This window comes from Citrus sinensis, chromosome 3 (genome assembly GCF_022201045.2).
Source record: "Citrus sinensis cultivar Valencia sweet orange chromosome 3, DVS_A1.0, whole genome shotgun sequence".
NCBI classification, from domain to species: domain Eukaryota; kingdom Viridiplantae; phylum Streptophyta; class Magnoliopsida; order Sapindales; family Rutaceae; genus Citrus; species Citrus sinensis.
Window position 1 is genome coordinate 38803848 of NC_068558.1, and position 59222 is coordinate 38863069.

Below are 59222 nucleotides of genomic sequence, written 5' to 3' on the forward strand. Positions count from 1 at the left end.
AGAAACTAAATGAGAGGTACACGTCAAGTATCTTGCATACAGCTTGGTAATAGAAAATTTTTGCATGGAAAATGGATATTTTTCAGTTATAGCAACAACAGGTCGCATGCAGGTTGTTGGTAGAAAATGATTACTTGCGTTCTTACTTAAATCTTTATTATTGATATACTAAGAAACACACACAAAGACTAAAGGAGAAAGGCGATATTACATCATTTTTTTTAAAGTTTGAATGGGGATGAGAAATTTCACCCATTAAACATCAAACTTTGTATTTACATTATTATTCAAACTTAGGTAAAGCGGAAGAGCACCAACGACTAGTCGACCTGCACCCGGCTTAAGGGCAAAGAAACTTCTAGCAATTAGCGGGATGAGGAAGCCTGCACTTATCCGGGAGCTGCATCGCAAGTTTAGGGTCTATACCAAGAGAAGGCAGCAGCTTAGAGTTCTTGTACTTGCAAAAGCATTCCAAGTCAGCATGTGAGAGCGCGGTACAACAAGCAGTCGTCGGCCGAGTTGGGTTTGGAGGCGTAACAGACGGCTTGCATGCCATCAAACCAGCACCAGTCATGTTGCATATCACTGTACCCTGAGCATGGCTGCTGCCAATGCTCATCCCTACGCCTATGCCCACCACCATTATCACTTTTACGACCAAAGCTATAATCTTTTTGAGGCTCCCCATTTCTTCTCCTAGTTAACTCCTTTGCTTTTTCTGCTCTCACAAAAATCAACATATATGGGCAAGCGTTTATATAGAGAAAAATGGATGCGGTCGTTAGTTGTACCTCCATAATCCCCCCCGTGAATCAACAGAGCATCATTGCGGTTTCCACTCATACTCCCACTCCTACACTGTGCTGTCACGGGGTTCTAGATTAGTTTTTTGCGGATGTCCTTGTCAGGTGGTTAACCATCCATCGTAATGATCATTTACAGTAATAATATAATCTGCGCTTATTAGGAGTTTGAATTCATATAGTTATGTTACAATTCAGAAGTTTTTGAGTAGTATTCAAAAATTTATAATTATAGCTACATTTGGAAAGGGACATATAGCATCCTAAGTTTTCTGTGGGAGAACTCTAATAGTGCTACCAAGAATAGGTAACGAATCTTAGTGGCAATAATTTGGTCTTTTCGATGTCTAAAGCAGCTAAAGTCGGAGACTGACAGATGGAATGAAAAGGAAAATAAAGTTGCATTAATATTGGGAAATTTATAAAAGTAACCATAAAATTTTTATTATTTTCATAATTAAGTCTTTAAATTTTTTTCTATCAACACTAGCCAAACACAAGCTTTTGTCCTCAAATTATCCTTGTTTACAAACCAAAAACAACTTTCTTTCTCCCGTTTTATCAAACCAAACACAACTTTGCACTCTTGAATCATCACCGGCAACGGCAAAAGGTAACGGCAAATTTCGACGGTGAATTGTAAAAGTAAAATCCGATCATAATTCATTCGGATTCAACACCAATCCGCATCACTGAGTGGTATAAGTTATTTTCTGAACTTGCGAGAAAGTTTCAGTGCGATTGCTCGGTGCGACAGGCACCCTATCACATCAAGAGGCAGATTCACCGACTCTGCCTGCCTGTCGCACCAAAAGGCAGATTCATTGCAACTGACTCTTTATTAATTTGATAGTGCGCAATTAATTTTTTTTATATATAATTTTAGGCTTAATGGATTCAGGTGTGCTTGAATTATATTATGATGGTTGGTGCTGTAGAAAATAACATTTAAAATAAGTAAATGAAAAGTCAAAATTTTTGATTAAATAAATAATATTACTTATAGGATACCGATCTTATGAACCCAACCTGGAATACGTGGCATATTATTCTTCACAGTGAACCAATATTTTTTGTGACTCTCTTTTGCATCCGGCTCAAGGGTTTGCAAAACGTTTCCCTGCCATGAATTCAGCCTAAAATTTTAAGTAAGTGTACAAAACTCAAATTTAGTAATGTCAAAGATAGTATTATACGTCTACCAATACATATTACTTACAAGACGAAATTTTTCATTGAAGAACGAATAAACCTCAACAAAGTTTATTTTAGAAGAAGTCATTGTCTTCCATTGCACGATGTGGGGAATCTTCTTCTTCGTTTTCACGACCCATGCTGGCGGTAGACCTCTGATCGTTTCGTAAATCCAAGCCTGCAACAACCAAAGTGAGAAAGTAATTAAAACTACCATTAAATATTTAATGTTACAAAACTTATTACTAAAAAAAACACACCTGAACCCCGAACGTAAAGCCGTAAAGATTGTACTTTTCTATTTTATGATTTGGATTTTCCAACCGAGTCGTCTTAAATTTCTCGTCTTTCTCGTATAGTGCATTGTCAAGACTATCGTATATCGTTTCCCACGATAAACGACCTCATGGATGATTTCAGAAATAATTTATATCATCTTCTTCGTTCAGTCAATCGAAATTGATTTGACAGTGGCCCTTTCTTCCATTTAGAACTCTGTTCGCAAAATAAAATAGTGCAATCTTTAATGCGTCAATGTCGTCCATAGCCTCAAAATTCAACTTCTCAAATAATGCATCGAATTGCTTAAGATTGATGTTGCGAAATAAATCACTACCAAAATACGTTTTCAGTAGCCTATGGCCTGATTTATTATTTGTTAGTGCGGTATCTACGCCATAGGAAAGTCTAGTAATAGACACCATTCTCTAATTGACAAGCGTATCAAATGTTCACCAATTTGAAATCATAACTGATCCTCATCTCTGTATTCTCCATGAGCCACTTGCCTAAGCAAAATATTGTGCAAAATTACACCACTAAACGGAAAGTTTCGGCACTCCAACAAATACTCAAATATGTCTTTCTTCAACAGATGCAACTGTCATTTTGTTAATTTTTGCTCGATGGCTTTTACGACCGTAGATAAGTTACACATATTCGAAATTTGCCCCGAGAAGTGATCGGCATAAGCTAATATCATCTTGTCTAATTCGTTTCTTGACACTTCTGATTTCGCCATGTATCTATAATATTTTTAATATTATTAGATTGTATTTATAATACAATAACAGGGAAATTAATTTTTGGTAAAAAAAATTAAAACTGTAATTTGGTGCGACAGGCACGCGCGAGCGCGCACGCTCTAGCGCCCGTCATTGGGCAGCAGTTCCCTCGCTGGGTAGGCACCATTCTCCCCAAAACAACGCAATCACAAATCACGCCCAAAACAACACACTCCCAAAACAACCACCACCACCACCGTTATTCTCAAAGTACAACCACTATTATTCTAAAATTTCATTTTAAATTAATGAAATATAAATAAAATGGCTAACTTAGGTTTTGTTGAAGGCCGTAGAAGGTAGATCTGACGCCGATGATGGGTGGAGTTGCCGCCGACTATGGGTGTTTCTTGGCTTTGGGAGAGATTACGTAAAAGAGAGATTGTTGGGGGAGAGATGTGAGAGGGGCATTTTGGTCTGAAATATTTTTTTTGGGCTAATATTGATAGAAATTAGTTTATGGGGTTAAAATTAAAAAAAACATAAAATTTTATGGTTATTTGTGTAAATTTCCCAATAATATTTGATTGTCGGCCGAGAGTTGCACCTTTTGTCGTCCAGATCAAAACAAATGGCCACTCGCACATGTTATGAAATTTCCGTCGGTTACTCACTCATTGATTGCATTCCATCACTTTTACAATTTATATCATCTACTACGTGTCACTCAATATCTTAATTTATTTGACAAGTGTGACTTGAAAATTATAAAGGTAACCCACTTTAATCATTCAAATATTTTATATATACATATATATATATATATTTATTTATTTATTTATATTTAATGTTGAGAACTACCTTAATAACTAAATTTATTTTATAAGAAAATTGATAAGCACTTAGTCATATTTATTGAGCCAAACTCAAATTCTTTCACCTCTCAGTCACAGAAAATAATAAACTAGTCAATAGTAATTCTGGTGAGAACCCTTAAGTTAGTTGTTTCGTATATAAGAAATGGGAAATAAACTAATAAATAAGGTTCCAATCAAAGTTTCCAAATAAAGGTTTATGGTGATATTATTGTAAATCATGTAGCAAGGTAATAGAATGGTTGATTTTTGCCTAACCCCTTTCTTTAATGCAGTCTTTTACTTAAATAAGCTCTTATTTGTGAGTAATATGTGGGTTTGGGTCGGGCTTTCTCAAGCTCAGACCTAAGCCTATATAATTGAAATTAGGTCTGGGCCTTGCGAAATCCCATCCAACTTGAATGGGCTTGGGCCTGGGTCGGGGCTCGGGTTGGGCTTAGGCCTTCAATAATTTTGTTAAATAAATTTTTAATTAAGTTATAAGTTAAAAAAAATCTTAAATTAAGATTATTATTATTATTATTATTAAACAAAAAAATTAATTGCTTCCTTGAATGGGGCTGGATCGGTGACCTCTAAGTAAATAATTGCATTTCTTTTTCTTCATTCCTTTTTCTCTTCTTCTTCTTCTTATTAATTATTGTAAGTTAAATTTTTTTTAGATATTACAAATTATTATTTTTAGATATTACTTATGTTTATGCATTGTAATTTATGCAAAAACTCAAGACTCATGTTTATTAAAAAGTATGTTAATTTGGAATGGAATGAGGGATTTAATTCTTTCAATTAAAAATGATTTTTTAATTTATAAATTAAAGCCCCGGCTTAGGCCCAATCTTTTTGCAAAAGCCCTTAACTAGGTCCCTCAGAGCGGGCTCAAACCTGCAGAGCTGGGGTCGGCCTAAGGTTTTTTACCAACCCTATTGGTGAGTAGTTTTCTCCTTCGCCGTAACCTATTATATCCTCTAGTGGTGAGCAATTTTCATCAAATCCGTTTTATTTCTAGCCGACCTCATGTGGTTGGACTACTCTGGCATGCCATTTGCTTGTTGGCATCATCTGTACTATTGTTAGCTGAGCTTGAAAAAATATTCGACCTCAACATAACTTTTCTAGATGCATTTCCTAACAAGAGTAGAGATATTTTCATAATTTCCGACTTCTTGTTGTGAAAAATATGAATCCCCCGTTAATTGTAAGGGTTTCTTTTTAGAGTAATGATACAACCACAAACTCTTGTACAAACTTATTTTATACAAACTGACGTGGCATTAATTAATTGGTTGAATGAAAATATAAATTAATAAAAACAAATCATGTGGGCCAAGTGATATTTAATTCAACCAATCTTATCATACCACATCAGTTTGTACAAAATAAGTTTGTACAAGAGTTTGTGGCTGTATCATTACCCTTCTTTTTAACCACTTGTCTTTTTAGTGTGGGGCCCAAATCAGGGCGATCTATGATCTGGGCTTCCAAAAAAAAGTTTGTGTCTGGATGTAGGGATGACAAAATTCGAATCCGGATCTGGATGTAGGTGCATTCGAATGACAAAATTTGGATTTGGATCACATTGAACATTTGGCATCCGGATTTGTAAAAAAATATGCGGATCTAGATATAGAAAATATTCGCATAGATTGCAGGCAGATTTGTCGGATATCCAGATCTGCATAATAATAAAATTTAAATATAATTTTAAATTTAATAATTAGCTAATAATATCAAATAAAATTCAATTATAATTTAACAATCAACAATTCAACATAAATAACATACAACAATACCATAAATTCACAAACGATAATTTTACAACATCAATCAAACATTAAAAAAAAAGCTGAGGTAAATCGATTCATTACAATATTCTCTAATTATTATTACTTTTTTTAACATATTTTTTCATAGTCAATGACGATTAGAGTTAATTATGTTTATACATATTAAATAAATAATTTAATTTATACATTTTTCAATTGAAATTTAATTATAAAATAATGTGGATCCGGATATCCGGTTTTTCGAATGCACTTGCATCGGATTCGGATCCAAATCCGCACGGATCTTGGTTTTTAAGATCTAGATCTGCATTTTTTAACATGCTTTTCTATATGAGTGGAGCTATTGGCACCCCAACATTATTCTTATAAAACCTCACTTTAAAAAAAAATTACAATTAAGGACAATTGAAAATTAAACATATATAAAATTTTTTCAGTAAATTACTTAATTCATAATCAATCCTTTTCCCAAAAAAAAAAAAAAAATTCTATATGTTACTTCCTATTTAGCTAAAATAAATTATACAAATTTAAAATAATCTATTGTTCACTTTTGATTTTTTATTGATTCAATATTTTTATACTTAAAATTGCTTTGAAATTATAATTTGAAAAATGTGTTATTTTAGCCAATGATTAAGACTAAAAAAACTTATCGCCCATGTAACTTTTTAATTTGTATGTAAATTAATAATAAAATTAAAAATAATTAAAAAGTAACACAATAATACTTTGAGTTTTAACAATAAATCAAATCAAATGAAAATTAAGAACTTAGAAAAGTGTATCTAAAAGAAGGAATATTTTCAGAAATAAAATGAATATAAGTAAAAATGGTGTTTTATGAGAAGATGAGAGGGGTGCCAATAGTCCAACTCTTTCTGTATTTTTCTGATTCTAAGTTTATTGCCATCGCTCTTTGGATCATACATCCGGTTACTTAGTTCACCCCCTGAACTCTCTATCTACCCACAACGTTCATACTGCACTCATTAAATTTCTTCGTTCACTCTATTAGATTTCTTTAAGGACCCAGCTTAGAAAATTCCAATCTTCCCCCCGATCTCAAGCCCGGATTGGTCAAGATGGGACAGAGCCGTTACAGGCCTAAACTTCCGAAGAAAAGGCCTGGTCTTGAGTTGGGCTTTAAGTGACTCGGTCCGACCCGTTCCATTTGCCAACCCGGTAACATCACGTTTTTACAACTTTCCATTTTCCATTTACCGAAGTGAAGTGGAAGTGTGCAAGTGTCACATTTTTGCTCCGCTGGTTAGTTGTCGGTGGAGTTGTGTGGGTCCCGTCCCTCTGTAAGGTACCTTCCTCCAAATCCAGCCTGTAATCGCTTTAAATCTCCAACACATTTCTCAACCTAACGGAAAATCCACCGTTGATTTCTCCAAACAGTGTTCGACATTTAAACAACTCGTCTTACGGAACCTGAAAAGGACGCTGCATCCGCCTTGTCAAATCCCTTGCTTCCCATTTCTCTCATCTTCCCCCAAGTGAATCTCGAAACAACAGGTAGATCTGGTGAGAACGAGAAAATGAAGATGAAGAATGGCAGTGTGGCAATGACACTGACAGTGGCACTAGTACTGGCACTGGCAGTGAGTTTGGCAAATGGAGATGAATCAGAGAAGGTGATAGTGAAGAAGTTGAAGGGGAAAAAAGTTTGCATAAAAGGGTGGGAGTGCCCAACATGGTCGAAATTCTGCTGTAACGAGACGATATCAGACTATTTCCAGGTTTACCAGTTTGAGAATTTCTTCTCGAAAAGGAACACGCCGGTGGCACATGCCGTGGGATTCTGGGATTATCAGTCTTTCATTACTGCCACCGTCAAATATCAGCCCCTCGGCTTCGGTACCACCGGTACTAAGCTTGATAAGATGAAGGAGATTTGCGCTTTTCTTGCCCACGTGGGCTGCAAGACCTCTTGTAAGTACTCATCTATGTTTCCTCTTTCAATATTATTAGCTCCTAACTCTTGAGTCTTGAAGCTCGAATCTAAAGACCTGAGCCTTAGGAAGACCGTTCCTTACCAATGGAGCTAAACCTTGGGTTCGACTTTTTTGTTTCTTATTTATTTATTGCAAATGCAGTATTAGAACTTGGGCAGCTGTTTGTTTGTGAAAAATACAGCTGGCCCCCTGTGGTTTTGGCGACGGTCGTGGAGACCCTCTTGTGTTCTTGTCACTGTAGTCGAAGGCCATAATTTTCTGAATAGGGTCTTTGAGACTGTTTCGGAGAAGAAGGGGTCACTGTTTGTTTTTATTTGGTTGAAATTTGATTTAACAGCGAGTTCAGTTGGTGCTAAAATGTTTTGGGTTGAAACAAGAGCTGTGCAGCTCGAATTGTACCCACGCACATGGGTGGTGAGATGGGATTTAATTGACAGTATGCTGCTATTATCTTATATGCTATGTTTATGCTTAGAATGAAAAAGAAAAAAAATAGAAGTAAAATAAAAGGCTTATATTGTAACGGCTGTAATGTTTGTATTGTATGCTTAATTAGGTGGATATGGAGTGGCCACTGGAGGACCATTGGCCTGGGGACTTTGCTACAACCATGAAATGAGCCCCAGTCAGTCATATTGTGATGATTCCTACAAATACACATATCCCTGCACCCCTGGAGCTGAGTACTATGGCCGAGGTGCTATACCTATATACTGGTATGCGTGTTCTTTTTACCTTTTCGTCATAGTTCTTTTATTCAAATTTCAGTTGCTGGATATGAATCTTCCTTGTAACTTTACATGTTGATATTGATTGATTTACCTAAGCTGAGCTGGGAAAAAATTAGTGATAGTGCAGATGATAGACTTGTTTCAAAGCTTTTGTTTGTCATATCATTATCAGGCAGCATGATTGATTAACTGTATGGTCCACAGAGCAAATGCTACGATCTCTATATTCGGATTTTGGGGGTCAAGAAGCAATGTGTTCAATTCGCATTAATCTATATTTTTCGATAGATTTGATGTTTTTTCTTCTTTTACTTTAAATGCCTATTATTAGTTTCTATTATAGAATAGAAACAACAGCCAATATGAATTGAGTTCATTTCTTTCAAACACAATGTCAATGATACGTTTTTTTTTTTTTTTTTTTCTGTTGTTGTAATTTGTAGGAACTATAACTATGGAGCCACTGGGGAAGCATTGAAGGCAGATCTGTTGAATCATCCCGAATACATTGAGCAGAATGCTACCCTTGCCTTTGAGGCTGCAATTTGGAAGTGGATGACCCCAGTCAAGAAATCCCAGCCTTCAGCCCATGATGCCTTTGTTGGCAACTGGAAGCCCACCAAGAATGATACTTTGTCCAAACGGGGACCTAACTTTGGTACCACAATGAATATCCTCTATGGTGAGAGCGTATGCGGTCAGGGTGATATTGATGCTATGAACAACATTGTCTCTCATTACTTGTATTACCTTGATCTGTTGGGTGTTGGCCGAGAGCAGGCAGGACCTAATGAAGAACTCTCTTGTGCTGAGCAGAAAGCCTTCAACCCAAACACCGCACCTTCAGCTGCATCTTCTTGAGGACGTTTATTGTAGCCAAGCTATTATTGTGGGAGTGACTCTCTCTCTCTCTCTAGGTGGGTACCATTACAATAAGACTGGGGTTAATTAAACTATTTGTTGTAAGTTTTTTTTTTTTTTTCCATCTTTTCATATATTGCGCAAGGTCAATTAGTGTGTGGATTGGTCTGCCCCTCTTCATTGCCGTTGTAGATTTGAGATTCATTTGGTTTGTAAAATCTTCGTTATATCTGGTTACATATGTAATGATGAACCGCATGAACCACTCGTGTGTTTCAATAGCAGAATTGTAAAGTATATGCTTATATTTTATTTATTCCGGGATATCGACTCCTAGTTTCGTTTTACCTCTGGTTTCTTTAGTCGCAATAATGATTCATGCTCCCATTGGAAATGTTGTTTTGGCTTGGGTATTTGTTGCATACCTACAAATGTCAATTATGTCATGGATCACGTGCTATTTATCATTTCTCATCTTGTTAATCCAAAGATGTATTGGAAGCCTGCCGACAGAGTTATGTTTCTTGCCTGTTTGATCTGTAAGAGGACAGCCTGGTGCATTTTTGTTGCATTGTGGCAGGACTTTTGCCAGTTTACTACGACATTCTTGTGAATTGTGAAAATTGATGTGCCGCACAAAAACGGGTATCCATTCCAGAACCGGAAGACTCCGACAATCCGGACCAATCCAGATGCGGATTGAAACCAGCGGTCGGGTTACTGATTACAATTTTTTTTTTATAAATTTATAATAAAAAGTATAAATATATAAACCTATTTCTTTTTTTTAAAAAAAAAATCCATTTAGACCGCGCCTTTCAATGATCAGATATTTTTGTTGTACGTGAAAGCAGGAGGTGTACGAATAATTTTCCATTCAATTTTTGCTGAATTAATTGTCAATAAATGCTTGTAATGACTAATATCTTGAAGAAAATGTAACCTGAATTGTTAAACCACAAAATTAACAACTGGGAATTTTGAACTCTGAATTAAAAACTCATTATATACAAAATCCGGGTACGGATGTTCGGGTTCAGGTTTAGAACAAACTCAAAACTAGCTCTGGGTAAAACGATACGAACTGAACCCGGCCCGCACCATCCCTTAAACCCGTGTCCCCTGATTTCCGGGGGTCTGGACGATCCGCACCCGGATTTTCCCGCTCCTTAGCCCTCATGGCCTCATCATTCACCAGCACTATGTCTGATGATTGTTTTTTTAAGACGTATAATAATAATAATAATACCCCCACTCTTGGAAAAGCATTTTCAATGCAACTTGCACGGCGCTAACAGCTGCTCTGGTCATCGACGGCCGCGGATTTTGCCGCGAATTTTTTATTTATTCGATTTTTAAACTACGAATAAGTTTGAAGCTGCAACTGCAAATGTGGAGGTCACCTGCAACATCTTACCTGGTCAGTTTCTCTTCCTTCACAATTTTATTTATTTATTTTTTGAACGTATTAGGTTTTCTTCTATTGCAGTTATTGATCGAGTCTGTTTCATGGCTGAATTCATTTAAATAGAATATTTATTTATAGCTTACTTTTTAAATGTCGTATATATATATTTTTTTCTATAGGTTGGCCGAACCCTGAATTCCATTTACAAATCGGTGGAAAAAATTCAAATACCTAATCAAATCATTGGAAAAGCTATGTCTATGTCATCATTAGAGGTGAATGATCTTTATTTTTGCATTTATTTGAATGGCTTTTGTTATAATTTTATGTGATGAGTGTGTTTTAATGGACGTGGTGTCGGTCAAAGTATCCATTAATTTGCAACAATCATCCAGGGTCAACGCACCAACCAATCCGTAGATCAGTATCCAGAGAGAAATGCTGCAAGTACACGGAATTTTCGAATTGGGGAGTATGTCCCGAGAAAGGATAAGATTAATTTCCTTGTAAACACTGTAAGTAGAATCAATACAAAGAGTTTCTACTGTATTATTACTCTGCTTCTAATTTTCTGTACCTATGAGCTTTATGAGGGTGAAAGAGAATCAAACCTCACATCCATTTCTTCTCATTTGAACTTGTCAAAGTAAATGTAGGGGCATATGTATTATTTATTTCTCAAGATGCAGTGGCGCCTGCTGATTTTTTTTTTTTCATTTTCCTTTTGTTTTTATCTATAATATTAGGATAGCTTGTCATGTTTATGAATAAGTTCAATCAACATTCAAGCAAAATTTGTATGCTAAAATTTCTGATCTTCATTTACTGCTGTTAGTCCTTTCTGAATGACTAAGCTTGTGTGTGCAGCTTCTTGACCTCAAGAACAGTAAAGAAGATGTTTATGGCACTCTTGATGCTTGGGTTGCATGGGAGCAAAACTTTCCTGTTGGATCACTTAAGAAGGCATTGCTTGCTCTTGAGAAGGAACAACAGTGGCACAGAGTAGTTCAGGTGTGATTAAAAATCTCTCTTACAATGCGATTTTGCATGAGTTTATGTGTATCTTTTTATGCACTGATCTTAAAATTTGCCAATCTGCTAAGATCATAACTTAGCAATGTACAAACCCAGTGCGAAGTGAGATCATGGTAGGAACAAATCTCTTTTTAATTGATTGAATACCTTATTAGCTCCCTTACCTGATGAGTTTGACTTGTGTAATATGTATTCATATGTTCACGTGAAATTTGAAAGTTTAAACTTAGACAAGTTATACCATTTGCCTCAACAGTTGCTTAAATTTGAACTCTTCATTAACTGGTAAAATCTGATTACTTTATTATCTATCAAAGTTTGGTCTTCATGTAGAAAGAATGTTTAAAATAGTACTGGGACATTATGTTTCTTTAATGATTCATAAGTTTCATTTCTTCAAAAATTTCTAGGTAATCAAATGGATGTTAAGCAAGGGGCAGGGATCTACAATGGGCACATGTGGACAATTAATACGGGCTTTAGATATGGACCACAGAGCAGAAGAAGCACACAAGTTTTGGGAGAAGAGAATTGGTATAGACCTCCACTCTGTCCCTTGGCAATTATGCAAAAGCATGATCGCTATTTATTATCGAAACAATATGCTGGAGAGGCTCATAAAGGTACACTTTTGAATCATGTGCTTACAAGAACTGCAAAGATATATATCCATTTCATTAATCTGCCCACGTTGATCAAGCATGAAATATTTATCTAAATTTGATCTTGACAATTGAACTTTTTCATCATCTCAGTTACATGTTACATATATATATGTAAATTATTTTTTGCTTTTTTCACACGGGCCTTGCAAACAAGAAAAGAAAAGCGACGCTTCGCCTGCAGGAAAATGAAGGGGGGGGGGGGGGGGGGATGGGGGAAAGGAGAGAAACAATCATTTTTGCTTTTTGCAATTTTTTATGTGGACCCCACAGACAGGAAAAGCAGTTGATTGTCAGAATTTTTTAAATTGACTAATTGATTTAGGCAGATGCCGAAATCAGACAATTGGATGTTTCTCAAAATCCAGACTGTGCATATGAGAAGTGTGCGTGCAGTAATAATAATAATTATTTCTATAATTTGGTTGGAGAAATGAAGCGAACTTTGAAATTCATTCTAAATTTGGATATGCTTTCTTCCCAAAATCCAGACTTTACATTTGAGATGTGTGTGTGTGTGTGTGTGTGTGTGTGCGCGCGTGTGAATAGTAGTAGTAAGTAAACACAAGTTAAAATTTCATGATGATGATGAGTTGCAGGCTATTAGTGCGATATCTAATATTTGGCCTTATGTATATGCACACTAAAGTAATTTGGTTGAAGAAAAAAACACAGCTTAGAATTTCATGATGATGATGAGGAGGAGGAGGAGGAGTTGCAGGCTATTAATGCGATATGTAATATTTGGCCTTATGTATATGTACGCTAAAGTAATTTGGCCGAAGAAATAAACACAACTTATAATTTCATGATGATGATGCAAAGTTGCAGGCTATCAGTGTGATATCCCAGTCTTTAGACCATATTTATATGCACAGTAAAGTGTTCTGGTTGGAGAAGTAAAAACAAATTAGAATTTCATTGACATGTTTTTTTACCCTTTAACAAGGACATCCAGTAAGTTGCCCCTTATTGATGATGTCTTTTGATTTTGCTAGCTTCTCTGTTATATGCAATCTTTTAGGCAATAGGTGTGTTATTAAATTGTTGGACTAAATTGCTGCTGAGTCATGGTCGATTTTCCTTTTCATACTTATCATCTTGGTTACTAACCTATGTATGTGATCTTGTCATAATTGTGTCTCAAAGCTTTTCAAGGGTCTTGAAGCTTTTGATCGTAAACCTCCAGAGAAATCAATAGTGCAGAGAGTTGCAGATGCATACGAAGTGTTGGGCTTATTAGAAGAGAAAGAAAGGGTCTTGGAGAGGTACAAGGATCTCTTCACTGAGAAAGAGAAACGATCCAATAAAAAATCTAAGTCATCATCTATGAAAGGCAAGAAAAAAAAAGGTAAGCCTTTTCAGATCAATGTTATTGATGTTTTTCTGTTGATGAAAGTTCTGCAAAACAAGACAGCTTTGGATCAAAAGTCAGAATTTGCATGAAAAAAAAAAGAAGGTTATTTCCATAGATTTACTAATGTTTCACACCTGAAGAATAATTATGCAAACAGTAATTTGACTAGTTTAGTGAATAATGAAATGATAATTTGGGTTGTGGCAAGAAGAGAAGGAATCAGAAAGATTAATGGCTATCTTTGGGTCTAAACAAAAGAATATTTGAAGATTGGTTATCCCTTTTGGTATAAAAGTGAGGTGTTGGGCCTCTCTTTATGCTTGGATAACATTTGAGTTCAAATATGTGTCTTTCTATTTCACCTCTCTGAATTGGGGACCAGCATTACAGTGATTGGAGATACTATTTTGTGTAATATGTATTTCTAATTGCTTTTGAATGGTATTTGATGGTTTCAGGGCGTACAAGAGACACGCCAGTTTCTGATGGTGTTACCAATGCCATAGAGGACATACAATAATGTCTAAAGACTTGTGAATGCTTTTTCCTTATTATTGGAAGCTCGGGTAGGGCCTATTTTCTCAACTAGCTGTGGTATTGCGAAATTTTCTTTGAAACTTTCTGCCTGCAATGTTGTTAAAGAAGCTTCAGTTCTAGAGGATTTGGGAGGCAGGAAAAAGCAGACAAAAGGTTTTTAAATATGTGTGCCATTCAGCGTTTATAAATTATTCTAGAGGACCCTTATATACCGTTTGGCTTTTTTTTTTTTTTTTCAAATTTTTGGTGGTGATAAATAGATAGTGTAAATTAATCAGCTACATAACAATGATTATTTGCTTTCTTTTCGCTAATAGCCACATGAAAGTCAGAAAGTTCACAGTTTTCCCCCATTTTATCTTGCTTTTGTTCAAATATCATTTTCGCAAATTCTTGTAATATCGCTGGGGAATTTGAATTCTCAGATGGACTTGGTTTTTAATTCAAACAAAATTTAAAATTAAGATTTCATAATAGATTTAAGTGTAGTATTTTTATATAGTTAGGTTGGTCCTCTTAATAGGTTTAAGTGTAGTATCATTGTATAGCTAGGTTGGTCCTCTCAAATCTCAAACAAACACGTAGTAGACATGGTGGCCCGTATCTTTGGTGTGGCTGCCGCAGCAAGCTTAACTCTGAGAATTTATCCTCTTCTACATGGATATATGATAAGAAAATGTGCAATAAAGAATTCCTCCTCTTCTTCTACAGGGATATTTGATAAGAAAATGCGCAATAAGCCACTGTATTAGAATGAGCTTTTTTTTTTAATTAATTGCTACAATTTACAATATATTACGATCTGGAGTCTACCGAAACTCTAGATACATATATTTATAGTATAGTCTAATAGTCTAAAAATATAAAACAAGACTAGCTTAAAAATTTACTCCTACTAATAATATTTCACTTTCTTTTTTTTTTTTTTTTTTTTTTTTGGGAAGCGGAAGAGGCTTCCATAAGAGCTCGAATTGATGCCTTCGACATTATTGACAGCACCAGATGGGGCGACGAACCTAATAACAATTATAAATTTAGAATGAGCCTTATAACTTGTGATCGGAAAAGAACCAGTTGGATAGATCCAGAGTCATTTGGTATATATGAAGCAGTTCCTCGATTTCCAATTATCTTGTTTGAACTTTCATGTTAAAATATGCAACCATTTGCTGATGCAGCCACATAAAATACTTAAGAATGTAACAATTTCATTTTCTTTCGTCTTGGTGACTTACTGTTAATGTTAACATGGCTTTTGCGTCACATGTTCCGCGTACGAACCAATAAAGTGAGCAACCTAGCAAAGCAAAGCATGTGATTTGAAAGAACTCAGCTGCTGCTGACTCTGGCCATGTGATTGTGAAGAAGGTTATTTGGTAGCTAGTGAAGCATCAAGAAGTTACAAGCATGTGACTCTTGATAAATGATAATGCTCATTCTTTCCACAACCACCACAACCACACAATATTAGTTTCCTTTTAGTGCCTATTTATAATCAATCTACAGACATACATACACTCACAGGCAATGCACAATTGTATGCAGATCAATTGTGTAAATATGCAGAGCCACAAAGCTTTCAAATTACTTCTGTGGTGCAGTTGCCTCACATTTGCTTCTCTCCTAGACCAAGGTTTCTCTCTCTCTCTCTCTATAGCCACATTGCTAACATACATATAAATCTTCAGTAACAGCTCATCAGCTGACTTGACTGATTGATTTTCTATTGCTTGCAGGTAAGGGAGAGAAATGCAGCAAATATTCTCCAACTCTGCAACAAACTCAGGTGGGATTCGGCAGTCCTCCAACATTCATGGCTCGGGTGCATAACAACTGCCCTATGTGTCCAGTTATTAATATCCACTTGAAATGTGGGAACTTTTCTCAGGCTCTAGTCAATCCCAGACTGCTCAAGGTGATTTCATACAACAACTGTGTTGTTAACAGTGGCTTCCCTCTGTCACCGCTACAAACATTTTCTTTCAATTATTCACATCCCAAGTATGTCATGCAACCCGCTACTTGGTCCTTCCAGTGCGAGTGATGCCTCATACTCTTCTGTATTTTCTTATGTTTAATTTGCCTCTAGTGTGAACCAAGCTTAATGCAAAGAGGGTATCTACTTTCCTGTTGAGTTTTTTTCAATAGCCATATCACCTAAATCTCCGCTAAACCCATTAAAGACAAGTTCAAGTGTTAGGCTAATGATCCTTCATTAGCGATTTGTAAGCCGAGGAGATTACGAGTGATGGTTGTCTTAATTTCAATTATGGTGATTTCTCACTGTGGAGTTGTCCTTGATAACACAGAAACACACCCACAAAGCTCTCAAAAATAAAACTCTTATTTCTCTAGGTATAACCATCAATGATCAATATGCTTGTCAATAGTCTTTACATGGCAAGGATTTCGTGATCCTTGCATACTTCTAAAGTAGGTTAAGCCTTCGGTTCGATCAAATAGTTCAAAAACTGTGAACCAATTGATTTTTTTGTACGAACCAAATCGAATCAAACAAAAAAACCAATCAATCCAATGGTAAAATTGAAAATACACACACACTCGCATTCAAAATAATACTTAATTATTATTAAATAATTTTATAATTTTTTTTTTTTGCATAAAGCAAGAATTGTTAATGGTTCCAATTGAATTAGATTTTTTAAAAAAATCAAATTTAGGTAAAAAGCCTAAATATTTAAAAAATATATTAAATTTCTTGAACCAAATACTATTAAACCGATTTTTGGTTCGATTCTAAAATTTAGTTCCTATTCAGTTTTAGCCTTTCAAGAACCAATCGGTTCCGGACCAAATAGTGCCCAACCCTATTTAAAAGTTTAAAACAAATCACATGCACTTAAGCTCACAGGTAATTAAGGGTTAGAAATTCCAAATTCTCATCAGCCCTAGTAAATATGATTTAGTCAAAGAACTACCCAGAAAATACTGTGCCCCAGAATATAATACATCATTCAAATAAATTTACAGCTTCATTCAAAATTGTTGTAAACAATTAATTACAATTCCAGCGCTACCTAGCCAATATGTATAAATCAAAGTCTAAATCCAACTACTTAAAGCTGGTTGTATGCTTTTCACAAATGTCCACTGATTCAATATAACAGTAAAATTAAGCTTGGTGAATGTCTAACACAACTTCATCCTAGGTGTTTTCTTAGGTATAAGCCTATATACATAAGTCAAGAAATCACTCAAATGTACTAACTTATGAATTGACCCTTTTGAATTTCCTTTTATATTCAACTTCTTTTATCTTGGTTGACTGTTGAATTTTGTATTAACTCTGGTGTATCAGTAAGTGCAGCAGCAAACTCAACAGAAGTAAGATTATACACCATTGGGTATTCAAACTGCAATCGGAAGAAAGATAGTGGGATCCAACTAAATGAACTGTTCCAGTCCGTTCATCCTGCACTTTAATGCTTGAAGAGCCTGAAATAAACCATAGATATCATTGATAAGGTTGAGATTTTTCCCTTTTGTGAGAAAACTACTGAAATTTTAAGGTCAGAACCATAAAAGAAGATAATATGGAAATAGAAGACAATAAACCGAAACACTTTATAACATAATAACGAAATAATATACACTCACAGTTATACTCCGTCCATCCAATGAATTGGTTTTCAAGATCGTACAATACTAGCTTATTTGAAAGGACTAAATCTGCAAGGGAAAAAAGCAACAGATAAGGCTAGTAAGAATATTCTGAAATAGTTATTTAATACTTATGGAAAGATTACACTTTATCGGGTCCTATAAAAGTGAAAGAATCATAATTCATACTGACTATAGTTACGACTTTGCTTTCACGAATCTTTAAGATGCTGCTAGCTTGGTAACTAGGTGATGCCAATTTGCAGCATGAATAAACTTAAAAGAGCAAGGAGTGTTAAATATTAACTTCTGGGAAAATGTAATATGAACACTGCAGCTGAGTGTACCATGCACCCAAAACAATCTTTATTTAAGAAAATTATGTTACTAGAATTAGAATTTTCCATCCATTTTCACCATTTACCTTGTCATGCAGTCATACATTTTGGATATTTCTCTCTTCATGTGCATCAAATGCTTACAAATGATAGGAGTATGTGAATAACAATGTAGGCAAGGTGAAAAGGTCAATATTTACTTTTGACAAGGACTTAGGTAAATATGCCTCTGAAGGACACGAATAAATCGACTGGGCTGTGCTTTAAAGGAGAGTGACATCTGAGTGTGTGCTTAAAAGTCTGCCAAATAAATAAAAAGCATGAAAATAATTTATGTTCTATCGAGTTTACTCAGAAAGTAAATCATTCAAGTTTAACATCATGATGTCGAAGTTCTTGGAGTATACCTCCCAAAAGAGTCATGTTCTTCCTATCCCTAGATTGCATTCCACTGTTTTGCCAACCTATGCACCACAAATCCTCCTGTAAAGACAAGTATCATTAAATAAAATTATTCACAGAAATGGCCAATGAAAAATAATATTGCTACAGAAGAAGATAAATAGTAAATATTATGCAAGAACCGCAGCTTCGACAAGGAATAACAAAATCAGAAGCTTAAGCTGCTTGACCATCTTCAGAAAAAGGGGAATCCCACATCACCAAGGAGTGATAAGCTCTAGAGGAAGACAGAAAGCAGTGTGCGATATTTTAGGCAGTTATCTAAACTTAAAGCCCTGGATTAACCAAGAAACTGATGGCTGGTCCAAACATTTTCAAGCAAAATATGTACATATCCGTCCAATGTATGAAATATCAAGATTTCAAAAGTAAATCAGATGGATACATAGCATATACTATAACAGAAACTGGAAATACTATCTAAATGTCTCGAATCCAAATAAAGTGATAAAACCAACCGAGGCAATATTGATAACCTGCCGGTAAGCCAAAGAAATAAGATGTACCAAACATCAATACAGACACATTTGAAGAAGGAAATTTAAGGTAATTGGCTAGAATAAGGCTAGTGCTCAAATCAAGAAACTAGTCGGGAGAACAAAAAGCACAGGACAACTGGTAAAAGCAAATGATTTCACTACATTCAAAATATTTTCCAGGCACCTAATATACCCCTCCATTTTGATAAATTTGTATCTTGACCCCCAGCTATGCCACTGTTAGTGCCTTATCTTTCAAGATCACAAGTGCAGGGAAGGCATATGCTACAGTTAAAGCGATGATAACTTTGTAAAAACTGAGTTTGAGTTGTTTATACAGAAATATAAGTTTGGTAAATTCTTCCCATGCGCAATACTTGAGAGAAAAATAAAATGGAGCAAGCAAGAATACCAATGAAAACATCAATAAAGAAAGAGTTTTCATAAATATCTATAGTTCAAAATACTTACAAAGGGGAATAGATACTCATGTGGATAAACCTTCAGAGAAACTGAGTTTTCAAAATGAAAAGTGACATTTGGAAATCCCTCATCAACACTGCATGGAAAACAAAATGTGTACCTGTAAAACTACTGTTTGACCCATTACCTGGAACTAATATTGAATAAATTCAGTGTCACTGCAATGTATAATTCAGTACGTCAATTACACATCCAAACACATCTAGCAAAAAGAAAATAAAGAGTTAAATTACCAAAAGAATTATAAATTAGAATCCAGAGATTGATCATAATTTGTGATACTCGTAGAATACTAATAAAGGTAAGAAAGCTCCACCAACAAAATCGAATACCAATCACTTAGTAATCATATAGAACTGAGCATCTGATACAGAACATTCTTTCCAAAGATTGAAAAAAGAAAAATACTGATCAAAATGAACAAAGTGGAGTCACAAATAAAAGAATGAGCAGTTATACTAGGTTTTTTTTTTTAAAGAAGCGGGCCAAATTCTGTCGGAAGAACTCTTGTACCTGCTCAAGAGATCTTACTTGTTAAAACAACTAGTATCTAACCAGTGTGCAGTTATACTGATAAAATTATTAAAATCTGGCATTGTCTTTCCAAAAGGGTAGTCTAACATTCAATGCTAAAGTCATTCAAATATAATAATAAAAAAGTCCTTGTGTGATCCTTTTTAAATGATTTTCACTCATCAATTGAAAGAAAGAAAAGGAATTCTACCAAGCAACTAGTAATTGCACACTAAGCACCTAACATTTTATTAAAATAAATATCTAAAAAATACAATAGCCACACAAATAAGTCTCCAAGTGATACTTGGAATCAAAGATGCTTTGCACAATCCAAAGAGAAAAAGGAAAACAATAACAATCACATTTTTCTGCTAGTATCTTTTGAGATTTTCACATGAAAAAGAATTTTCAGTGTCAACATTCATGTTGCTTTCATAATATAATACCGCATGTACAGTGCATACCTTTCAGAATACTGAAAGCATGTATATTCATCATGAACAGTATGGACTTTCAAATCAGGCTGCTGAGAGATTATCTGAAGTGAAATATATAAAATTGTAAGGAGGCTTATTCCACTGAACTTCTCCAAAATATATATTCTATTACATCACATACCTTACTTACTAATGGCTCATAAACCATTTCTGGAAGGTAGGCCAAGGTTGTACCACTGTCTATTATCGTACCTTTATTGTCTCCTACTCCAAATACATCGGTGGGAAGATTTAGGAAATCAAGACCAACTTGAACTGCCGTCATGTTGATGCTGTAATGTGGCCTACAATTTTTTTTAATAATAGCATATAGCTTAATAGGTGAAATCTTCATGCCCCAAGATTTTAGAGGATTAGGAAGAAAATTTAAGTGCTGAATAATGAACAATTTTTCTACAATGTCAATACAATGAATAACGGGAAATTTCAATAAAATAAGTATGGCTTCAAGGGAAAAAAAAAAGAGGAAAAAAAAACTTTGCCTTTCTCAAGAAGCTGAGACCATAAACAAGAATTTATGTTCTTTATATGACGTTACGCAGTTGATTCCATGGTTGGAGTATCTCATTACAGCCACTAACAATTCATAACAAAAGCAGATTTCAAAATTGATGATTTCCATAATTCCATCTCCAAGAAATGGTACCATGCATGCTTGACTTGCATACAATAACTTTAACATTCTACAAGATATATCGAAACTTGAAATTTTTATTTATACCATGAAGCATTGAATCCTAGTAAATAAAAACTCATTATTTCATCCTTTTATAGTGAACAAAGATAAACAAGACTCTTTTGTTTCAAAGAAGATTTCCTTAGTTGTTCTTTGGTCCTACAAGCTGGTTTTTTCAGTTTTAAGTATCATTTTTCAGGTCCATGGGTATATTGGTATTTGCCAGATTTGTGGGGATGTCCCATACTTCTGCCCCAATCTTTTTCATTTTCCTTTTGGTTAAATATGCCTTCTACTAGTTATGATCAATATAGCCTCTGAATGTTTCATCCAAAAGAAACAATTAGGATAATCGAGTTGCGGAACCTATTATGTTAAAAAAATAAATAAAACAATAATTTTTCTTATCAAAATAAATTAATAAATAATAAACAAACAAAATCTGGCCAGAGGAAAATTAAAAAAGAAAAAGAAATAAAAAAGCACTCAAAAACCTTAAATTGAAACATTACACTTACTGATTGGGAACCAATGGAGTCTTATTAACTTCTGGTTGGACAACATGCCCAATAGCAAAGATACCACCTCCATTTACTCCATCTAAGCAGTGAGCAAACATCTTTCTTACCCCTCCAGATGAAGCAAGTTGTGAAATCATAGATGAATTAGATTTTCCAAATCCAATTATCCCATCAAGTGCTTCTTCATTAGTTGAATCTAGATTCCCAGATTGTCTAGCGCCACAACTTCAAAAAAGAATAATAAATCAATAAATAATTAATATTATGGCATTAATATGAGCACATGAATGATTAAATATAAGAAGTGAAATCTCACAATCTCCCATAGAAAAAAACATAGTTACAGAATCGATAAAATTTAAAGTTAACCCAATCTCCGAGACAATCATTTATAGTACCTTCTCTACCGCACCACGAGCCTTTTTCTTGAAGAACAACCTCCAAGAATTTAAGAAAATTAAAATTTAAGACATGCAAAGAAGAATCTAAGAATCAAAATACGATGCAAAAGATTTGTGGAAAAGGAGAAAGTGAAACAAAAAGAGAAGAATATGAAAAATTAAAATATAAGTTCAAATGTGCGTAATAGGTCATTATTTGATGCAGATTGCAACTGGAAAGCCTCAACGGCTCGACCTAAACAAAGAAACTACCATAATTGATCATAAAACTTTAAAAATGGTTACGCTAATAAGTTGCAATGGTCAAGAGATTAAGCCTAGAGCACTTTGATAACTGGAAAGAATCCTCAAAAAAGAAAAAAAATCAAAATATTTATGTAAATAGCTATTGCAGAAATACCAAACATATAAATATGCAATAGAATTAGAGAGCATTCAAAAGTGTAGACAGACAACACACCCAAAAATGAGGCTTCCATTTGTTGATGTAGTTTGGAGATCCCCAGACACTTTATCATATTGTACAACATCCTGTACAAAGTATCCAGTAGTGGAGCTTCCATCTCCGTATATCTCAAGATACGGACAGGACGTATTAGCCGTGCAATCAGTCAACGGACCTCCGTAGACCCCATGGCAAAACTCCTGATCACAAGTAACGAACTTCCCAGTGGATGAGTCCTTTATATCGTACAACGTAAGCTCAATACCAAGAGAGCTCCTTCTTGGGCATTCTTTGCATTGGATGCAATTCACCCACATTATATCACTCCCGGTATCAACTTGTACGTAATAGTCCTTTGGAGGTGTTCCAATTCCAATTTTCGCATAATAAAGCCTAACAAAAAATAAATAAATAAAATACAATTCGTAATGATCATACAGTCTTTGGTCTAACAAATCATAATTTTTTTAAAGGCAAAGTCGATAATAATAGTAAGAACATAGAAAATGAAACGAACCCGACACCGTCAGGGCGGCTGGAGCCGCCTAATGGAAGATCGACGCCGGCGAGAATACGTTGCTGGCGGCGGGCGTCGTGTTCTTTAAGGAGACTGAGGGAGCGCTCGCGGCCAGCGTATCTGTACTTGACGCTGAACACTCCGTGATTTGAGGAGACGCCACCAACAGCGGCCGTCGCAATTAGAACGATACAGAGGCAATTACGAAGACAAAGACCCATCACTTTTCACTATTCAACTTCGCCTTTGCTTCGCTTAATTTTTTTTTTTTTCCCCTATTTTTCGGTAGGAGGCAGGCAGGAAGGATTACTGGATTAGGAGGAACAGAATGTCAGCCGGCCCGCCTTGGGTCCACTCCCAGTTCCATCCTGTAACCAATCACTTCACATCATATTTAACCTTTTTTTTAATGTCAGTTTAATTAATTAAAAATGAAGTTATCAAAAACTAACACCACAAATCTCGTAAAAAAAAAAAAAAATGCTATGATGCCAATAAATTTCATGATAATTCAACATATTAGACCTGAAAACTGTTAAATCATAAACTACAAAAAATTTTTAAAAAAATGTTATGTTTTGAGACACGTTTATTGTCAGATCTATGCAATTATACATCTTAGGTATGCCATCCTATATTAAATTGAATTAAAATAAAAAAACTTAAAATTAATTTTTTTAACTCCTAACTTTTTGGGTATTTGAGCTTGCGTGTTTAATCAAATAAAATTAACAAGCTTTATTTAACATGTTTATTATTATTTTGTGTTTAAATAGTACATAATTGCACTCGACTAATTGAATAAACTTAAAAAAATAAATATGTTAATATAATTTATTAATTATCATATATTTGAAGTATTTAATTTTTAATAGTAACTTACCATATAATTTATATTATCAAATGAATATTCATATTATTAACATATTGAATTATAAAAATACAGATAATTTATGTTTATTTATATAAATTAGTAAGTTTTAATAAAGAAGATATATCTTTAAAAAAAGAAAAAAAATAATGGTAAGGGTGAAATGAAATTGTTAAAGCATATATAAAAATGAAGTGAAGAAGTGCCCACTCCTCCAACGATGAGTAGCTTGCTAAATTATATTAAGTAGAAAATGACAAAAAGAAAAATAAAGGAATTTTTTGTCTTTCATGTATCACATATAATTTATAACTACATTAAGGATGTGTTTGGAGGCGCACACTAGTTAGATGTTACGTTCTAAGAGCATTTCTAAAAATCTCTTTAAATAAGATTTTATTACTTATTTGAAAAGTTACATCAGCATTTAAAATTCTAAAAGATACTTTAATTAAGATTCTTTAAATAATAAATAATTATTTCTCTTCAATTTTGTAAAGTTGATTTCTTACTCTTCAATTCTTATTAACTTATTACTTTTTATTAGGGAGAAAGAGAATTATCATTTATTTTTTCTTTAAAAAATATTTATTTAATTAAAGTAAATTAACTTATTTATATTTAAAAAATCTTTTAAAAAATAATATATTTTTTCATTATTTTTTTACCACATAAATAAGTAAATAAATATTTAAAAATTAAAATTAATAGAGACATTTGAAAATGCTTTAACATAATAACTGTCGAGTAAAACATATATAAGACTTATCGTTTGGAATTTTTAAATTTCTCATCGATAAAGTCAAATTGACAATATAAATAATGATGAATTATTTTTTATTTTTGCGATGGATTGGTTGTAAGACTACTCTTATATTCTGTCTTTTTATGAGTTTCTGTGTTTATTCTCATAGGAGTGGGCACAAATCAATCCGGTTGGTTTTTTCAAAATGAGAGCTTGCCAAGTACGGAGCGAGTAATGATTGGGTTCAACATAACCGAGCATTTAATAGGTGGGGCTATTTAAACCTATTATATTTTTTTTTCTACACCTTTTTTTTTAATTAAGAGCTTTATTATTAAAATATTTTTAATAAAATTACTTAATTTAACTTTTTTTTCTTTTTTAATTTCTCAATTCTCATCAATTATCTCACATATTTTCTTTTAACTGCAAACTACAAATAATTGGTTTCGTTATAACCTATCATAAATTTAAAAGATCAAAATTCATAATTCAAAATTAATGAATATAAAAAATACTTATATACAGAAAATATGAAATAGAGATTATAATTTTCTAAGAAAGGCCCAAAAAAATAAAAGAAGAGGGTAAAATTGAAAGTATAATTTGCAAAAAGTAGAGAGATACTATGTAATTGTGAGATAGAGAAAAAAATTTCAATAATAAATTTATTTTTAATGTGAATGTAGAAATCAATTTAGCATATTCAAATAGCTCCTTCCTTAACTGAAACAATTTTAAAAGTTTATTTTACTCCTAGAGATAGCAAGACAATTTTTATGCTATCAAAAGAAAGATATTACAAAAGAAATAATCTACAAAAAGTACCAATTAGATTACAAAAAGGGCTACTTATCTAATTGCTTAAGCTGTAGCACTCAAAAGATCAATTCCAACCCAGCACTACAATTACAACCCTTTTGTGCATCCAAAGATCAATTACAAGCCAAACACTCAAATTTCAACACAACCATTCAACAAGAGCAACTCCAAGCCACTTAAAGCATATATGTAAGCAATAACCTAAAAAACAGAGATCATTAAGTGCAGACATGCAGGCCCAGATCAATATTTATGCACATAACCATGCCACCTTCATCTCTATTAATTCCAAAACATCGGCATTTTTTTTTTTTTTTTGATAGAACATCGGCTTATTGTGCACACACTTTATCAAAATAACAAAATAAAATAAATAAATAGATACAATAACAATAATAATAATAACCTCAGAACATATCCTGAAAGGTGTATAACTCATAACACAAAGCCCCCGAATTAGAGCAGCTTCATTGACAGCACGAGTTGAGATCCATTTCGGATTTTTAATTTCGTGCACAAACATTACCACGCCATTCATCCTTTAAAAATTCAATTCCGGAGTGTCAACTTATCGTGCCGAGTCGGATGCGACCACAGCAGCACTAATGCGTTGGATTCTATTAGAACTCTGCTTGAGCGAGAGCAATATAATATAAGCGACCTCTTAAAAAGTCTTTAACATTGCACCCGTTTAAACTATTAGAGTATTTATACTAATAGCTAAACACAAAATGATTTTTATTCCCAAATTGATAGGTATAAGATTTTTTATATAATTATACTTTGCGAGCTTTTATTATTACAAAAATATCAAAAACAGAATTACAGGTTTCTACCAATAATTGAAATTTTTTCTTACATATATAAATGAAGCAATTCGAGATGTTATTTTTACTAAGTACAAATAAATTTCACCATATTAAATTAAATTATGACGAATCACTCAAAACAATCGATATAAATTAACATTACCAAATATGTTAACTTATAGGATTTTCATGATTAAGTGCAAAGTCATCAAGCACTATCATTTTCATACCCATAATAGTTCAAAATTCAAATAAACTTTGATGAACTTACATCAAAGCAATAAACCCACAACTAAGCTTCAATTTATTCGCCTTGATCTCTTTATCGCATCATAGGAAGGAGCCGCTTCGTGCCTTCACCTCACTGATCTCACGATCACAATGTTTGGTAAAGTTGATGATCTTGTTATTGAAAAATGGTGGATTTTGTGAAAGGAAAGAGAGAGAAAGAGTGTGTAGGAGCTGTTACTGAAATTGTTTAATGGAAAGCAAACAATTTTTGTTCATCATGCTTTTGATGAAGTAATGTCGTTTTGATTTTATATATTTAAAAATCCTCTTACACCTTTATGATTTCATTAACTTTTTAACAGTGTTAAAAATTTAGTGGTGAAATGATAACAACTGAAATATTATATTGTAAAATATATTTGTTAAAAAATTTGAATGATCAGAAAATATCTTATAAATATTTAATAACATCTTAAATTAAAGGCAACTGCTACGTTAGAGTATGCAGTTGAATGTGAAAGAATTGTAACAATATGCATGTAACAGTTTTGGGAGCTGCTCTACATTCAAGATGATCCAATGTAGCGAACCCCAAATTAAAAACGGAGAGGGAGATTAGTCTGGAAGGACATTTTTGTCTTTTCGTTAAAGAAGTGTCATATTTTTTAAAACATACCGAGTATGGTGTGATGATTTGGAGAAATAAGCCGCCTTCATGTCATAACATAAACGGAAACGGTGCAGTGTCCACGTGGGCATGCGGGATAAGAGAAAGCGAGATGTGGAAACTTCGTACGGATTAATTAAAAAAATAATAAAATAATAAAATAACAGGTATCCCTGGTGAGAGATGCAAAGGTTTCTTCTGAACACGGCGGGAAAGCGATGATTTAGGGAAAGCTCACTCCCTCCAAAATACAACATATCTCTCTTTCACTTTTCTTTTAAACCCTAACAACCCCGAGAAAAAAGAAAAAAAGAAAAAAATCCGTAGCGCCCTGACGAAAATCCCCAAATCCAAATGGCGTTTCCTCAGTCGCTTCTTCACCTTAAACAACAACGACAGCACCACGAAGAAGAAGAACACCTCGAAGAAGAAGAAGAAAACGACGATGACGACGACGTTCTTCACAAGAACGCCGGGACTCCCATTCGCTACGCATCTTTGGATCGCGTCTATTCGGCCTGCGTCACCGCCACTTCTTCAACTGCGAACGGCGGTTCGTCGAACGTCATGTCTAAAAAGATCAAAGCTTCTCGAAAGCTCTGCAGGCCGCCCATCGTCAATGTTTACACTCGTCGCACCAAAAGACCTCGCCGCCGACAACAGCATTCTTCGTTTCTGGAGTCTCTGCTGGGGGCGCGTGAGGCCGAGGCCGAGCGCGTGGACCATTCTTTAGCTGTTAAACATGAAATTTGTGAATTTGAGAATAAAATTGTCGGTAATGATAATCACCACGACGACCATCATGATTTGAGGGTTCTGAAGAAAAGGAAGAGGTTTGGGAGCAGCGAGTTGGTCAAATTGGGGATTGATTCTATTTCTAGCGTTTTCAGCTCATTTGACCGTCCACGATTGAGGGATTGTAGAAATAATAATAGTAGTAGTAATAATAATAAAATTAACAATATTAATTTGAAGAGAAAGAAGACTGATTCTAATTCTAAGAAGATTTTGTCAGTTTCGCCTACTGCCAAGCGATGGGTGAGGTTAGTCTCTCAATTGCAGATTTCAATTATGCCCTTCAAAGTTGTAATTCTTATTTTTGTCTGGTTGAATCTTCATTATCATGAACTATAAATTGTGCATTAACAGGTTGTGCTGTGATGGTGTTGATCCCAAAGCATTTATTGGGTTGCAATGCAAGGCAAGCATTTGTTTATTTTATTTAGTTTTTAAACACAAAAGTTAGTTTTGTGCTTCACAAAAATTAAATCTAAACTAGTTGAGTTCAGGTTTATTGGCCGTTGGATGCAGATTGGTATTCTGGTTGTGTTGTTGGGTATGATTCAGAGAGTAATCGACATCATGTAAACCTTTCCTATCTTTTCTTTGGTTATTTAAACTGCTTACAATTTTCCAAGCTATATTTTTTAATTTGTTGGGCCTTTTTTTTTCCCTAAAATACTATACAGGTGAAGTATGTGGATGGAGATGAGGAAGATTTGATTCTCTCAAATGAGAGGATCAAATTTTATATATCTCAGGAGGAAATGGACTGCTTGAAACTGAGTTTCAGCATTAATAATGTGGATAATGATGGCTATGATTATGATGAAATGGTTGTGTTGGCTGCCAGTTTAGATGACTGCCAAGAACTCGAGCCTGGGGATATTATTTGGGCAAAACTTACTGGTGTGCTCCAAATCTATTTATGTCTTTTTATTCTCATTCATGTGTTGTTTCTTCACAAAAACTGAAGTTAATACAAGAATGAATCATTTAAATATTAGTTGAAAGAATTTAACACGAAAAGGCTTTTATATCTTAAGATATGAATTGTATGCTCAGTTTTCCATATGGTTAGTGGCTTATGCACTTAGGATATCTGAAAACTAAAATCTGTGGCCATCAATAGTGCAAGGGCACCAAAAAGTATTTAATATTATTTGGCCTGAAGTTTACATATTTATTGTAACCTTTGGTACAGAATCTTTTAAATTAATGTGTTTTCCACTTGTATGTTTCGTCTATGCATTAGTAATCTGATTTTCAGTTGAAAATGCATAGTTTGAATTATGCTTATCCTCATGCTTGGAAAATTTCTTGCCTTTGGCTGCATATATATGAAGTATTGCTGTCAAAACTCAAACTTGATGTGCCACCGAAAAGAAATTAGTATTCCTATAGGAATATTTGAATCCTAGCTCATGCAGACATTACTTGGGGAAGAAAATGTTGTTTAATTGTTGGTCCTTATTTGGTGATGGCTTCATTTGCAATTTTTCTTTTTTTCCTATCTGTGTATTATGTATCACGTGAATATGATTTTATTAATTTACTTATATTTTTTGGTGCACCAACTATATCTCTTAATTGCTATAGTGCAGGTCATGCTATGTGGCCAGCAATCGTAGTGGATGAATCACTTATTGGTGATTACAAAGGTTTAAATAAGATCTCGGGAGGAAGGTCGATTCCTGTGCAATTTTTTGGTACGCATGATTTTGCAAGGTTTGTGGTCCTTTTGAATTTGTATTGTGTGCAAATAATTTTGTAAGTGTTCAGAGTTACTATATTCATATCTTTTAGGGGCTGACATTACTATTCTTTTGTAATTATCCAGAATAAATGTGAAACAGGTAATCTCATTTCTCAAAGGACTTCTTTCTTCCTTCCACCTGAAGTGCAAGAAACCTCGGTTCACTCAAAGCTTGGAAGAAGCAAAAGTGTAAGTTTATTTATGTGAGCCCATTTATCTTGAAAATATTATGTATCATGAATTGGTATTTTGCTTCCATCGGTAATTATGTATTTTCAGTTTTTTGTTTTGTGCTCCTCTTATTCTTCCAATTAATTGGCTTCTATGGGCTTGGATGAATCACCTCAAGTGCTGATTTTCTGTCCACCCATTAAATGACTTTACTAATTGACTTGCTTTTTTGTCATCAGAGCTGATGCTTGTTTATCCTCTAGGAAGAATGACACTAATATTTGAGGTTATGAAGAACATTGTTGGATGGGTGTACTTTTTAATTTGTTACAGACTTCACCATCTCGGATTCCTATTCTTTTCTTCCTCTTCAGATGGAATTTCACTAAACATTCTTAATGTTGTCAAGTATATATTAAATTTTCGGATGGCCTTTATTTCAGCACTACCGAGATGATAATTATATCTATTACCTCATTTTATTAGGTATTTGAGTGAACAAAAGCTTCCAAGAAGAATGCTACAGCTGCAAAATGCAATTCGTGCAGATGATGGTGAGAATTCTTGGAGTCAGGATGAAGGAAGTTTAGGTTCAGGTGAAAATTGCTTTAAAGATGAAAGGCTTCAGGGAACACTAGGAAGTATTGGAATTTCTCCATATGTCTTTGGGGATTTGCAAATACTAAGCCTTGGTAATTTTTTTTCCTTTGAATTTCTTGGGATTTACCAATCTTCCTCCTTCTCTCTTGCCTTCTCTTTTCATTTTGTGGATTTCTTCTGCTCTTGTAAGGGGTAGGCCATTGCTTGAACACGTTGCACATTTGGCCTTTTTCTCAGTGATTTTACTTCTGGGCATATAAAATATTCCTTGCAGGAAAGATTGTCAAGGACTCAGAGTATTTTCAGGATGATAGATTCATCTGGCCTGAAGGATATACAGCCGTTAGGAAGTTCACTTCATTAGCAGGTGGAGTAATTCGCAAAGGCTCTCCAAAATCTTCATAATTTGTTTACTGTGTTTCTTTGAGTATCTGATTTTAGTGATATATAACATTCTATTGGGTACAGATCCACGTGTTTGTAACTCTTACAAGATGGAAGTGTTGAGGGATACTGAGTCAAAGATTCGACCTCTGTTTAGAGTCACGTTGGATAATGGAGAGCAGGTTAGTTGTGATCTACTTTGAAACTATCCAAATCACAGGTTTCATGGGCTACCCTGTTTCACATTGTATTTCTTATGCCTTTCCTTTAGTTTTTTCCATTAGTTCATCTTGTATCTCAATATGATGTTGTTCATCATGCATCATGGACAAATCTAAATATTCTTAAACATGTTATTTTGTTTTACAAGTGTTGATCCTACCTGATGCAATATTAGTTGCAAAAAAAAAAATTATTTACTTTTCTTTCTCTTGTGCAGTTCACTGGATCTACTCCATCTACTTGCTGGAGTAAGATATGCATGAAAATAAGGGAGGGACAAAATAATACTTCTGATGATTTCAGTGCTGAAGGTGCCGCAGAGAAAATCTCTGAGTCTGGTTCTGACATGTTTGGTTTCTCCAATCCTGAAGTGATGAAACTTATACTGGTATAACGTTTAATGTGTCTTAATCCTGGAATTTGAAATACTGCATTTAGCTTATTCAAATGTCAATTTTTATTATTCAACATCCATGTTGAACCTTTATCGATCAGATGGTTGCCTTTTCCATTAGTCTTTTTTCCCTAATGTGGTGTGGTTGGGATCAGCTTGAATACCTCTATTTGAGGTACATCGTGATATGAATGTGAACCTATAACTGCCACTGTTACTGACAGGGGTTAACAAAATCCAGACCTACTTCAAAATCCTCTTTGTGCAAATTAACCTCGAAATATCGAGATCTCCCTGGTGGCTATAGACCTGTTCGTGTTGACTGGAAAGACCTTGATAAGTGCAGTGTCTGCCACATGGATGAGGTAATAGTTGTATCTTTTTCATTTGTCCATAGGTGGCGCCGCGTAAAACTTTTGGCTTTTTTGTTCTCTTCACGTCTTTTTTTCTTTTAATATCTTTACATTTTCCACAAGCTTCCAATATTATTTACGGTTTTTGGCATTCAATGGTTTAGTTTTGCTGATTCTTTTTTTTTAACTACTAGGAGTATCAAAACAATCTATTCCTGCAATGTGATAAATGCAGAATGATGGTAAGCACTCTTTACTTACAACTGTGACAGATCTTCAAATGAGTTTAAGTATAGTTTTCAACATCTTCTGTTGGTCAATTAAGCTCGGTATTTATTGTTGACAAAGAGCATTCCTCTGCATATCGAAGGACAAAGCTCTCTCGTTTTCTTTTTTTCTGAAAGATTTTAGTCACATCAATAGTTTCTTCAGAAGAATTAATGTTTTGTCAGGTTCATGCTAGATGCTATGGGGAGTTAGAACCTGTTAATGGTGTGCTATGGCTATGCAACTTATGTCGCCCAGGAGCTCCTGAACCTCCCCCTCCTTGCTGCCTTTGTCCTGTTGTAGGTAAGTTGATGTTAGAATGACTCTTTTTGTGTAACGGCATGAATTATGCTTTTATGAACCTCTTTTTGATTTTCCTTTAGGGGGTGCGATGAAACCTACAACTGATGGACGCTGGGCTCATTTAGCTTGTGCCATATGGATACCTGGTTTGTTACCATATAACCTACTGATTGTTCTTAGGTCGTTTTCTTTGTAATAAGTAGATGTATTAACTTAACTAAATATGCTTCAGAAACTTGCTTAACTGATGTCAAGAGAATGGAACCCATAGACGGGCTAAACAGAGTCAGTAAGGTACCTGCCTGTTGTTGTTTATCTTATACTGTTATGTTAAGCATACCATTATTATTACTATTTTCTTAATTTTAAAAATAGTTCTATAACTTTTTTAATTAAGGAGGTTGCTGCTAGAAGAAGTACCTCGAAAATTGTAAAATAGTGCTCTTCAAGGTTTAAAGTTTTCTTGCCTCTAATCCTGCTTTATATGACAGGATCGTTGGAAGCTGTTATGTAGCATTTGTGGCGTATCTTATGGTGCTTGCATCCAAGTAAGCTTATAATTAATCTAATTGTTTTCAATTCAAAGTGATGGTTTATTTTATTTCTAGTACTTACAATCACTGTGAGTTTATTTTTCTTTCAAGGTTAGTATATAGGTCTTACTTAGCAAAGTGGTCATTCTGTTTTAGTGGCTCAGTCTGACTAACGAGTCGAAATAAATGCATTTAGCCAAAAGCATATTTCTGTATTACACAGTCCAAATATAATCTCAGTTATTAAAAGTGTACTAGGGTAATGTGCAGTAGGTTGTCAATAAAAGTGCTTGCTGATCCAAAGCCATTTGTATATCATTTCTTATAAGTCAATTGTTACAGTGTTCAAACACTACTTGTCGGGTTGCATATCATCCGCTTTGTGCACGTGCTGCTGGCCTTTGTGTTGAGGTATTTTTCCTTGTTACATGCTACTTATATTGCCAGATGTTGTAGTTGTTGAGGTGGATAATGTAGGCCATATGATTCTTGTTTTCTAATTCATTAATTTGCATTTTCTTTTTTATGATTTCGTAGCTCGAGGATGAGGATCGACTCAATCTTCTCTCTCTAGATGAAGATGATGAAGATCAGTGCATTCGTCTACTTTCCTTTTGCAAGAAGCATAAGCAGCCACTGAATGACCGTTTAGCTGTTGATGAACGTCTAGTGCAAGTTACTCGTCGATGTTGTGACTACATCCCACCATCTAATCCATCTGGCTGTGCTCGTAGCGGTAAATAACTCTTGTATTGTGTTATTAATATGATCAATCCCTTCTCAGAGATCCATATAATTTAAATAAATCCATCCGGAATTGAGGGCCAAAGGGTCAATGGCCTAAAAAATGAGTGTTGTAGCCCATCTATAGGATCTGCTGATCTGGATGAAAGCACTCAGCCAATAGAGTTCAAACGACATGCGATATTTAGTCATAAGACATTCTGTGGCTTAATGTTATGGCATATTTAAGAGCTAGACATTAATTTGACCGGTGAAAGTTGATATTTTGAGCAAGCATTGTCGGTAATGCTTGTTTGTCCATGCAAGTCTTCCACTCACCCTAGTTGTCAACCCAAGGTCATTGAACTGTCACATATTAAACAGTTCTCCCTGAACCTTGCCATGAACTTAATCTTGGCATGTTTAACTGTTATATTTTGGCATTTAACATGCTTCCACAAATTCTGCATGTTATCAAGATGCCATGTGAGAAATTTCACTTTAGCTCTGGTAGTTAATTATCTTGAATGAGGGATGCTGACATGTGGCAGGAAAATATCTCTGTGTTGTTAGATCAAATACTGAATATGACCTTAATTAGGATCTTTCTTTCTATCATTAACAGAGCCTTACAATTATTTTGGAAGAAGAGGGCGGAAGGAACCAGAAGCTCTTGCTGCTGCATCCTTGAAGCGTTTGTTTGTAGAGAATCAACCTTACTTGGTTGGTGGTTACTGCCAAAATGGATTGTCAGGCAACACATTGCCGTCTATTAGAGTCATTGGCTCTAAGTTCTCCTTTAGTCTACACAGAGATGCTCCTAACTTTCTTTCCATGGCTGATAAATACAAGCATATGAAGGAGACCTTCAGAAAGAGATTAGCATTTGGTAAGTGGATATCAATATCAATGCATTCCTATGAGTTGATGATTTATTATTAAGAGCAACAGCTTGGTATCTCAGACCGCTAGTTTGCCCAATGTCATGCTTTCATGCTTATTGCAAAACTGCAACATGTGTTTCAATTCCTGGAATACATTACACTTTTATGATGTCAATTTTCAGTATCAACTTTTTTATGATTGTTTTCATATGTACGTAGTACTATTTTTACTAACTATAATAGTACTGGACAGTCTACCAGCTGAATTTCTTCTAAATTGTGTCTCCTTAGGTCCTTTGGGAAACTAATGATGAATATGACAGTTTGTGAAAGCGAAATTGTTGTACTAGTCGGGAGTAAAAGTCGGCTGTGCAATTGTGAGATATTATGCTATGGGGGAAAAAAGTACCATAAATACAGTGTCTTTACAAAATGAAGCACTAAATGGTTCCTCAGTTATCATCCTGTTTGTCAATAATTTTTCTTCTGAAAATTGATGTTTTTGGAACATCCTACCATGGTCGTCAAAAGCAGCTAGTTATGTCTATCTAAAATGCTGAATAAAATCTATTAGTTTACAACTTGTAAATGTGAGGATCAGATAGTAAAGTTTATGGGGTAAGAATGTGAACAAAAGTATCAGCTACTGGTAAAAAAAAATTGGACCAAATATATTAGATATATTCCAAATGTGTCACCATATTCTGTATTTTCTCCACTGATTCCCCGTTAGGTTGATATTTTTTCAAGTTTTTCAGATGCATCCAAATATGAAGGGACTTTTTTTGTGATGATGAAATGGTAGTGACTAGAGAAGAGTTAAAAAACTTTTATATAATCCTTTGTTGCAGAATGACTTGCTTTGCAGCCATTTTTAGTACAAGTGAAATTATGTGGGCCCAGTTTTACTATATGTGATTGTGTTACACTGTTAGTCATCATGCACAGGTTTTTCTACTGAATTTTGTGAGGAATTAATGGTTGTTGATTGAAGTTTTGTATACTCTTAAAGCTTTTCTAGTAGAAGCTTGGAAAATGAAGTACTTGTTTTTTTTTTTGAAGGATAGAAGAACTTAACTAATAGCTGGGATGTTATAGAAAAACTCCTACACGAACACTCTGTTCTAGTTTTCTATTCCCAAACTTAGAAAATTCTTGAAAAGAGATCACTGTCTGTGATGTTATTGTCTTCTTTTATTAGAACTTATGAATTTTCATGAACAGGAATTACATTTGTAGATCAAGAAAATAATTGCATTTGTAGATCGAGAAAATAAATAACTTGCATTGGCCCTTGACATTATCTATGTTATATCTTGCTTATATTCAGAATTTTAAGTGGTCGTTAATTCTTCTTTTTTGTCCTTGCAATTTCAATGCTCTAGGGAAATCAGGAATTCATGGATTTGGCATATTTGCAAAGCATCCACATAGAGCAGGGGACATGGTGAACTGATTCTCTCTTTAAGTTTGGTATAATTGTTTAGGAAAATATATTGGGCATTAAGAATAATCTAAATTTCCAAATTCTAGGTGATTGAATATACTGGAGAACTTGTTCGTCCTTCTATAGCTGATCGGAGAGAGCACTTCATATACAATTCATTGGTGGTATGTATTTAGAATGCTTGCATTTGGTTTGCTTATTCTTAGTGCAGTATCATGGTACGACTGTCACCTATAATAGCAATATGATAGTACTTTAAAGTGAGTTAAATCACTAAGTTCCTGAATTTTATGATAATGTTGCAGGGTGCTGGAACTTACATGTTTCGAATTGATGATGAACGAGTCATTGATGCAACAAGGGCTGGAAGCATCGCTCATCTGATTAATCACTCATGTGAAGTACGAATCATCTTTTCTTGCTTGCTCATTCTGTTGCTGAAATTCCATTTATGTCTTACAGAATGCCCCTCTAACTAAGCAGTTGGGAGATGATAGGTTTACTTAGCCATTACTCTAGTCTTAAAGGGTCTGTAGCTAGATGGATGGTTGTTCGTATTCACCCTTTGAACCTTGGGACTGTAGCTCATAGTAAACCTAACACTAGTGTTTAAATCCAACAAAGAAGACCAAATATGTAGCTGTCTCCTATTTGGTTTGTGATTTGTGGGGTTGGAGAATTCTGATAGTTTGTTTCTACATTATCCTATCACGCTGAGCTTGTGAATAGGTTGTTTACACGTGGTTTAATCTAACAAAGCAGACCAAAAATCTGTCTCCTTATTGGCATGTAATTTGTATGAAGGGTTGGAGAATTCTGATAGTTTGTTTCTTTACTGTTGTAATGCTCTGAACTTCTCTATGGATATTTTCCAGGCTGTAGATTGTCTCAAGTGACCTCAGCTTAATGTCCTGATTTATTTATAGGAGATGTTTAACTTTGTGAAGGAGGGAGAAAGGCAAGGGTGTTTGGAATTGCTGTGTTTTATTTTTTGGGTTCTTTAGATGAAAAGAAATGGGAGGATTTTTGGGAGAGGTTAGGAAGATTCTGATTTCAATTTTCTCATGGGAATAAGATTTTACTTTCTTTTTAATTTTATTTTCTTACTCTAATGAGGAAAAAGAAGTATTTTATTGAAATGAAGGGGAACATGATATAAGTCGACCCTGTTATATCCTTTTTTCCTTTTTAAATTCTAGGTTAAATAAAAAAAATTTAAAAGACGGTATTACTTGAAGCAGGATGCTATGTGCTATTAACAGTGGTACAGTTGGTTTTAAATGGCTTTGTCTATTGCAAACTGCTGATAATCATTGGTAACATCATCATTCTGCTTATAAATGGTTATTGCCAGACATCAAGAATTTTCATCCTAATTTTATTTGCTGCAGCCAAATTGTTATTCAAGAGTTATAAGTGTCAATGGTGACGAGCACATCATTATATTTGCGAAAAGAGATATTAAGCAGTGGGAGGAACTGACATATGATTATAGGTCACCTTCAAGTCCTCTGTGTTTATGTTTATTCCTAAATTTGTTGGGGGTTCTGACTTATCAATGTTGCAGGTTCTTTTCAATTGATGAACAACTGGCATGCTATTGCGGCTTTCCAAGATGCCGGGGTGTAGTTAATGATACCGAAGCAGAAGAGCAAGTGGCAAAGCTATATGCACCTCGGAGTGAGTTAATAGATTGGAGAGGAGATTGAGAGTGGTAAGCAGTTTTAAGACCCATTTGTTGGGTCACATGATTTATTGTCTCTGGAATTCAATCATTTTTCACTTCAAGAACTAAAATATATATCCTGCAATGGTTATTAAGTCATTATATCTCATCACAAAAGTTTGGTAGTATTGGATGTGTCATGTCTGCATCAGGTAGTGTCAGTTTCGACTAAAATGCGTTTTTAGGGTTTATTCAACGTTCTTAAATGCCAACAACCATACGGAAGGAATACGTCTGTAAACGAGGGAGGTAGGGAGATTTTAAGATCTGTATGTTCGTTATATTTCATTTTTACACATTTTTGAATAAATTATCCAAAAAAAATTGAATAAACAAGAGAGTTTCGAATGCATGAATGGGAACTTTTTAATACTCTTTATCTCGTAATTTACTTTAGGAATGAGATCGGATAGCCTTTGGTTCTTTGTTCAAATTTGGTCCGGAAAAAAACAATAGGTGTTTTTCATCAAAATCTTACTTGCGACATAAAAAAGCCTTTCAAAGAATTTTACATTAATTCGACAAGTACTCTTAATTTTTTAAAATTCTTAAAAATAATTTGGGGATTTCAACTTCTCCATTTTTTTCTTACATCAATATTTACGTGTAAAAAAATAACTTAAAATCCCGTCCTTTAAAGGTTTTATATAGTGCATTATATAATTTTTAAATTAGGAAAATTAGCTGGAAATTTAACACCATCGCCCTTTATGGTTAAAATGCTAAAATCACTCTCTAAAGGCCTAAAATCGTGTGTTAATGTGTTATAGCCTTTGATGCTAAGCTTAAATTAGATTTGAAAAAAAAAATGGCCCTTTAGAAGTCCAAAACGGTGTGCTGTATACCCTTTGATTTTCCACCCAAACTAGACCAAAAAAAATAAAATGAAAATCAGGTTCTTTTCACAGGAAATCTATATGGGCCGAAGGAGTTTCAAAAAAATCCAACAAGTTCTCTTAATTTTTTGAGTATGCTTTCAATTTTTTGGAAAAAAATTTGAAAACTGTTAAAAACTATTTTGGACCTCCAAATTGGCTCTCAATTTTTTCTATAGCCTAGTGTAGTTATATCTACATTCATGCCAAAAAAAAAAAGTCCAAAATTCAATTCCATTGCCCTTTAAACCAAAACCGCGTAGGGATAGTAAAATCTAGATTGGGATTCTCATTGATATTTTCATATTTGGATTTGCATCTAGATCCGCAAAAAATATGTGGATTCCTATACAAGTAATATTTACATGGATTACGGGTGGATATCTTGAATATCCGAATCCACATAAATTAAAGTTTAACAATTTAAAATATAATTTTGAATTTAATAATTCACCTAATAATATCAAATAATATTCAATCATAATTCAACAATTAGCAATTTAGTAATTAGATAATATATAACACTATAAATTCACAAATAAAATTATAAAAACACCACAAATCCACTTAAAATAATGGGATTACTATACATATCTTCATTTAATTGAACTTATATATTTTTAATTCATCCTATTATGCTTTTTTCATTTAAATTATATGTTTTTATTTAATTTTAATTTAATAAATAATTTAATTAAAAAATAATGCTGATATGGATATTCAATTTTCTAGATGCAATTTAAATTCGGATCTACACAGGTTCTAAGTTTTAGCATCTGAATCCTCATTTTTAAATTTGTGAATCCAGATTTTTTTGGATTTAGATTTTCTGCATCTTTGTAGATTTGAGCGGGACTTAATTTTTTTGCCATGCTTAAAATTGAGTGTTATAATCTTGGTTTTGGGCTCAAACAAGGCTAAAAAATAAATTAGGCATTTTCTATCAAAATCGTATTTGCTCTATTAAAAGGTCTTAAAGAGTTTCACATCAATCCGACAAATTTTTTTTTTTAGAGCTTTTTTCATAAAATTCCAAAAATTATTAGAAATTATTTTAGACCTCCAAACCGGCTTTTGTTTCTCCTTACTATCTAGTTTTACTAATATCTACGTGTGTATAAAAAAGGCAACTTGCAATTAAACACCATCGCCCTTTAAAGACTTAAAATTATGTCCTATATCCTTTGAGTTTAGGATCCTAAAAATTCTTGCGAAAGAGTTTCACATCAAATCAATGATTTCCATAAATTTTTAGAATTTTTTTTTTTTGTTTTTGGAAAAGAATTCAAAAATTCTTAAAAATTATGTTAGGCTTCCAAGTTAACTTTTTTTTCTACGGTCTATTTTCACCATATCTATGTGCATGTAAAAAATCAGCTCGAAATTTATCATCATCTCCCTTTAGAGGCAAAATCGCTATTTAAAAATTTAAAATCATGTGCTATGGGCTTCAAAATTTTTGAGATTTTTTTATTATTCAGTTTTTTTTTTAAATTCACAAATATTAGCTTGGGTCTCCAAATCGACTCTCTTTTTTTTTTTTTTTCCCGTATTATTTGGTTTCACTAATACCATATGCACGAGAAAATGAGCTTGAAGTTGAACACTATCGCCCTTTGTTTGCTGTTGCCTTTGGTTCTAGACTTCTAGTCCCAAACTAGGTCTGAAAAAAATTAAGTTTTTCTTTTTTCAAACCCTATCCTTCTAAAGAGTTTCATAACAATTCGACAAGTTTTTTTTTTTTAAGAATTTTTTTTTTTATTTTTTGAAAAAATTTAAAAATTCTTAAAAATTATTTTGGGTCCCCAATTAGACTTATGTTTTTTTTTTCCTATGTTCTAATTTCACCAATATCTACATGTATGCAAAACGATCAAGTCAAAATTCAACACTATCTCTCTTTATAGATAAAATCACCTATTAAAGATTCAAAACCGTGTGCGATTGTTTGGTTTTAGACCCAAACTGATATTTGTAGATTTACATTTGGGCATGTATGTTTCCTAAGTAGAGCATCTTGAGTTACATATACATTGCCTTTTTCTAAGCTATTTTCTTTAATTTTTTAAAACAAGCATATAAAGACTTTGTGTTTGGGAAATTGTACAAAGTTATCCGTTTTTAACATCAAGATACATAGTGAAATATCTCTATAGTTATAATGTTAGGACCAAATTAATTTTTCTATTATTAAGAGATTATAACTTAATAGAGGTGTAATAATTATTGTTTTAACTTAGCTATTCTTAATGCAAGTAAGATAAAAGTAAAATATGTACTACATTAACCACTAATTAATGGAGCATGTCAAATTCAATAGATATTGATAAAAGAGATAAAAATAGTTTTAAAATACTAGTATATAAATTATATAATTATGTTGTGTTGTGAATATGCACAATCAAAATTTCTCATTTTCTTTACTATTTTTTTAAAAATAAATTATTGTCTCAAATAAATTTAAAAAGTATTTGTTCTGTCTTAAACTTTTAATGTAATACAACATATATTTCTTGCAATTACAAATAATTATTATTGGCAGATTTTTTAGGATGAGATCTAGAAAAATTGTAATATGTTACAATATCATATTTATTCTTATTTATAACTATTCTAAATTGAAAGCATAACTACATGAAAATTATTCTTGTATACAATATCCACATAAAGAGATTTCACTGTATATGAGAAAGATGCACGTTGACGCAAAGAGTAGCTAAAAGCCACATATTTCATAATTCTGCTAGCTTTACGATTTTTAAGCAAACCATCCGTGGCTACAAATGAAGCTACCGCGCAACCTTTCTTTCAACTTAAAAGAGTTAGTTTTCTTTGCAAAACCTGGCTATAGCAACATTGAAGATATCAATAGTGTGGCTTAAGTTTAGTTTGTAATATTAGCTTCTTTAATTCAAAGTTTGGGTTGCATCATTCTTGTATCCGAGCACAGCAAGGATTTGAGAAGCCAGTTAAGTGGTTTTTGAGATGAATCAGAGATGAACTTGACAATGATCCCAGGAACATTGGTCAACTCAGTACTCAAGTTGCCAGACCTTTTAATTAAAACATTCAAAACAATTTTGCCAACTAAAAACTCTGACTTGAAACCTACCAATGAAGCAGGAAACTGGCAGACTGCATAAGTGGATGTGCAATGTATGCACCCAGTGTCAAAGCAGTAATGGTCAAATATGGAAGTCGAATAAATTCTTTATAGTAGTCTTTGGGCAATATTTGACGGCCGGTGATTATAGCTGCAAATGGAATTACACTAGTTCGCCTCTTCACAGCTTCAAAAGCCTCCCCATATCTTGTAGCCAATCTCTTATCCCCATTCCAAACACCAAACAAATGGTGTCCAATTAAACCCAGTGACGCTGCCGCTGCTACTGAATTTCCAATCCATAAAGTGTGAGCTAAGCACCAGATTACCTGCCCAACCATCTGCAAAGTAAATGTAATTTGTAACTTGAACATGATCTGAAAATGGCCCTATTCTCTAAACAAGCACATATAAATTATCATTTATTTAGAAGCAAATGATGACAGTAGTAGAAGTTTAACGGTTTTCATTTGTATCAATTGTCAGTATTTTAACCTAAACCAATTGCCTGCCTCCAACCACCGCATAAATCTGATAGAATGTTTCTTTCAAGCAAACTGTTCTTTTTTCTTCAAAAATACAATACCAAAAATGCCCAAGAAATCTTCTTAAACTATAGTCAGTGAAACTACTAACTATAGTCAACCCAGCAAACAAGATGGTGACCCCGGATTTTAATTTATCTGCAATCTCTAGGTAGCTGAATTTCTGGCCACCATTAACTTTATTTGGCACATGCAGTCAAAAAGGGGTTGCCAACGATGACGCACTACTTAGCAAGTCAGCAAGATCTCATTGGAATGACATTAACATGAGCTCTCATCTGAATGATATCAAAGATGGCTTTTTCAGAAACCTCGTGAAGGTTAAACTGTGCAGGTTGATTTTTTATTTTACCAAAATGTTTAAAGTAAATGATTGATTATATAGAACAAATGTAATAACAATCCGATAAAATTTATATACAATAAAATAAAATACCAGACATTAATAATACCGAATATAATGCAAGAGTATCAGTATCTAACCAGTCCAACTTAATGCCAGCCTCAGTCTATCAAACACATGTAAATAATTCCAGCCTGAGTCTATCAAACACAAACGTAAACACTGATAATCATAAAATTGATATCATACCTGTGGGTGTCGGGTGATTCTCATGACCCCAGTTTCCCAAAGGTGCATTTTAGGCTCATCAACAGCTGCCACTTCCAATAGATTAAAGGTAGAAGGGTAGAGGAAAAAGAAGGAAACAAAACTAGAAAGCCACACAATCTGATGGACTCCAGGGGCACCTTGAAGTTGCCATAACTGCATCCCATCGTATCTATGGTTGATGAAGTATACCTGAATCAAATCACTCCAAAAGTTAAGAAGTCTGCCACTGCTAGAATATATTTCTATCATGCCTAACAAGGCTAAGAACTTAGAACAAGAACTGCAACAATAAAATTCAGTTTCGCTAAGAGAATTTCATACTTTGTATTAGAAGATTGGAACTCACAATAGTACTAACAGCTAATGGAAGAGATACTCCTGCGAACAGAACACGATAAGCACGTGCACCAATAACTTTCTCACCCATGTCTCGAAGACTAGCCAAGCCACTGTGGACAGTGGCAAAAATGAGAATGAGGACCGACATTACAACCTGCAGTTGGAAAACCACTGTTTTATACTGCATCATTATTACAGTCTACACTAGCAAAGTCTCAGAATGGTAGAAAAGGGAAAAAAATGAAAATTATAACAGCACATATTTATTATGCAACATAAAACAATTATTTGTGGTCCAGAAGAGCCTTAGAAATTAAGTTAAAAAAAAAAGGAAGGCAATAGTTTGGAATATAGGTTCTTTCCCCCTTTCAAGTTTCTTTTTCATCAATTACGTACTTTCATACCGTCTACGAAAAAAATGGAAACATCGAAAATAATATAACATTAGTTCACTAAAACAGAGTTCTATACTCTACTAATGATTTTACACACCCATCAAATTTCTGCAAATGCTATAAATACTGCTGCTTATACAACTGCCTATTCCGTCCACCTTGAAGAGCAAGAAGGAATCAAAATTCCTCTTTTACTGAGTACGCTTTAAGTTCCCAGCTCTACGAAAATCAGGATTCCATTTCAGACAATACATAGCTACAATCCAAGCCACATTATCAAACTGATTAATGCGTTAAAAAAAGTACATGATATAGCTAGCAGTTGGGCATTTCTCAGAAGAGCAACATGAAGATCCATTCTTAAAGTAGGGGATATTATAATACCAACAAATACTCACCTATATAAGTCACCCTTAATGCCAGTCTACATAACCATCCATGTGAGTTTCACATCATACAATGTTCAATTCTTTCGAAGGCATTGGGTCCTTTTCCTCGAGTGGAATAAACTAAGTTAAGTTAATCAGATTAAGCTATCATGTTCCTATCTCCAATGCTGATACGCAATTATCACTACCCAATTGTCCTTCTTGTTTTCTTTTTCCAGCTCCATCGCACTTCAAACAGATGCGGACATCCTTCTTCTAAAATAACTATTGATGCAAGCAATTATATAAGTAGGTGGCAATCTTCAGAGAAACACTATTTCAAACATCCTCCAATAGGAATCCACTGCAAAGCTTATCGAGTAGCAAAAGTTTATTAATGAATATGTATTAACAATTGGCGACTGCAGAGTACAGACATACATGCAAATCAAATCATTATAAAATCATTGAAAGCAGGAATCAAAGAAGAAATTTTAACTTACCTCATGACTGTCTGAAAGGGAGGAGACGGAGTCGATAAAAGCTTTGCCGTAACCAGTGGAGTTATCAATCCAAAGCAGCTGAAGCAGAAAGAGAACCACTCCCAAAATCACGCTGAAATACACCCACGAAGTTAATCTCTGGTTCTTCAAATCGAAAGCCGCCGAGTCTTCGCCCGCCAAAGTGGCCAAGTCCGTGTCCGAGTCAGTGCCAGAGCCTGTCTCTGTGCGACTGCGAACCAGCACGATTTTTTGTTTTGCAGGATTTGAGTTGAAGAACAAGGTTAAGGGACAGGGTGGTGCTGGCTTTAATTTACAAGAGATTGAGACTGAGGCTGAAGTTGAAGCGTCTCTTTTTGTACGAATATTTGCAAACGCTTCCTTCTTGGTTCTGGGAACCGACGACGAGAGAAGAAGACAACTACTACTGCTCATATTTTTTCTTTTTTCTTTTTTCTTCTTTTAATTTAATTTAATTTTATGTTAAGACTTAAATTTTGATTTTGTGTTTAGAAATTAGTTGAAGAAGAAGAAGAATATTTATGGTAACCCTGTGTCCTTGTCCACCAGAGACAGCCAAAGAGACGTGCAATTGGCATCTGCAGAAACTGTGTATAATTTGTGCTCCATGACACCATCGTACAATTTTCAACTATTTTATTTATGAATAAAATACCATATTTGAGGCTGGGGAGTGGGGACAGTTTCAAGCTTGTGCTTCTCTGCGTCGTTTGCTCTACATACGATACTAATAACTCTGGCTAACGGCGATTATTATCCTTTTTGACTGAATTGAATTTGAAGAAATAACTATATATATATATATATATAAATTCGTCTTGTGACTCGATTTTGTTGAAGGTATGTCCTGTAAATATCTTATATATATCAGCACCGATATTCTCACACCAATGAGCACCACAGTTAGCACAAAACGGTTCGTTTTGTGCCACCTATAAAACAAATTACTGTTGCTCCAAAACACACACTCGTCTTGCTCAAACGTAAGCGCAGACTACACACACTCGTCTCACTGGACCACAGCACTCACGCCGAAACGCCGTGTTTCTCACCCACTCGACTGCTCTGTGCTCTGTCCATCGGTGTTCTCTCTCTCTCTCTCTCGCCGTGGGTCTCTCCACATTTGGCTGTCAGCTGTCTCACTCGCACCGTTCACAAGACACGCTCTCTCCCTCTCTCCCTCAGGGCACATTTTGTACACAAATATCCGAGAGTAAATTCAATTGGTTATCAAGATTCCAGTTTTAGGCAGATTGCTTTCAGACATGTAGCATTAGAGTGTATGGTCTCTTCCACTTCAGTTTAGCGAGACTGGTTGTGTTCATTTGTTTCAGCAATATATTCCCCTCGTATCACGATTGTAAACAACGATCTGCGAACTTGAACGGAAAAAAGGATATGCCTTTTGTAGATTAAAGAGATTTGTTATATTTTTAGCTAAATTGTGGTTCAAGTTTAGTCAATTCAATGTCGATTTGGTCACCAAGGATTTTTCCCTCTCAGTCCGATAAGGTAAAAATGACATGGGGAAAACAGAGACAGAGAGAGAGAGAGAGAGAGAGAGAGAGAGAGAGAGAGAGAGTGGATTAATGAAATTTGAAGAGAGTGGAAAACATGATCGGTGAATTTTGGAGGGGGGAGACAGAGTGGCCCGTGACCCACGGCGGCTGGATTTGGAGAGGGAGAGAGAGAGTGACCCTTGATCTACGACTGCTGGATTTGGAGGGGGGAGAGAGAGAGCCGCCGACGGAGTGTGATGAGGATGAACGAGAGATTGGTGGCTTGGTGAGATTTGTGGCAGCGAGCCGTGAGGGAGAGAGCGAGAGAGCGTGTGCCGTGAGGAAGAGAGCGAGATGTGAACGATGTGTGTGTTGAGAAGTCAATGAGTAACAGTGACAATATATAGTCTTAACAAAACGCACCGTTTTGTGCTAACTGTGGTACTAACTGTTGTAAGAATCTCATTTTCCTATATATATATATATATATAGGAGCTTGCTAACTTACAGATTCTGTAAGTTACAGCTCACTCACAAACTTGGTTGTGGGTCCCACTCGGGCCCACAGCCAAACACTATTTAATACTATTCATGTGAGGGCTGTTACTTACAGAATCTGTAAGTTAGCCCTCTCCATATATATATCCTAACTCGATGCAGCCATAAACCGTTAGGTAACAAGCCTCAGTCCTTTTCCATCCGGCCCAAACCAGACCTAATTATGTCAAGATCATCGCCGTCTGATTGACGGCGCACACGTGGAACGGTGGAAACCCCACCCCAACAAACACATACATACAATCATGCAAGTCCCCTGATTATCAAATGATAAAACGATCACTTTAACACCACATCAATGTGTATTTCTCACTTAAACCAAGATATTTTGTAGCTAAAGGAAAGTCTAAATGGGACGTGAGTCGCTCATACCAACGAAAGTTCACACAGGCTAATGCTACAGAAACAAGCATGACCACACTAGACTGGAATACACTGCTGCAAAAATAGAAACCACGTACAGATCTATCCAATCTCTTGGATTATTAAAATACAGATCAGAAAAAAAAATATATATATGAAAAAGCAAGAGGGGGCTACTAACAGTAACAGAGAAAGACAATAAAAATTTGAAAAATAAAAAAACTCTCCTCATTGATCATATTATACAAAGAATAAGCATAACCGTTTTACAATCAGCAGTGAAGCTAAGCTTGCTAGCAAGCTTTTTTGCAATGACCCCAAAACCTCTGACCCAGAAACAACAGTACTCCATGATATTGGACTGTGCCTGCAAAATGTGGGGGGAAAAAAATGTAGCCTACCCTTTATAAGAAAATATCAATACAGCAAACCTTCCAATTACAAGCAGATGATATATATATATATATACCCTCCCTGCACTCAACCAATGAGGCAGATCCATGGGTTCTAAACCAATAAACGAAAAATTTAGACCCAAACAAATGACCAACCAAAATGGGGTAAACCTGAAGAAAAAAAGAGGGACCCAAAAAAAAAAAAAGATGTAAGAGAATACAGGCGTCTTCTGCTATAGAATTGCCAGACTGAAAACAATTACCATCCCAACGGCAACCCCAACAAGCGGCAGTTCCAGTGTTGTGCCTTACCAAAGGGATCTTGGATACACAAAGCTCCAAGCACTTGCAAACTGGAAAATCTCTTGCGACTGACGGGCTCTCCCTAACCATTGAACCAACAAAAATACTCTGAACACGGCCAGCAATTGATTTCTCTAAATCATCACTGAATGGATAGAATAAGCAATAAACTCAGAATGCAAATCAAAATTTTTTAACAGCCATATCCATTGAGTTCTTAAGTCATTGAGTGGCGGCAGCAGATGCTTTCTCCATTTTTTCCTTCTCAATCTCTACTCTCCTCTGGTCAGCATGCTGGGCAACTCCATTTGCAAGTGCCTGATACTGGAACTCCAGTGTCTGGGTAAGGTTTTGAAATCTCAATGGATCTGATGCCTGCATGGCTGTGATTCATGGAGCAGTAGCAGGTAAGTCGAGTAATACTAAAATAAAATTCAATTCAAAAACATATCAAATTTCAAAGTTTGCCGTACCTTTAATCGTATCCACAAAGAATACAAATGGATCCACCTCATCAATAGGTGATTGTAACTCTTCATCATCACTAAAGTCATCATCTGAGTCATCGTCATCCTCATCATGCGGACGGAAAGCCCTTGCCTGAAATTCCAAATGACAGATAATGATCAGATGACAACTTTCCATCCATGGAACATCAATTGCTGGATCATGAGAGATAATGATCAAATACCATTACCATTTCACCGTTCATCGGATCCTAAAAATGGAACATTCCCCATATGTTGGGAATACTATTACCATTTGAAGGGAGTGGCCAAACCTCTTAATCCTATGTATGTATTGCAAAGTTTTTGTGTTCCATTTTAGGATTCAACAAATGATGAAATGGGCATTTCATAAATATCTGCTCATTTAATACCTTGTTTCCAAATTAAAACTACCTTGGGAAAAAATTATCAATAACTACGCACCTGTGCAGCTAACTTTTGAAGTCTGATGCTGTCAGCTTCATCTCCATCCTCAGCATCAACACCCATTTCCTTGTCAGAACCATCACCATCATCATCCTCATCATCCGTTTGGAAGCCATCCATATCATCATCATCTTCGGCCTCTTCATCCTTCGCAGCTTCTGTAAATTTTTACACAAGTATCCCAATACATAAATAAACAGTTAATATAATCACAAAAATAGTAAGGTAAAAAGATTAGAGAGAGAGAGAGACCTGCAACTTGCTCCTTGTATGCAACTAGGAGATCAAGAGTAGCCCTGAAAACACGGCCCAACGCCTCCCCTGGTAATTGATCCGCAGTAAGTGCAAGTAGAGATGTCAATCCCAAGCAGCAAACTTTCTTATCATGTTCCCTTCACAAAAATCATTTCCATACACATTCAAACTTTTGCCAACATGAAAAATAAATGAGGCATAAGCGGGATGGAGGAGGAGAACACAACAAATCTAACAATCACCTTTTAAAATTAACCCGTAAACCATTCTTTTTCACTTGTTGCAACATCTGGAACCAAAGATTAAAAACTTCTGTTGCAACACCAAGCTTGTGCAATATGCTAAGCGTCAAAGATGAGTTGTAGTAAAGAGCATCGGCTATCTGCTCAAAAGAAACAGAACAACTTCCTTGAGGAAAATTTTCAACTGATAAATCAGTATAACCAAATGTCAAAACCACTAATATAAAAAAGAGATATGATTTAAATAACATCCTTAACAAGTATGCATAATCTAGGGGATAACACGTCCTCCCTTTCATGCTAACTACTTTACATTCTCACTCAAAATTACCCAGAAAAACCAGGTAAAACATTCTCCAGAACATTTTCTAATTTGAATGACCTGAACTGAATTATTAGTATTCATGATTGCTCAGGAATGTCATCCCATGGCTGGATATGCATAGTTTTGTAGATAAGAAGTCCGAAGTCCAATAGATCATAGATGCATTGTTCATGAATACAATTGCGGAACTATATCTAAGAACAAGTGCATATTTTACTCAATCAAGTCACTCATAGACTTATAAAACAAACTGAAATTTACATCTCATCAAAATAGTGTAGTGCTGAGGGGAAGACAAGTAATCGCTTCACGTCAAAGGTATCTAACTTAAAAACAGAAGAAAGGGACACCAGAAATGAAGCTAACAGCTTGCAAGAGAGGGACACCAGAAATGAAGCTAACAGCTTGCAAGAGAAGACAATCCTCATGATCAAAGCCATTTATTTAGAGGATGACAATAATACTCAGATCAGAATTAGCTCTCTCATGAAAACTTACCACTTGCACAAGAAGACATTTCAAATATGACTTCTCAGCTCGACGCAACCGCTCAACTGTGATTCTCAAATATGGCTCAACCCAATGATCCACCTGCCCTTTACAGTTCTGGAAAACTACTTCAATGAGCTTTGGAGCTGGTTCAATATCCCCATCCTCCAAATTTTTATCTGCCATGATCTAAATGGTAGAAAAGGAAGCACAAGTAATGTAACTGAATGGAATAATTAGGGAAATTACGAGAATCTTACCTTTAAAAAAAAATCATATTTTTGGAATAAACAAATAAGTCCTTTCTGATTCATTTCAACAAAGTAGAATCTAAAAGCAATCTTGTCAGCAGAAATGACTCACAGATGAAACCATACTCCAAAGGCTTTGCTGATAATCTGGTTCCTTGCAAGTGAGGAAGTGTGCAGTGCCCCTAGATATATAGTTGTCCAAAGGAACCAAAATATCTGCATATAAGTGAAAAGCTGTTAGCACCCAAGCGTAGAAGAACCACATTATTCAACTTCAGAAAAAGTGCCAACATATTTGGCAATGAAGATGGGAAGAATGCAGCAAAATCCTGAAATTGCATGAATCATGACCATACATTCAGGCTAGGAATTCAGGCTAGGAGACACATAAGTATTCCACAAACTATGGCCTGGATCCCTACATTCAGAAATTACAAGCAGTCCATACAGCAGAAAATGTGACAATAAAATCTAGTGTTTGTCGTACCACACTTACTTGAGAAAAGCTTCTCCATACTTTTTCTAAGACAGCCAAGATTAATTATTGATCCCAGGGCATTGCATTACATTATCAAACAGGAAAGAGAAAGAAGCATTATGTTTGCTCCAAGGAAAACAGATCAAATGCATGATATAATAAAATTCCAATAATACACATTACAATCTCTTACATTACATAATAACTTTGATGCATGAAATATGTAGATACTGTTTATTGTTCTACTAGTACTATTTTAGAAAAATAATTGAAACCTAATACAAAATAAAATCTTTAGCTAACAGTCTAAAAAGAGAAGATTAACACATAGGCCCTGTCATACATGATAACAGTGATTAGCAAGTACTATAAGAATATTCAAAAGCAAACAAAAACTGGTGCAACGAAAGCTCATATTACTTGGAAAGAAATCAATAGCCCAATCTGCCAAAGCTTCCATCATCAAAGGCCAAAGACTCCACATCTCTAAGGATATTGTAGGAGAGAAAAAGGTCATATATGACACAATCTCTAAAACTTCTTCAAAAACCTCTGCAGAGATCAAGAAAAAAGTAATTTAATGAGAGAGAATTGCGCCAAATATCCTGCAATAACAAGAAAATTATGTAGATAAACCTCGAGTTTGTTGACTATCTATAGTTACTAACCATTAAAAGAGTTGAGAAAATACAAAAAATCCCTTAGTTATAATTACTAACGATTACTATGATCCACAATTAGCTAAAGCCGTAAACTACGGTTGGCAGATACATCCACACATGACACAGGAGAAATTAATTAAAAAAAAATGTAAAACGGTTGCACTAGATGCCAGCTAGATGTAATATGCTTACCTTGGCCATCGGTTGTCAACATTCTGCGCATTATTGGAAGCAGAGTTGGCTCAATTTGGACAAAAAGGTGAGGAAGCCTGCTAACTGATTCAAGAATTGTGCTAATAGCACGCAAACAACCAACTGCAGCCAAAGCACCAGGATCATCAGCATCCTCATCAGCTTCAGCAGTGTTCATACACCTCCAAAATGCAGCTGCCTGAAAATAAAGCCAAAAAGGAAAGTTCCAACAGAAATAATATGACCAGCGGTAAACCATTCCAAGAAATGAAAGTACGCCATACCAAATTCTGGCATAAACCAAGAGCATAAGGCGCCATTTCCTCCCCAAATTTGTCCACTATGGTCTCTAAAGTGAAGACAAGGTCCTCATTCTCAACCTCATTCATAAGTTTGAAAAATTCTGCACGAAGAAATAGTATAAGTCGATGTAAGCAAATAATCAAGGAACTGGTAACAGACAAGTAGTCCACGAGATTTTGCAATAATAAATACTAATAAGAAGCTTGTCTAGTCCATAACAAACTTTTAATGCAACTCACCATCAAGTAGTTGAGGGAGGATTGGACGAATCTCATTCAAATCTAAATGGTGAACAAAGATTACCGTCAGGCACCACCTTCAAGTTAGAACCAGAAAAGGATAAAAAAATTTTAAAAAAAATTAGTTGCAACATACCTCTGCAAGCTTCAACAAATGATCGTAATGCAAACACAGAATCAACACGAACAGGAAGTTCTGGATCCCGCAACCCAGAAACCACACTGTGCAGCGCTTTACGAAAATTGTTCTGATCTGAGAAGTTGATATGGGCATACTGTCCTGCAACCCATGCCGCCTAACAACCAGGCCAGAAAAGTATATGAATGTAGCTAACTCACACAAAAGTTTAAGCAAAAGAGCTAGTAAAAAGGTTTTTCTCATCTAAAAGTCCAAATAACAAACATCCCAGCATAATGCTTCAACAAACCTTGGCTCTAAGATGACCAACAGGACTGCTAAACTCAGGGAAGACATGTTGCACTAACATGCGCTCCAGTTCAGATTTGTAGGGTTCAGTTTGTTTCAATTTATCACAAAGAGCTCCAATAGCAAGCAATGCGCCATCTTTCTGTCGGTATGGTTTATATTCCACCGGTGTTTCATCATATCTGGATTGAGAACAACAATCCAGAAGAAAGAAAAAGAGAATAATTTATTAAAGAAAAAATTAGCAATGAATTATACAGCCACATGGAACCTGAAATGCAAAAAAATACCTCTTAAAAATTCCAACAATGAATTGAATGAACTTTTGAAGGTTCTCTTTCCCACGTTTTCTGACCAGCTCACTGACAAAATCCATGGAAGCGGTTCGGGGACTATATAAATCTTCAATGATATCTGCAGCAGGGCAATGGAATATATATACTACCTTTCCCAACCCAGGTTTTCAAACACAAAAAGACAGAAGTCAAGAACTCACCATAGCCCTTTCTCACGTACTCATGCGGGTCTTCATCCCAAAGCTTTTGGTCATTGTCATTGAAGCACATAAGAGGGAAAACTATTTCAAAGAGAAGGACATCAAGCCGTGGTTGCAGCAAATTGTACATACTATTCTTAGAAATACTGCAAAGAAATTAATATTAACGGTCAAAAACATCCTTCTGCAGTAAGAGATTATTTGTTACAAATACTGCAAAGAAATTAATATTAATAGTCAAGAACATCCTTCTGCAGTCAGAGATTACTACAACACTACAATAGCAAGAGCAACGCATTAGGAAATAAAAGGACTTAATGAACAGCTTCAAAAAGTTTTTGAGCTTGGAGGAAAGATTTGTGAGTTGTGACATAGTATCTTGAATTCATAAATTAAGCAAACCCTTTTTTCCCCTTGTTAACTTGAGGTTCATGTTTTGAATTACTTATAGAGCCAGAGCAAAGGAAAAATACTTATATAATCATTAACCCTTCTCAAAAAAAGATCACCACACAGGTCAATCCCCCATACTCTAATAGAAAAGACAAGAAGATTTCTCTTATAAAAAGCATAGAGAAAAAATGAAGTCCAAAAAGAAATAGAAGAGAGAATAGTTGAACCAACTGGCAAGGACAGATTTTATAGAAATATGATAATGGGCAAATTTTACAAAAATATGATAAAACGAGGCTTTAGCAAGGTCACAAAACTGTGAAGATTCCATCCTATTTAGTATACTCGAGACTTTTCATTACAAAGAAGCAGAAATAAATGTAGGCTCAGAATACATACAGGTGTTTAGAACTAGACGAAGTCCTGAAACCCCATATTCAGATGTGGTTTTTCCAATTTTTTTTTTCTTTTTAACTACTCCTGATCATTGTCTAGCAACTTATGTGCTGGAAATGGCTACCCGACACCTCTACCATTCAAATCTTTCCAGTCCAATGTCAATTAGGCATTAGTTAGGCCTTCAACATTGCAAAGACTTGCCACTAAAGCATAGGCCACCATTTTCCACCTACTTTTGGCTAAACATTGCAGAGTTCCAACTAAAGCATATGTCTCATAACAATACTCACTTCATCACCTAATTACCTAGGCTTCATAGCATTGAATTGTGGCTACATGGTGATATTGATCAATGTGAATACATACTGATATTAGAAATTCTTATAAAAATAGCACAATTCACAGATAAATAATGTTTCAAAGAATGATTGAATTGAAAAGCAGGAAGTAGACAAAATACATGATAAATTCTTGATACAATAGAATGTACCTGTTGCTTAGATATTGAAGGATAAGATTGGTTACTCTATCAGGTAAATAACCGCCAACACGAATCCTATTCAACAGATTTAAGTGGCACTCCAAGATCTTCCCAGCATAATTCTTCTGAAACATTTGGGCAAAAGCTCTGTTTTCTGGATTTTGAAGTTTCAGATCTCCAAACCTAAAGCACGAAATAGGTATTTAATTGAACATGACTGGTCCACGAAAAAAAAAAAGGCTGACGCAAGGCTTACACTAACTACTCAAAATTCATTCCAAAATAAGAACTTACCTAGTGTACAGCCTGTTCAATATGTGAACCGTCCATTTCTTCACCTTCCACCAGCCCCATGATTTTCTTTGCTCTGGATCAGCAGGTTCGCCTTCTGAGGGTACTGGCCTCTCCAGAACATTCAAGAAAAGAATCATCCAAGCATTAAACACATTTGGATCTAAAAGCTGCTTTGGTATCTCCAACTGAAAAGAAAAAAAGACCAAACCAAAAAATATAAGTAGATTTTAATATATTTCTCATTGCTAAACAGACCAGAGTTGTTGAATAGGATAAAACTGCAGTTTTCAGTCTAAAATGGATATATTGCCACTACCTCAAAGCAAAAATATAAACAACCTATGTCAACAGAACATTACTGCTCAGGCCACACTAACAGAAGCAAAGGCTTGTTTTACATCAGCAAGGGTAAACAATTGCCATAACTTTCATCGTATGGTTCATTAATTTAACGCAAGGAAAATTTATGAAGATATTTATTAGATGCACTATTAATCTAGTAAGGATGCTTGAAGAGCAAGTGCAATACTTCTTCCAAAAATGTTGAGCAGTTAAAAATAACGGAATGGTGTACTTTCAAAAAGTACATGCATAAACAGAATGATGCAGCTTAACCATAGCAATATATTCAAGTTATCAAACGATTTCTATCACAGATAAAGTTAAGTTTTATCTTCAAAAAACAAGTGTCGCAAAATGAAATGGAAGGATTATTTGAACATATAATACATGTAAGAATGCAACCTAGATAAAAGAAACACCAGAAAGGAAAGGAGTTTCAAGTAAGCAAAGAATATAACTTCTCAGTACAACGTTAAAGCACTAACAAAACTTAGAATCAACTCACATATATAGATGACCAGAATATTTTACAAATAAGCTTGATCAAATCAGCTACTTCCAGTGATGGGTTGACAATCTGGACGAGTCTGTTAAAGATATTGAGAAGGTGATGAAATGTTTCCTCGACAATACGGTAAACTGGTGTCCTCTCCTCATCTGACTTGAACCTAAAATAAAAAAGAATTGGTTGAAATCAGTATAATACAAAATCAGTTTATAGCTATCTTCTGCACATTAGAAAGAAGAATTTAAGGGCTTCCAATATAAAATAATTAGTTTCTTTTGCAAATAAAAAAGAAAGCTTCAAAGCCTTTAAATGTGAAATAAAGCTTGGATCAGATAATTTATTACTGAATAAGTGGGGCTAATGGCATGGTTATGCATGTACAATCAAATTATCCTATTTTTGAGCAAGCTTACTCCGACATAGTTATTAACCTGAATAGATTCTTTCATCAGTTCCACCAAATAGAAGTAGACAGAAATAGTACAAGGAAAATGAAGAAAACAGAATATTAATATACTCTCAGCTTATAAGCTAACATTAAGGAAGTATGTAAGAAGCAAAATCAGAACTCTCATAACCATTCTCAGGAAGGAATTCTACATTCTCTTTTCCTCGGTAAAAAAGTTCTCAGTAAATCCTAAGTTAGATGGATACTGGGTCGCGATTTTAAGCAGTGTCCCGAGATTGCAGAGGAAGCTGGGAACCATAAACTGAAATGCCTAAGACTTGGAAGATCATATTTTGTGCATTGCCAATGCAACAAACAAATGAATGATAGTTATTAAATCTTAGCAGACTCCAGTATGTAAGACAATTTTTATTCAATTAAAAGTGCCAGTCCAAAAATGTTAAGCATAATAAATATTATCACTGATTGGAGCACAACAAACTATATGAGAGACACATTTCAGTATATAATAAGAGACGATAACACATAAAATTTGAATTCCATTTAGAGCATATTCTGGTACTGGGATAGGGGATGAATGCCCCCATAGCAAATGGGAAGAAATTTTACCAATAAGAGAGGTTTTAGTAACGTGAACAAAGCAAGGCACCAAACACTAAAGCAACCAAAATAATCCAAGTGATATACAGACAGGGCAGCTTTAGAATTTTAACACAGTCATAGTGAATAACACACATAATTTGGACAGGAGAATTGGGAACCAATTTACTAATTGATATTGATCCAAAACTAAAAGCATGAAGACTGATCCGAATAAAATTTTATGGATGAAAGTTACATTCAATTTCTATCCATCTTATACTAACAAAGAAACCCATTCAAACAAGTTTAGAAATAATGGTTCTACTTACTCATAGATTCTATAACCTTTCATAGAAGTACTATCAGTAGGTTGGTACCTGAGTAGAGATCGGAGTGGTTTAAGATAATTGAAACAATTCAAACCAAAATTATGTATAACAGAATAAGAAAGAAACTTAGAGCATTTAAAAATCATTTATTAAATAAAAATTGTGCTCTTGAGATGTTCTCAAGATTTGAAAAAACCGAGAACTATGATTTGAATATGAAGATTGTAAATCGTGTTTTGTAAAATAATTTGAAGAACCATTTTTCTATAAATTCCACTATCTAAGTATTATCCAAGGGTTAGTATTAGTGCATAGATTAAATTGATCAGTCATTAATTTTCCCGAAACAGTTTCAAATAATTTTCAATTTTACTTGAAAAATCATCCTAATTTTATTATTCTCAAATAAAACAAATAAATAGACATTAAAGCACAATAATATAAATCCAATGTGAACATAAATTCTCAAATGTTAATTAAATTAAATATAGGAAAAAAAAAATATAACAACTCCTCCAATTAATCGATAACTAACAATTTTGAAGAGAAGTAGAAAGTTGGAGTCATTCTCGATATTGGAAAACATTGAGAACATGGAAAAGGTTGTTTCCCAAGCTTTTCACTCAAAACTGGAAAACATCTGACACCATTTTGTGAAAATTGTTTTGGAAAAACCTACCAAGAGAGTTTTGTATTGAACTCAGACTCAGAAAATGGAAAATGCATTTTGTGAAAGGGTAATTAGTAAGGCCTTTACTTGTGGAGTTCCAAATATCTTTGTGTTGGGGGGGTTAGTTTTTAAACTAAACAAGAAGAATGCGTTTACTCACTCGTATTTTCTAGAGAGAATCCGCAACACAAATAGAGCTCCATAAACTTGCTGATCTTGTAAGTTATGCTTAACCCAGTCCAAAAGATGTGGCCACTGCTCAGGATAATCAGCATGAATAATTGTTTTGAGGCACTCACCCAGCTGCACCCTACACAAAATGTCGTTAAATTAGAAGCACATTTTCCAAACATAAACAAAACTCAAAAGAAACAATGAATAAAGTTGACACTTCATTGCGTAATCACGCACTAGACAACAAAGTTGCAGTTAACAAACAGCAGCATGCATGGAAAACAAGTGTGTTGCGCAGTAAATGCATGTCTAATGCATTAAGCATATCAAATACACATTAACAAAAATGGGAAAAGTGCAAAACCACACAATATATTGAACCGAGAAGCCAAAGAACAGACAGAAATTAGTACCTCAACAGTGGGGGGACTTGGGCAACAAAGACAAGAATGTGATCTCTCACCATGTCTTTATCAACTTGCGATATTTTCTGTTGCTCATCTACATACAGTCAAACATATGGCACAAACAATACGCATAATAAACATGAGCAATGGTTCCAAATAATACTTTTCTTGTTACTCTATGAAATAGCATATGTTCAAAAAAAAAAAAAAAAGAGTATTATATACTTGGCTCATGAGGTGCCCAATTCTTGGCTATGAAATTCTTGAAATGAATGCTGGCTACTTGTCGCACAGACAAGTCACAGTTATTGTCCACAATGATCTGCAATAGCCTCACCAGATGCTGAGGCGTGTATTGAAACTGAAAAATAACAAAGAAAAAAAAACCATAAAAAATAGAATCATTAGCGAGTTGCTTTTCTTGCCATTCAGTCATAAGGAAAAAAAAGAAGTAATTAGTTAATTTTACTTATAGCTAGTTAATGAAGCAGTTAAAGGAACAAAGCTAGTTACCTGATTGAGGCTGTGCTCGGCAGCTTTGCGTTCTTCGGGATTGGGGCTGAGAGCACCTTGGAGGATGAGAGCAAGGCTAGGGAGATCCATATCCGATTCCGATAGTATTACTAAAATTGAAACTGAGTATCAAATCAAATTCAATTCAAAAACCCTAGTTGAAGTTGTAGTTGCAGCTCCAGTTCAATTAATCGAAGAACAGCTGATGATTCTCTCTGTCTCTGCGGGGGTGTAAAGGTGTGGGAAGAGAGAGAGAGAGAGAAAGAAAGAAAGAAAGAGAGAAAAAGAGTGTGTGTATGCGTGTGTGTTGCGCTTTGCGGAGAAAGACAGCTAGAGAGAGTGGAACGCTGTATGTATTTAAATCATTAGGGTTTACGGCCTTTTAACTGAAAATTATACATTACTTTTTACTACTTTCATTCACTCTCTCCTCCTCCAGCCTTGATTAGTTAATCGTTGAGTTACTCACTCGCAGTCTAAAGTAAAATTAAAAGCTTTAATTCTTTTTCTTTTTTTAACCCAAGTGCCTTTAGCTAAAAAAAAAAAATTTGTGAATAGTGCTTTATTTATGATTTAAATATTTTTCTTTTTTATAGCTTATTTATAACAAAAGTCAATTGTGTCTTAGTCTTTTTTTTTTTGGAATAATGAATTATTAAAGTAAAGAATTATTGTTATAGTCAATAAATTT

The 59222-nt window shown here is 34.7% G+C and overlaps 7 protein-coding genes across 9 annotated transcripts; 4 read left to right on the forward strand and 3 right to left on the reverse strand.

Moving 5' to 3' along the window:
• The first annotated feature begins 7049 nt into the window (after positions 1-7049).
• On the forward strand, positions 7050-9563 carry LOC102628916 (chitinase-like protein 1). The gene is made up of 3 exons (XM_006478823.2): positions 7050-7601; positions 8181-8340; positions 8799-9563. Exons 1-3 carry the CDS (start codon positions 7208-7210, stop codon positions 9214-9216), a joined length of 972 nt encoding a protein of 323 aa, XP_006478886.2. The 5' UTR covers positions 7050-7207; the 3' UTR covers positions 9217-9563.
• A 798-nt stretch (positions 9564-10361) lies between these two features.
• On the forward strand, positions 10362-14573 carry LOC102629182 (pentatricopeptide repeat-containing protein At4g18975, chloroplastic). The gene is made up of 7 exons (XM_006478825.4): positions 10362-10636; positions 10804-10899; positions 11020-11139; positions 11492-11635; positions 12070-12282; positions 13471-13672; positions 14137-14573. Exons 1-7 carry the CDS (start codon positions 10607-10609, stop codon positions 14196-14198), a joined length of 867 nt encoding a protein of 288 aa, XP_006478888.2. The 5' UTR covers positions 10362-10606; the 3' UTR covers positions 14199-14573.
• Positions 14574-15621: 1048 nt separating this feature from the next.
• On the forward strand, positions 15622-16499 carry LOC102629678 (uncharacterized protein At1g05835). Its single transcript, XM_006478826.4, has 2 exons — positions 15622-15848; positions 15952-16499. The coding sequence occupies exons 1-2, from the start codon at positions 15743-15745 to the stop codon at positions 16257-16259; spliced, it is 414 nt and encodes a 137-aa protein (XP_006478889.2). The 5' UTR covers positions 15622-15742; the 3' UTR covers positions 16260-16499.
• Positions 16500-17189: 690 nt separating this feature from the next.
• LOC102630150 (aspartic proteinase 36) lies at positions 17190-23533 on the reverse strand. 2 transcript variants are annotated; one of them, XM_025099060.2, is made up of 9 exons: positions 23172-23533; positions 22670-23047; positions 21806-22033; positions 20742-20895; positions 20579-20652; positions 19587-19674; positions 18582-18657; positions 17834-17905; positions 17190-17671 (listed from the first exon to the last, which is right to left on the reverse strand). In XM_025099060.2, exons 1-9 carry the CDS (start codon positions 23390-23392, stop codon positions 17517-17519), a joined length of 1446 nt encoding a protein of 481 aa, XP_024954828.2. In that variant the 5' UTR covers positions 23393-23533; the 3' UTR covers positions 17190-17516. The 2 variants fall into 2 exon arrangements, with proteins under 2 accessions (XP_024954828.2, XP_006478891.2); XM_006478828.4 differs by having other exon boundaries at positions 20733-20895; positions 23172-23531.
• Positions 23534-27423: 3890 nt separating this feature from the next.
• Positions 27424-37984, forward strand: LOC102630446 (histone-lysine N-methyltransferase ATX2). The gene is made up of 24 exons (XM_006478829.4): positions 27424-28359; positions 28466-28517; positions 28606-28680; positions 28786-29005; positions 29701-29824; positions 29937-30041; positions 30510-30715; positions 30898-30990; positions 31092-31189; positions 31447-31617; positions 31848-31988; positions 32171-32218; positions 32429-32546; positions 32627-32692; positions 32779-32840; positions 33038-33094; positions 33422-33490; positions 33617-33815; positions 34428-34691; positions 36072-36133; positions 36220-36297; positions 36439-36534; positions 37525-37628; positions 37701-37984. The coding sequence occupies exons 1-24, from the start codon at positions 27671-27673 to the stop codon at positions 37840-37842; spliced, it is 3339 nt and encodes a 1112-aa protein (XP_006478892.2). The 5' UTR covers positions 27424-27670; the 3' UTR covers positions 37843-37984.
• A 3759-nt stretch (positions 37985-41743) lies between these two features.
• LOC102630760 (15-cis-zeta-carotene isomerase, chloroplastic) lies at positions 41744-45402 on the reverse strand. The gene is made up of 4 exons (XM_006478830.4): positions 44601-45402; positions 43342-43488; positions 42975-43184; positions 41744-42178 (listed from the first exon to the last, which is right to left on the reverse strand). Exons 1-4 carry the CDS (start codon positions 45030-45032, stop codon positions 41843-41845), a joined length of 1125 nt encoding a protein of 374 aa, XP_006478893.2. The 5' UTR covers positions 45033-45402; the 3' UTR covers positions 41744-41842.
• A 1841-nt stretch (positions 45403-47243) lies between these two features.
• LOC102631369 (importin beta-like SAD2) lies at positions 47244-58865 on the reverse strand. Of its 2 annotated transcripts, XM_052436619.1 has the most exons (23): positions 58532-58865; positions 58244-58379; positions 58025-58112; positions 57598-57747; positions 56768-56815; positions 55445-55607; positions 54598-54782; positions 54313-54486; positions 53031-53176; positions 52825-52948; positions 52536-52716; positions 52244-52403; positions 52108-52149; positions 51850-51968; positions 51566-51764; positions 51132-51263; positions 50346-50449; positions 49992-50171; positions 49169-49308; positions 48924-49063; positions 48669-48829; positions 48210-48336; positions 47244-48119 (listed from the first exon to the last, which is right to left on the reverse strand). In XM_052436619.1, the coding sequence occupies exons 1-23, from the start codon at positions 58619-58621 to the stop codon at positions 47959-47961; spliced, it is 3150 nt and encodes a 1049-aa protein (XP_052292579.1). In that variant the 5' UTR covers positions 58622-58865; the 3' UTR covers positions 47244-47958. The 2 variants fall into 2 exon arrangements, with proteins under 2 accessions (XP_052292579.1, XP_052292580.1); XM_052436620.1 differs by lacking the exon at positions 56768-56815 and having other exon boundaries at positions 58532-58864.
• Between the last annotated feature and the right edge of the window lie 357 nt (positions 58866-59222).

What these genes read in the sequence shown, in the direction of transcription:
- LOC102628916 (XM_006478823.2), top strand. Translation starts at nt 7,208, where the DNA reads ATGAAGATGAAGAATGGCAGTGTGGCAATGACACTGACAGTGGCACTA. An exon ending in CGTGGGCTGCAAGACCTCTT is followed by an intron (nt 7,602 to 8,180) that starts GTAAGTACTCAT and finishes ATGCTTAATTAG; the next exon opens with GTGGATATGGAGTGGCCACT. An exon ending in GGTGCTATACCTATATACTG is followed by an intron (nt 8,341 to 8,798) that starts GTATGCGTGTTC and finishes TGTAATTTGTAG; the next exon opens with GAACTATAACTATGGAGCCA.
- LOC102630760 (XM_006478830.4), bottom strand. Translation starts at nt 45,032, where the DNA reads ATGAGCAGTAGTAGTTGTCTTCTTCTCTCGTCGTCGGTTCCCAGAACC. An exon ending in CATTAGCTGTTAGTACTATT is followed by an intron (nt 43,185 to 43,341) that starts GTGAGTTCCAAT and finishes GATTTGATTCAG; the next exon opens with GTATACTTCATCAACCATAG. An exon ending in GAATCACCCGACACCCACAG is followed by an intron (nt 42,179 to 42,974) that starts GTATGATATCAA and finishes TTTACTTTGCAG; the next exon opens with ATGGTTGGGCAGGTAATCTG.
- LOC102630150 (XM_006478828.4), bottom strand. Translation starts at nt 23,392, where the DNA reads ATGGGTCTTTGTCTTCGTAATTGCCTCTGTATCGTTCTAATTGCGACG. An exon ending in AATGGAAGCCTCATTTTTGG is followed by an intron (nt 22,034 to 22,669) that starts GTGTGTTGTCTG and finishes TCTTTTTTGAAG; the next exon opens with TTGTGGCGCTAGACAATCTG. An exon ending in ATGAGTATCTATTCCCCTTT is followed by an intron (nt 18,658 to 19,586) that starts GTAAGTATTTTG and finishes TTGTCTTTACAG; the next exon opens with GAGGATTTGTGGTGCATAGG.
- LOC102631369 (XM_052436619.1), bottom strand. Translation starts at nt 58,621, where the DNA reads ATGGATCTCCCTAGCCTTGCTCTCATCCTCCAAGGTGCTCTCAGCCCC. An exon ending in TTACGGGTTAATTTTAAAAG is followed by an intron (nt 49,064 to 49,168) that starts GTGATTGTTAGA and finishes ATTTTTGTGAAG; the next exon opens with GGAACATGATAAGAAAGTTT. An exon ending in TTCAAAAGTTAGCTGCACAG is followed by an intron (nt 48,337 to 48,668) that starts GTGCGTAGTTAT and finishes TTGGAATTTCAG; the next exon opens with GCAAGGGCTTTCCGTCCGCA.
- LOC102630446 (XM_006478829.4), top strand. Translation starts at nt 27,671, where the DNA reads ATGGCGTTTCCTCAGTCGCTTCTTCACCTTAAACAACAACGACAGCAC. An exon ending in TATTTGGGCAAAACTTACTG is followed by an intron (nt 29,006 to 29,700) that starts GTGTGCTCCAAA and finishes GCTATAGTGCAG; the next exon opens with GTCATGCTATGTGGCCAGCA. An exon ending in ATCTGGCTGTGCTCGTAGCG is followed by an intron (nt 33,816 to 34,427) that starts GTAAATAACTCT and finishes TATCATTAACAG; the next exon opens with AGCCTTACAATTATTTTGGA.
- LOC102629182 (XM_006478825.4), top strand. Translation starts at nt 10,607, where the DNA reads ATGTGGAGGTCACCTGCAACATCTTACCTG. An exon ending in TGTCTATGTCATCATTAGAG is followed by an intron (nt 10,900 to 11,019) that starts GTGAATGATCTT and finishes ACAATCATCCAG; the next exon opens with GGTCAACGCACCAACCAATC. An exon ending in AGTGGCACAGAGTAGTTCAG is followed by an intron (nt 11,636 to 12,069) that starts GTGTGATTAAAA and finishes AAAAATTTCTAG; the next exon opens with GTAATCAAATGGATGTTAAG.
- LOC102629678 (XM_006478826.4), top strand. Translation starts at nt 15,743, where the DNA reads ATGCACAATTGTATGCAGATCAATTGTGTAAATATGCAGAGCCACAAA. An exon ending in TGCTTCTCTCCTAGACCAAG is followed by an intron (nt 15,849 to 15,951) that starts GTTTCTCTCTCT and finishes TATTGCTTGCAG; the next exon opens with GTAAGGGAGAGAAATGCAGC.